At 35.1% G+C, this 72089-nt stretch overlaps 1 long non-coding RNA gene and 1 pseudogene across 1 annotated transcript; both read right to left on the bottom strand.

The window, feature by feature from the left end:
* Positions 1–16299: 16299 nt before the first annotated feature.
* On the bottom strand, positions 16300–26778 carry LOC101142208 (26S proteasome non-ATPase regulatory subunit 14-like; annotated as a pseudogene).
* Positions 26779–28031: 1253 nt separating this feature from the next.
* On the bottom strand, positions 28032–45132 carry LOC109025934 (uncharacterized). The gene is made up of 3 exons (XR_002004890.3): positions 44954–45132; positions 42015–42128; positions 28032–28864 (listed from the first exon to the last, which is right to left on the bottom strand). It is a non-coding gene; the product is annotated as an uncharacterized lncRNA (long non-coding RNA).
* Positions 45133–72089: the final 26957 nt, after the last annotated feature.

The raw sequence follows: 72089 nt of genomic DNA, 5'->3' as shown, positions 1-72089 counted from the left end.
TGAGACAAAAAATAAATTAAAAGTAGCAGAAAACTTTTTTTTTTAAGATTCTGAATACGTAAAAAAAGTCCATTAGAACTTCACAGCTTAAAAAAAGAAAAAATAAATAAATGAGGGTTTTATAAGAATAGAATGTCATGCCACAGCAACATCACACATGAACAAAGTAGAGAGATGGTTTCCAAAACAATTATAGCTATGTCTATCAAGGAATGAAGAAAATCTCAATCATAGTCCTAGAGCCAAGCTTCAAGAAATCAGAGCCCGAGCCATTTACAATGTAGTAAAAAAGGACTCACAAGGGAAAAAAAATAGATGTTTATCAAGGACCATACCCTGCTGTCAAGGTTGAGCAAACTGGCAATGTATGCCAGGTTGAATTACAAAATTGCTACAAATCAGTGATTGCTATGTGGTCCCATTCTTCCTGTTTTTTAATGTGTCTGATGATTATGCTGTCCTTGTCCCATCGTTGTGTATTGGGTGAAGGGATGATATAGATAACTTGTTTTTCTAATTTGTAGATCTCTGGATTAAGAGGAGTTGTACTCAAGAAGTCTATCTACATATAGGTCAGATTCAGATCACGGTATCCTAATTTTGAGCATGATGCCATAATTAGATAAAACTTTCATGGTCCTAAGAGTGAAGGAGTATTTTTTTTTTTTTTTTTTTGGCAACAGGATCTCGCTTTGTTACCCAGGCTGAAGTGCAGTGGTATGATCATGGCTCATGGCTCACTGTAGCCTCAAGCTCCCGGGCTCAAGAAATTCTCCTACCTCAGCCTCCTAAGTAGCTTGGACCACAGGTGTGCACTGCCACATCCAGTTATTCTCACTGTAGAGATGAGGTTTTCCTATGATGCCCAGGCTGGTCTCAAACTCCTGGGCTCAAGCAATCCTCCTCCCTTGGCCTCTCAAAGTGCTGAGATTACAGTCATGAGCCACTGTGCTGGGCCAGAATGAGTACATTTTTAAGGATGAAGATATATAAAGAATTCTAGTCAGAGAGGGTTTAAAGTAGATTTCAATATTTGGTCACAAATTCTTCCCAATTTCCTATGCACAACCTTTGGATTCTGACTTTGCTAATCCTCCAATCCAAAGGTGGAATCTGTTTCCTACTCCTTAGATGTGGGCTGGCTTTGTGACTTCTTTTGACCAACACTATTAAACAGAAGTGATATTGTGAAAGTTCTGAGACTAGCCCTTGAGTGGCTTTGCATATTCTGTCCTCAATGTCTTGGAATGCTGTCCTAATACGTTCATGTCTAATGTATTGAATTATGAAAGGCTGCATAGAGGAGAAACTGAGGCTCATCAGCCACTAGCCAACAACAACTTTTGGATATGTGAGTGAGGTCATCATTCCAGAAGCTGCATGTCTAAGACCAAGATAAACCAACAAAAAACTGACAGAACTATAAGAAGTTTGTTCTTGTTTTTTTGTGGGGAGGCTATTATGTAGTAGAGACTATTATGTGGAAAAAGTAGTATGTTTTCCTGGCTAAAAATCACTGATAATTACAAGAGTTGATGCTGGTGAGAAAATGACAGAAATGTGAGCCAATTGTGGAGGTAGTGAAATAAGGTTGATCACTGCTATGCTCTACTGGGGCCATTAAATTGGGGTATCTCAATCAAAGCAGCATATACTCTACCCTGATACTATTTCAAAATTCTTTTAAAACTTAAATATGATAATTTCTGCCAAATAGATACTCAACATTTAATAAATTTAAGGTTAAATTTAACTCAAATTTAATCTTATTATTGCACATACTGCAGTTTTTCAACACTTGGCTAATTTTTAAAAATTTTATATAGGATTTTATGTAAAAAATGTTGGCATTATAAATATCTCAGATGTCAAAAAAATTGCTTACATTTGAGGAAACAAAACAAGCAACACTTAAGGTCAAAAGTATTAGCTTAATCTTCCTGGTTACTTCTCAGGGAGAAAATGAAAATAGCAGCTAGAATACAGAGAACAGATATGAGGTTACTTCTATATTGATGGAGCAGATGGAGACTTTCAGAGATAGACCACTGCAACGTCACGTGATGAAAATTCTAAAATAGGTGGTTTTGAATAATATTAGACACAAAGATATAAAAAAATTGACAATGTCATTTCAAGCAGGTGAACATTAAAAGTATGCTTTTGTGCTGGAGCCAGTTTATTTAAAAACATATCCATCTAATTATTGCTAAGATGAAACACTATTTTAGAAAACAATTTTAAATATATAACAAGGGCTAACATTTCATAATTTAAAAATTTGATTTTTGACTTTTATAAATTTATTTTTAGATAATTTAAATTTGGGGAGAACATTGCTTTCTGCTTTGCTTGTAGACATGTCTGTCACAATATTAGACATAATAGGGAAAAATCAGATCCAACACAAATCCCAAAAGTAGCAGAGTAGCTACCGCAAACATGTTTTACTAACACTAGTAAATGCTATGGAAATATTGCAAACTGTGTTCACAGCCATTTTAAGTGAATACATTTAATTTTTAGTATAAATTAAAACACGTTAAATTTAAACAGGAAAAAGAACTATAAAGACATGCCTATCAACATTAATGGTAGAAACTTCTGAATTATGAGATCTTTGAGTATTATTTTTCTTCTTCATACAAATTTAACAACAATTAATACATGTATCTTCTATAATAATTTTTTATTGAATTAATTTAATTGAAAGTAAGTAAATAATTTGTGGCAATGATAAAACTTAATTTAAAAACAATACATGCCTAAGAATCTGAATAAGTGATCAAACATAAAGAATAAATAGAACAAAAATTTTATCAGGAAAACAATTCCTCTTCTTAATAAGCAGTATATTACACAAGAAGAAAAATAGGGATTTCAGAGAAATAACTAATATCCCACGTTTGGAAGTATAAGAGCTGGAGTAAAGGATAATGTATAATGGAAATCTAGTGTCAATGGGGAGCACTTATAGAGCCAGAAAATAATTTAGTGGGTACTACTTTTACAATCTTAATGTAAGAGAAACAAAGTTTACTACATGCAGAGAGCGTATGCTATACTTAAAGCAGAAAAGCCAGGGATTATCTTATTTTTCCCTGACTCAACTTCTCATTAATATAACTGTGTCATACAAAAATAGGAAATCAATACCAGTGGGTTTTGGATACTCTTAATATTTTCAAAGCTGACCCACAGTTAATTTAACAAATACTTGTTCAACCACGGTGGACGACAGTGTGGTAATTCCTCAAGGATCTAGAACCAGAAATACCATTTGACCCAGCAATTTCATTACTGGGTATATACCCAAAGGATTATATATCATTCTACATGCACATGCACATGTATGTATATATACACATGCACATGTATGTTTATTGCAGCACTATTTACAATAGCAAAGACTTGGAACCAACCCAAGTGCCCATCAATGACAGACTGGATAAAGAAAATGTGACACATATACACCATGGAATACTATGCAGCCATAAAAAAGAATGAAGTCATGTCCTTTGCAGGGACATGGATGAAGCTGGAAGCCATCATTCTCAGCAAACTAACACAAGAACAGAAAGCCAAACACCACATATTCTCACTCATAAGTGGGAGTTGAACAATGAGAACACATGGACACAGGGGCTTGTCGGAGTGTCGGAGGGCAAGAGGATGGAGAGCATTAGGGCAAATGCCTAATACATGCGGGGCTTAAAACCTAGGTGACGGGTTGATAGGTGCAGCAAACCACCATGGCACATGTATACCTGTGTAACAAACCTGCACATTCTGCACATGTATTCCAGAATTTAAAGTAAAATAAAAAATAATTAAAAAAATGAATGTAGATAAAGATTTCTAAATCTCAGATTTTTCTCGACTCCCACAAAAACTGATGAGTAGATGGATAGCGTGAATTGTAGAGGTGGTTGCTGCCATCAAAATCCCAACTTTGGATTTCATGCATTGCATTTGCTGAGAAATGGCTGCCCACCAAGGAACTATATTTTCCTGATATCTTCCTGTCTAAATGTTGCCATGTGACTGGTTTTTTTGCCTGTGTTGTATGAACAGAAGTGATGTGTTAATACCAGCTATGCCAGTTATCAACTCATTGTCTCTCAACTATAAATTCAATATTTTTGGCTTTTTTTGTCATGATAAAGCTAGGTCCTGAAAATATTTTTCCTACCAGTGGTCCAATGTCAATCCTCTGAGTAGAAAGTACAAGAGAAACACTGAAGGAGAGAAGGGCTGTCACTTCATTGCTCTAGAGTAACTCACGTACTTGGCTGCTGTAGGGCATACTTTCTCCACTGAATAGCCCCCAGTTCTAGGTTTCTGTAGGCCACAGCATTCTCCATCTTTTAGATACCACACTTTTACCAGCTCTTGACCCAGGCATTGAAGGAATAGCCAGGATACCCTGGTGGTAGGGGCCTATGCCCCAGTCAAAGTTATTGCTCATCATACCCTCTCCTCCAGCAAGGAGAAAAGTATCACAGATGTTAAATTTGGAAGCCTGTTTTAACAAAAGGGTAAAATATTTAGTAAAATATTTGCCTGCTATAACGTAAATAGCAAGTCAGATTAAGAGTATTCCCTTCTCATTATGGCCTATTTCTTTTACATAACCTATGTGACCTATTCGTTAAGGCCTATGGGGTAGGGGAGGAAAAAAAAGGGTTAAGACCTTAGCTTAGGTCTAAGTTGTAATTTTCACCTTGGTTCCTCAGACTTTGAATAGATTGGAAGCAACTAGATCAAACGCCTACATTGCTCCTGACAGAAATAGATTGTTGGAGAGAACATGTTCCCAGTGTAAAAATCCTATGATTTAATGTGGGCATTCTGCCTTTTTTTTTTTTTTTCTTTAAGAATGAGTACTCTAGGTATGCATTCAGAAACTGGGGAAAGAACCACAGAAGGGATCTGCAGACCTACTACACTTGTTTTATTTAAACTTGGGTTAAAATTCTATCATAAGCTCCATTGTAATTTCTGGATCACAATAGCCAGGTTCCAGTACCCAGGGAGTAGTGACATAGAACCATTGTCCAGCAATCTCCAGAAGATCTACATAGTTCTTTTTCCTTAGGCATGGTCACTCAAGTAATGGGCCACAGGCTCCTTAGACAAAGGATTGGAGGATGATTTACAATGACACAGATAAAAAGAGAAGGGAATTGGCCTCTCTATAATCAAGAGGCTCTGATCTGCAAAGTGGCTTAGGTTTGAAAATAGGGTGAGAAGGTATGATTCTCTGTTGTGTGACTCAATCCACATTTTTGGACACCAGACTAGAATTCTCCTGTTACATCAGGAAATACTCATCTATCTAATTCCTAGGATTGCTGTCATAAAAGCAGCTATTGCCGGTCACTCTGCTCTTCAAAACATTCTGACAACTACTTCATCTCTGCTAACCATTAAGATAAATTCATTGGCCATGTCTTTAATAGCTAAACACTGTCAATTGGGACCTGCTACTCTGAGATCTTGTCATTCCCATTGAAATTGATAAGTTTACTAGTGCCCTTTGACATAGTAACCCCAGGCCAAGACAAGACAACACTACAGAGCTTTCCAAGAACATTGATTGTCCCTTCACTAAAGGATTTTTCAATGTCTTAGTGAATGGAGTGGTCTCTGAGCTGTCTTGGGGAATAAAGTAGAGGATGCATGTGATCAATACCTTCCAACATTTCTGTCTCCAATAGCTGTTTGTTTTCTTTTTCTATGTTTTGCAAAGGAAGTTCTGACATTGTAACTGCATTAACTATCAGTCATTTTTAAGTATAAGTTTCAATCAATTAACCAACTAAAATGTTTGAGCCATTTCCAGAGTCCTTAGTAAGTGCATTCACGTCAATAAAATAGACATAATTCCTAGCTGCTGGCATTATTATGCTATCAACTGACCGTAACCTGTTGAGGTCTGTCTCCTCCATCTAACATCCTTTGAATGGATTGCATGCGTATTCCCTGGGTTTCTTCTCATTTAAGTTAATAATGGCTTGCAATACTTTAGGTGTATACATTGCCTCCTACTAGATCAGAGTTTGTACTTGACCCCTGCAATATCCTTACATCTGACCCTTGTTGTTTGTCCAGTGGCAATAAAGTGTTGTTAAGGTGGTATCTTTGGGAAAATTAATATCTAAATATAAAGCAACTGGCCTATATAAATTTATTACAGGATGGTCAAGAACAGGAGGGCTAATCTTCTCAGCCTTGAAAGGGGAATGCTGTCTCTATATGCAAGGAAAACTGAATGACTTAGATTCCAAGATTCCTTGCTTCACATGAATCCAACCAGATGATCCTATTCCAAGTTTAGGAATGCTCTAACTTCTACATGAAATGTTGGTGAGGTTGTGAATTCAGGATACATCATGATTCTATAACCCACACAATTCAATTTTGGTTTTGATTTTCAGCAAAATTATGTCTGTGGCCACAAGAAATAAAGTCATGTGTAGGGTTTTCTTAGAAGAACTCTGGTTCTCTGTGACTTGAGCCAGCAGGTTAGTGACCTGAACTTGTTATTCCCTTTCTGAAGATGCTCCAGAGTAATTATGAGAACTGACCCTGTACCAGCGTTTCATTCATCACAGCTGCCATGAGTCAATAGTAGTCAATAGTAGCAGCCCCTTGATTACCCAAGTTACCTTCTCTAGTTAGACTTTATTGCATTCAACCACAGATGAAAGTTTGGTTAATCATAGTGCTGTGATATTCCATGGATTAGCAGAATCCCATAACCCTTTATTAAAGAGTCAATGTTGTGTGTAAATACAGGAATGGAACCCAACCTATGTTTCCAAACTCCATTGTAGAGGTTGTTTTTCCTACTACCTCTTCTGGCACAAATTGTCTATATTAGGTAGGGCCCAGGCAAGAAATGAAAATCACAGGAGTTATTTTACTAGAGAATATATAAAGAATGACTAATCAAGTATAAAGTTGTTAACTGGCTAACTTAAAGGATTTAAAAGAGATTAGGACCAAGATATCTCAGATAGTCACTTCAGGGAGCAGCTACTATCACTAGAGATAGAGAAGCAAAGGAAAGAGTTTGAATTTTTTTAATCTCAGAAGTTTTGTGAAGGGGATTTATTGAGCAATAAAACTCAGACCTGTGACCCTGAGGAGCTGCTCAGCTGGTGCTTGTGCCTCTGAGGGATGTGCAACTTAGCTAATTCTTCAAGTATTAGATAAAGTCCAAACTAGATTCAGCTGTCATATAGGAAGGAACTACTGTAGCTGTGGTGAAAAATCATTAGTGTGGCATGCAGTCAGTAAAGAGGAAGTCTCTTCTCTCTCCTTTTTCCTAACAACTTATCTTTAGTGTCGTTATTGGCAGAGGGCTCAGCTGGCAAAACAGAAATTTGGTTTGTGTAGTTCCAAGATCAGTATCATAGACAGGAAATAGAAGGCAGGAGTCAACTGAGGAACAATTCCTTACTAGTTGGCATAAGGAGCGAGCAGTATATTGTCCAATAAATGCATATTTCCTAGGGGCCACCACAGAGATGGCTGGGGGAGAAACAAGGCAGCATATCCATGAAAGCAAGGCAGAGGCCATATGGAGAGCCCTGGACAAGGTAGTTGTTCCCAGGAAGCAGAGCCAGCATCTAAACAAGGATCTCCCATCGCTCAGCATTGCCAGGACAGAGGCTCTTCATGTCACCTGTCCAGCAGGTGTTATGCTGGATACGTGATGCTTATGTTTCCTATGCTTCCCTTTTCTGAATGGGAACTTTCATTGCACTTACTTTGTCTTCTTTCTACCACTGTGGTGGAGGAGTGACTTGTCAAGACCACAAACAACCACACCCAGAACTGAAGGGGAAGACTGCACATCACCCAGACAGCCTACACCCAGAGCTGGATGTTGTGACTAGATGGGGCTTTGGGTTGTCTTCCTTAGAGAGGGTTAAATAGGTATTACATGTGAGAAGGATCTTCACTGATAATTCGGTCAGAGGGACAGAATATGACAAAATGGTAGCTGTTCATCAACATGTGCTGTCTCCCTCCTATTACATAGAGAAATATATGTAAAGAAGTTGCCCAGGCAGACATCGCACTTACCAGCCCCCCACCCCACCCTCATTTCTAGGTGTCATTTGGGGACGAATTTTGTCAATAAAGTGTTAAGGAATTTAATGAGTGTCACTCTAGGACAGGGCATTTTTAGCAGCAGCTGAATCCCTAATTCCTCTTTTTATCCATCTGAATAAAGGATGAATAAACTATACAGCCTTTGGGAACAGGATGTCTGTAAGATGGAAGGAGTCTAGGTCCCTCAGGTTCCTGTGACCAGGAAGGCCCACATTAGATTGTTATGTTAGCAGGAAACAAACTTCTGTGTTGCTCTGTTGAAATGTTGGGCTTTATTTGTTGTACCTGACAGCATTGCCCTATATAATTTAGAAATTCATGGCCTTGTACTATAGTTGTGTTTCCAAAGGAATTATTGACATGATGCAATGGTAAACAAAAGAACCAAGAAGAATCTTTTCAGAGAAAAAAAGGAGACTTGAATAGAAATGTTTCTACTCAAAGATAAACAAATAATGTAAACCAATAAGCCATAAGTCCTTGAAAATCCTTTTTGAAAAGAAAAGGAAAAAAATACTAAGTGAATTTTTAGAGACGAATATAGTTAGAAAAAAAATCAGCTCTAGAAAATCACATAATTCTAAGCAGAAACTATTTTACTCTCTAAAGGAAAACAATTGAAATATTAATGCAATGAATCAATAGATAAAAGTTAAAATTTAAAAATGTAGACCAAAAAAAGCATATGGCATTGAAAGTAGTGAAGTGCTCCAAGGAAGACAAACAATTTATAAACTTGGAGCTTCTCAAACAGAGAACATAATTACAAAAAGGGTAATTTTATAAAATGAAATTAGAGAAACAAATTTCTATGCTAAAGGGATTTGTAGATAAACATAGTCTAGTACGTCCCCAAGATAGATGGAGGTAACAGGCATGGGGTTATGTTGTTGAGTATTTAATTTTAAGCACAGTTAAAAAAAATCCTACAAACATGTAATAATGAACCAAAATATTAAAGTAAAAAAAATTAGGATACTCTCAAACTTCTACTCAACAACATCATGTTCATATTCCAGAATAAGCTAGAATATAGTCTTTGACTTTGAAAAGAAATCTGTGTTGAATTTAGATATCAATATATAGGTAAGCTGTTGTAGACATGCAAATTCAAGGCAAAGACACCTCAACTATGAAAAAAAAAACTATTTTATTTATTAAAACTGATTTGTCCTGAAGAAAACAAAACTAAACTAGCAAATATGCACTTCAAGTTGTGATTAAAAAATAAATTCCGTTCAAAGAAAACTTAGAAATTTGCATATGAAAGAATTTACAGACAACATTTTTTCATTTAAAAATGAAATCAAGTTTATACAACTGTCATATAATACACAGTGTAAATGTTACAGTTCTTAAAATAATAGTCATAAGACGTAAAAATAGTTTAACAATTAATGCTTTAGGCAAAAAAATCTCATTTGACGCCCATAAAACCAGGAGGTGTGGGGGTAGAACAAGTGGGAAGAATTGTAAATGTGCTAATTTCCTCATCTTTTATGAAGGGTAGTCAACAACTGCCATTCCATTTATGAAACTGATACATGCAGAAACATAAGTTTAAAACTTTTCATTAAGGCCAGGCGTGATGGCTCACGCCTGTTATCTGAGCACTTTGGGAGGCCAAGGCGGGCAGATCACCTGAGGTCAGGAGTTCAAGACCAGCCTGGCCAACGTGGTGAAACCCTATCTCTACTAAAAATACACAAATTAGCCAGACGTGGTGGCGGGTGCCTGTAATCCAGCTACTCAGGAGGCTGAGGCAGGAGAATCGCTTGAACCCGGGAGGTGGAGGTTGCAGGAGCCAAGATTGTGTCACTGCACTCCAGCCTGGGCGAGAGAATGAAATTCTGTTTCAAAACAAACAAAAACCTTTTTATTACAAAGCTTATCTAATTTAGTTTTGAAACAAAAATGAACAAGTTGGTAACAGTTGGCAGACTTTGGAGAAATATTGAATTATTTTTCTTTAAGAATCAGTTTGGACAAATGTAATTTCAAAAATTATAGTTTTGATTTATTTATTTATTTTGGATGACGTCAGCTGATAACAGCAAAATACATTATGACTAAATTGCTTCCTTTCCACAGCTGCTTGTGGAACTCCCTTAGTCCTCTTTCCTTCTTGAACAATGATGTATAAGTAAAGATAATATTGTGGACAATATAAGGTAATTACACTTTTTTAATGGCTCTTTTCCATGTTTTGGTGAAGTGTATGACTTTTACCAGTTTTTGCACCTGGCCTCACAGAAGTCTGATCTCATATCATAGACCCTGGAGAGATGTTAAGCAAATATATAAACATTATATGCATGATTTGCCTGCAGTATGGAACTTGACTATTGGATTTTTAATTCAATTCAATGAACTCAAGCATTACATCCTTGTCATTTCATTAAAGTCTCAGAAAGTGATTGTGCTTTAAACTTTCACTTTTATTTGCTGGCTTTGTTCAATGACTCACCCTCATCTTTCTCTACATGCATCCCAACTGCAGTTCTACTTTCTTTCCTGGTAATCCCTAGATTTTGGTCCATGAATTTAAGCTCTGTGTGATTCTTTTAGTCCTGGAGACTACACTTTCATAAGGGCTGACTTATGAAAGAGCAAAAAACAAACAAACAAACAAACAAACAAACCCTCAATTCCCACCAAAAACAAAGAAAATATTAACGAAAGAAAGAAAGAAAGAGATGGAGAGAAGTCAGGAAGGAAGGAAAAAAGGGAAAAGGAAGAAAGAAAGGAAAGAAGGAAGAATAAAAGGAAAAAGGAAGGAAGGAGAAAAAAAGGAAAAAAGAGAACAGAGGAGAAGAAAGGAAGGAGGAAAGAAGAGAAGGAAAAAAGGAGGGAAGAAAGACAGGAAAGAAAGAAGAAAGGGAGGGAAGAAAGAAAAGGAAGATAAATGGAAGGAAAGAAGGCAGGGAGGAATGAAGAAAAGAGAAAAGGAAGAAAGGAAAATACACTAATGATATTTGTCATCTTTTTATGTACATTTGGGCTATTTGCATTTGGAAACATGTATATTCAAGTCGTTGTCAATTATTATTTGTCCTTTTATGTTAGGTTGTAAGAGTTCTTTATGTATTCTGGATACTAGAACTACCTTAGCCTGTTAGGCTGCTATAACAAAATACCATACACTGGTCAGCTTAAATAAGAAATATTTTTCTCACTTCCAGTATTGGAAGGTCCAAGATCAAAGTGCTGGCAGATTTGGTATCCGATGAGGGTCCCCTTTGATTACAGACAGTAACTTTCTTGCTCTGTCCTTACATGATAAAGAGACAGAGGGCTCTGATTTATTTCTTTTCTTGTAAGGGTGCTGATCTCACCAACAGGGTTTCACCTGACTTCATCTAAACCTGACTAACTCCCAAAGGTCCTACTTCCAAATACTGTTGGGATCAGAGATTCAGACTTTAACATTTTAACATATGGAATTTAAGGGGACAAAAACATTCAGTAAGACTTTATTAAATATATGATTAACAAATATTTTCTCTCACTTTTAGATTTTGTTACAAAAAAATCTTGCAGAACTCACAGGCCCTCAGTCCACTTTGGGGAGCTGCCTGAAGTTGACATGGATGCATTGCTCCAGAGTAAAGCCCACATTATGCACCCCACTACCCTTTGTGGAACAAAGCAGCTACATCATGGTATCATCTTGAAACCAGAGTCACTGTTAGAGGGCTCCCTGCTCTGGGGGCCAGTTGCCATTGTGTCTCTTCATCCCTGAGTGCTCACCATTATTTCATCATGCTCACACAGGTGGCTGCAGTGCCATGACACTGACTTCTTGGAGCCTAAGCTCAGATAAATGTCTGTGACTCTGGTGCCTGAGCGCACGCAATACTATGCCCACAGGAACAAGTGGTTCTTCACAGTGTTGAGGCCAACCCTGGGCTGGCTGAACCAAAATGAGCAAGCATCCCCGTCCTGAAAATCAGCCCAGTAACTCTATCTCTGGCAAGCCTGCCCCTCAGCCAAATGAACTGCCATGCATGTGCAACCCCAGCTGGAGAACTATGCCAGTGGTCTGCACCAAGCCCACTCTAGAGCCATCTGAACTGCCATGCATGTACACCTCCAGCTTGAGAACCAAACTGGCACCTTATACCCAATGAGACTATGCCACAGACACAATTAACTCCTGTAATCTAGGCCAATGAGGCATTCACAGACATTGCTGTTGTGTATTATAGGTGAAGAAACGGCATGTAGGTTACATTGCTACATTCACCAAAGCCAAAGTCAGTGTGCCACACCCAACAGACACCCTGGGATTCATCTACAGAAAACAAACAAACAAACAAACAAAAACTTCTTTGCCTACAAAAGCTGCTTCAGGCAGCTACCCAAAGTGGACTGAGGACCTGTTTGGACTGCAGGATTTTTTTTTGTAACAAAATCTAAAAAATGGGAGAAAATATTTGTTAATCATATATTTGATAAAGGTCTTGCTGAAGAGACAATTGTTGGGTGAGATATGAGCATCCAGATGAAGGATGCTCAAAGATCCATGAATGCATACAACTCACAAAGGTCCTGATGTAGGCACATTATAAGCAAATAGTCAAAAGTCAAAGACAAGGAGAGAATTCTTAAAGTAGCAAAAGTGTCAAGTCACATATAAGAAAAGACTATAAGAATATTAGACTATCAGAATATTTTTTAGGCTGTAAGAATACTTATCAGCAGCTAATTCTCAGGATGATAATTCCTGTAATGAAAACATGTGAAAGTAAAAAACCCACTAGTAGAGCTAAACTTATGATCAAACAGGATACTTCAGTACCATAATCATGCTATGTAAATCTTTCAAACCTCTACCATAGAGGTTACAAGTCAGAATGGTCAAAAATGATTAGAGCTACAATCAGTTGCTAAGAAACACACTATACATAAAGATGTAAATTTAGAATGACAAATATAAATTATGAGGGCAGGATAAAAGTCTAAAACATTTTCATTTCACCAAAATTAAGTTATTATTGGATTACATAAGTCTATTATAACTACAGGTTTCTTTATGTTAGCTTGTCAGTAACTACAAAGAAAGAAATTGCAGCATATACAATGATGAGAAAGAGAAAGGAATAAAAGTTTAGCAACACGGAAAAATACCAAACCACAAAGCTAAACAATAATAAACAATTAGAGAGGAAGAAAATACCAAAAGATCTATTTAAAAAATCCCAGGAAACAATTAGCAAAATGGCAGTAGTAAGTCCTTACCTATCAATAATAACCTTAAATGTAAGTGGATTAAATTATCCAGTCAAAAGATGTAAACTGGCTGGATGGGTAAAAAAACCCAAGCCCTCCTGAAAAAAATGAAACCCAATTATATGCTGCCTATATGTACAAGAAGCACATGTAGTATATTCTCTCTACAATTATATATAGTATATTCTCTCTACAAGAGAATCACTTCACTGGTAAGCACCGCACAGACTGAAAGTGAAGAGATGGAAAAGATATTCCATGAAAACAAAGACCAAAAGTGAGCAGCAGTAGCTAGATTTATATGAAATAAAATAGATTTTGGGTCAAAAACTGTAAAAAGAGACAAAGAAACTCACTGCATAAAGATAAGTGGATTTATTCAGCAAGATAATATAACATTTGTAAATAGATATCCACACAACACCAGAACAGCCAACTATATAAAGCAAATGTTATTAGATTTAAAGGGAGTGATGAACCTCAATATAATGATAATAGGGGATTTCAACACCCCATTTTCAACAATGGACAGATCATCTAGACAGGAAATCAACAAAGAAACATCAAACTTAAACTGCCCTCTGCACCAAATGGGCCTAATTGACATTTACAGAACAATCTATCCAACAGCTATAGAATACACATTCTTCTCAACTAACATAGTACATTATCCAGGATAGATTATATACTAAGCCAAAAGAAAGTCTTTACAGAGTCAAGGAGATAAAGATTACATCAAGTATTTTCTGACCTCAATGGTATAAAATTAGAAATCAATAACAGAAGAAACTTCAGAAATTTTACAATACATAGAAATTAAACAACATTCTACTGAAAACCCATGGTTCAGTAAAGAAATTAAAAGAGAAATTCAAGTTTCTTGAGACAAACACAGATGAAAAAACAATATACCAACCAAACTTACAGAGTACAGCAAAAAAAAGTTGTAAGAGGAAAGGTATAGCAATAAACACCTATATCAAAAAAGTAGAAAGATCACAAATAAAATATTTAGCATAATTACTCAAGGAACTACAAAACTAAAAGCAGATCAAATACAAAATTAATAAAAGAAAAGAAACTGTAAAGATCAGAGAACAAATGAAATCGAGACTAAAAAGCAGTACAAAATATTAACAAGAGTTAGTTTAAAAAAATAAACAAAATGGAAAAAACCTTTAGTTAGAAGACGAAAAAAACAGAAATGACTCAAATGAAATCAAGGAAGAAAAAGGTAACATTAAAACTCTTACCACAGAAATACAAAAAATCATAATAGAATATTATGAACAATTACTCTCTGAAAAATTGGAAACCCTAAAAGAAATGGATAAATTCCTGGACACATACAACCTACCATGATGGACTTATGAAAAAATAGAAAATGCAGATCTGAAGAAACCACCAAGTCCAACATTACGATGCTATCAAAATTAGACAAGGATACAAGAAGAAAACATAAATGCAAAAATTCTCAAAATAAATATGAGTAAAATGAATTCAACAACACATTAAAAAGATCATTCGCTTATTGTCAAGTGAGATTTATTCCAGAAATGTAAGGTCGGCTTAACATATGCAAATTAACAAATGTGATACATCACATTAACAGAATGAAGGATAAAAACTTATGATCATGTCAATAGAAGCGGAGAAAGCACTTTTCAAAATTCAACATTCTTTTATAACAAAAGCTCTCAACAAATTAGGTATAGAAACTATGTACCTCAACACAATAAAGATCATATATGAGAAAACCTCAGGTAATATTATATGAAATGGTAAAAAGTTGTAAGCCTTTCCTCTAAGGTCTGAAACAAGACAAGGATGCCTACTTTCATCAACTCTATTCAACACAATACCAGAAGTCGTAGACAGAAAAATTAGGCCAGAGGAAGAAATAAAGGGCATCCAAGCTGGAAAGGAATAAGTCAAATTATTCTCTCTCTCTCTTTTTTTTTTTTTTTGCAGATGATATAATCTTATATTTAGAAGCACCCAAAGACTCCACAAAAATTTCTTAGCTAATAAATTTATTCAGTGAAATTGCAGGATACAAATCAACACACAACATCAGTAGAATTTTTATAAACTAACAGTGATCAATCTAGAAAAAAATGAAAAAAAATCCAATAGTTACAAAAGAAAAAAGATACCTAGAAATAAATTTAACCAAGGAAGTGAAAGATCTCTACATGAAAACTGCAGAACATTGATAAAAGAAACTGAAGAGGAAACACATAGTAAAAAAATCCTTTGTTTATGAATTAGAAGTATTAATATTGTTAAAATGTCCATACCAGCCAAAGTGATTTATATGTTCAATACCATGTCTATCAACTACTAATGACATTCCTCACAGAAATATATTTTTTAAACTCTTAAAATGCACATGGAACTAAAAAAGACCCTGAATAATCAAAATAATCTTGTGTTGTTGTTTTTTTAAAAAGACAAACATACAAAAACAAAGCTTGAACCATTGCACTACCTGATTTCAAAATATACTACAAAGCTATGGCAACCAAACAGCCTGGTATCGATATAGAAACAGACTCATAGATCAACAGAACAAAACAGCCCAGAAATAAATCCACACATCTACTACCAACTGACTTTCATTTTTCAAATTGTAAATGTATTTTATTTTGTAAGCAACAATCAAAATATATTGTACTACTGATTTTTTTCAAATATTAAATGGGATATTAACAAAATATGTTCACTTTTATGAATTATTGTATAACTTTAGAACCTGCAAAGACCCTAACTAAAGAAACAAAAGTAATTGCATAGGTGAGACTGAAGGTTACAGTGCTACAAATGATGCCAAATGTCTTACATTTAACCAATTACATCTTCAGAGATCCCTTAACTTTGAGCATTAGGAACAACAGAGAAATGTATACTGAAAGCATCACTAATAAATTTTTTGTTGCTTCACTTAAACACAACAGTATTCAACATAGCTGCTAAACAATATTTGAAGTCATGACTAAATCCACTTGTTCCTCCAAGTGACATTAGTGTTCTGCTAGCCAACACTCTATTGCCAGCTGTTTAGGTGTCATCTCATCTTCTTCATCTACAGCCTTTTTGTAATTCTTGGCCAATTCCAGCATTTATTTTAATACTAAATCATTGTATTTACAATGTTCATTGTAATCCCGAAGTGTCAAACCTTCCATTCAACTCTTCTGATGCAAATTTAGCAACATCTTCTATTCCAGCTTATTTTTCTGATAGTTAACAGTAATAGAGTAATAATGTATGTTTCATCCATCAATTAATGCCTGGATAGATGGCTTGTTTAAGTGACTCATATTTGAAGTTGTTAGTCTTGGTTCATGTACCAAGACCATCATATTAGCATTGATTAACCTGAAGGCATCACTAACAACCTTCCCTTTTACACTCCGAATGGAATCCACAACCACCGTCAAAGCTCCCTCTGACAAGCCTTCAAAACTCGGCTGAGTACTGATATCCACCCCAGAAACCCCAGCAACCAAGCCAAGTGACTGTGATGCCAACCAGTAACCATCTCAGGCTTTCCTATCTGATTCAATATATTCACTGTTTTAGCTTCGAACATTAGATCAAATGCCTCCACACTGACACCTGTGGCATAGCCAACACGTCAGTCACTCTGATGGTATAATAATCAACAAATTCTCCAAGCTTCAGACCCGTAACTTCCATGGAACTCCAGCATCTCCGTGCTTTAACATTTTTAACAGTGCCAGGGAAGAAATACAGACTTTTTCTGCTGTTTCCACTGCAGGAGCATCTGTAGGTGGCCACAACCCAGTCCAGGCATATCTTCTCCGAGTCTAAGAAGTCTGCCTATACTTCTGATCAGTAACTACAATTATTAAGGCATTGAGCTTAAATTTCTTGTTTGACAAATTTCTTTTTTTTTTCTTTTCTTTTTTTTTTTTTGAGACGGAGTCTTGCTCTGTCTCCCAGGCTGGAGTGCAGTGGCGCGATCTCGGCTCATTGCAACCTCCGCCTCCCGGGTTCACGCCATTCTCCTTCCTCAGCCTCCCGAGTAGCTGGGACCACAGGCGCCCACCATCACGCCCACCTAATTTTTTGTATTTTTAGTAGAGATGGGGTTTCACTGTTTTAGCCAGGATGGTCTCAATCTCCTGACCTCGTGATCCGCCCACCTCGGCCTCCCAAAGTGCTGGGATTACAGGCGTGAGCCACCGCGCCCGGCCGACAAATTTCTTCTTAACGAAAGCTCTTGCTAATTCTGGCAGGTGTAATTTTCCTGTGTGATGTGACTCTCCAGAAGGCCAACAGGTGAGCAACGCCGCAGTCCGGACCTTTGTCTTGCCTCTGCGGTGAAGCGAAGACAGAGGCAGCAGCTGCAGTGGCTGAGACTTAACCTAGTTCATGTTCCACAAACCAGAGATGAATCAGCCCAATTCCATTCAAAAGAGTTGCCTGGGTCGCCTTGATTTTTTATATATCATATCAATAAACATCATATAAGCAAATCAACATGTCTACTCAGAATACTCTGTCTACATTCTAGCTTTTCATTGGACTCTGGGCAGATTATTTAGATTACCTTTAATGGTTTAATATTTTAAGTAAAAAATTTTAAAATATATTTTATTCAGAATTTTTATTGTTTTTTTACTAGAAGGTTTTATACAAATAACCTGACATGACTTACAACTAGAAATTGCTTTAAAAGTAATACTATGATAGAATTTATTATATTTGCATCTTAATATCACAAAGGTAATTTCAAATGGAAACTTTCAGGTCTTACTTATTCTTTCTTATATGAGCATAATAATGTATTATTTGGATTATTAGTGTATATTTAATTGGTGGAGTATTAATGGGGAACTCCAAACTATTTGGAAAGGTTTAGCAATCTAAGTAATTTAAGCAAACAGAAAATAAAAAAAACAAACTTGTATAATATATAGAACATTAATTAGAAAATTACATATTAGCATTATGATAAAGGTGTACCACAACAGCCAGCCCTCCTCCCCCACCAAAAAAAAATCACTGTTAATTGTAAATTTAACAGAAATGTTTAAAGGGTAACTTTTATATAACCAGTAAATATTCTCATTACATAGTCAGAAATTTCGAACAACATTTTACAATTTCTCTAGACATAACTTTTCTATAATCATTTAATATCCTTTTTACATACTCAAAATAATTTCCCTGAACATATGGAAATTTTGCTTTTGATGGCCACAAAGCTAGCAGGAATCACAAGTTAAACACTTTTAGTCAGTAAAAAATCCTTCTCACATTAGGCTAAAGGCACAAAGGAACTGTAATGTAAGGGTGACGATAAACCAGATCTAAAATTTCCAACTACCACATCACAAAGAACAGGAAGAATAAATATTGTGGCTCAGAATTGCACGGCTGTCCTGAGGTGCTATAGCTAAAACCTGATCAAATGCCTAAAACTAAAGGAAATAAAACAAATAAGCAACAACAAAAATTACAAAAAATCCACAGGATGTAAATTTAGTTTAAGAAATTAGCTTGAATATTTCTGCAAGGACCAAGAAACTATAAAATGTTACCAAATAGATTTGAAAGAAGAATCAAATATGTGCTCTAAAAATTGCAATAGCCAATATTAAAAACATAATGTACGGGTTGACTAGTAGCTAAAGAACACTTAAGAAAGAATCCGTGATGATAAATCAAAACAATCTTCCAGAATTCAGAAAAGACAATAGAAAGATGGGAGAAAAAACATGGAGGAAGAAGTGATTAAATGATTGGAAGAGACCGAGAGTGGGTCAGAAGCAATACTGAAAATACTTGATGAAAATGAGGCGCATCTAACTGGGGAGACAGCAGAACAATAATGACAAAGAAAATCTTAATAGGAGCCAGAGATAAAAAGACACGTTCACTTTCATGTAATGATAGGATAGCAATATTAATAGAAGCTGGAAAATAATAGAAAAATAGTTTTATTATCTTACGAGGACTTCCAGTGTAGAATTTTATACCCAGGGAAAACAGTCTTTTGAGAAATAACAAGTTAAAGACAATTTCTAGCCAACAAAACTAAAGAATTTGATAACAGAATAACTTTATTAAAAGAAAATTTCAAGAAAGCACTTTAAGAAGAAGGAATGCCCTACAAAGGACATGAACTCATCATTTTTTATGGCTGCATAGTATTCCACAGTGTATATGTGCCACATTTTCTTAATCCAGTCTATCATTATTGGACATTTGGGTTGGTTCCAAGTCTTTGCTATTGTAAATAGTGCCACAATAAACATATGTGTACATGCGTCTTTATAGCAGCATGATTTATAATCCTTTGGGTATATACCCAGTAATGGGATTGCTGGGTCAAATAACAATTAAAAGAAAAAAGAAGAAGGAATGCAATCCCAAATAGAAGATATACTAAACATACAGAAAGAAATATTCAAGAAAAGGCTAAATCTATTATTAAAATTTAACATTCATCAGGGGTATTGCCCGAAGTTTTCTTTTTTGTTATGCCCTTTCTTGGTTTTGGTATCAGGATGATACTGACTTCATAGAATGAGTTAGGGAGAATTCCCTCCTTCTCAATCCTTTAGAATAGTTTCAGTAGGATTGATACCAATTATTCTTTCAATGTCTGGTAGAATTTGGTTGTAAATCTACCTCGCCCTGGACTTTTTTGTGTTGGCAGTTTTTTTAAAAAAAAATTACTTATTCAATCTTCATGCTTGTTATTGGTGTGTTTAGGATTTCTGTTTCTTCCTGATTCAAGCAAGGAAGGTTGTATGAATTTTGTCCATTTCCTGGCCGGGCGCGGTGGCTCACGCCTGTAATCCCAGCACTTTGGGAGGCCGAGGCAGTCGGATCACGAGGTCAGGAGATCTAGACCATCCTAGCTAACACGGTGAAACGCTGTCGCTACTAAAAACACAAAAAATTAGCTGGGCGTGATGGTGGGCGCCTGTGGTCCCAGCTACTCGGGAGGCTGAGGCGGGAGAATCACTTGAACCCAGGAGGCAGAGCTTGCAGTGAGCCGAGATCGCGCCACTGCACTCCAGCCTGGGTGACAGAGCAATACTCCATCTAAAATAAATTTGTCCATTTCCTTTAGATTTTCTAGTTTGTGTGTGTAGAGGTATTCATAGTAGTCTTGACTGATCTTTTGTATTTCTGTGGTGTTAGTTGTAATGTTTCCATTTTCATTTCTAATTGAGCTTATCAAACAAATTTTTAAAAGAAGATGTCATCTACAATAGCATCTGAAATATCATGTACCTAAATTCACTCTAATATAAGATATGCAATGCATTGCCTTGTATTGAAAATATGAATGTAATTAAAATAAAATGAATGAAACCCTATTGAGGCATTATAGGTTATCTAAAATATAATAAATAAAAAGATTTACAAGTTCGGCTAGGCACGGTGGTTCATGCCTGTAATCCCAGCACTTTGGGAGGCTGAGGTGGGCGGATTGCCCGAGGTCAGGAGTTCGTGACCAGTCTGGCCAACATGGTGAAACCATGTCTCTATTAAAAATACAAAAAAAAAAAAAAATAGCAGGGCGTGGTGGCATGCACCTGTAATCCCAACTACTCTGGAGGCTGAGACAGGAGAATTGCTTGAATCAGGGAGGTGGAGCTTGCCGTGAGCCGAGATTGCGCCACTGCACTCCAGCCTGGGATACAGAGTGAGGCTCCATCTCTAAAAACAAACAAACAAAACAAAAACAAACAAACAAACAAAAAGGACTTACGAATTCATCGATTACAGGACTCAATATGGTGAGTGTTAGCTCTCCTAAGATTTATTTATAGATTCAGTGTAATTACAATAACTTGTCAAGTCAGGTTTATGTCAAAGTGCAAAGGGATACAACCCAGACACATTTGAAGATGTAGAATAAACAGGTTATGTGCCATCCTAGATTACAAGAATTATGTTAAAACTATAGTATTTGAGATGATTTGCCATTGGTTCGGATATTTAAAAAAATACTAATGGCACAAGAAAGGAGCTTACATGGAACCACATAATTAATGAGAACTTTGTTAATGAGATATATGGCACTGGCAGTTACTAAGAAAAGGACAGAGAAGCTTTTCTATTAATATTGATAGGTATTTGTCTATGCTTATTTGCCTGTTAAATAGGATCTGAAGTTCATACCAATACACAAAACTCAAGTCCAGGCACACTGTAGAGGTAAGGTGACAAAAAAGCTATAAAATAAAAAGGAAATATAGGAGAATATCTTCATCACTATTACATAGGGAATAATTTCTTTAAAGAAAAACAAAAGCAGTAAGTTATCACAAGTGATAATAAATTCAGCCACATCAAAACTAAAAAGTTAATTTTATCAAAGAACATCCTAGAGTAAAAAGTAGTCAATTCACAATATTCTACGTATGTATATAAATATATATGTATGTATGCATATTGATATAATGACAGACTAGAATTCATTATATGAATAATACAAAGAAATCACTAAGAATAAGACAGATATTTTAATAGAGAAAGTGGGCAAAGGACATGTACAACATTTTGAAAGCAAGAGGTAAAAATGGCCAAAGGCTGTATTGAAAGGAGGCCAAACACAGTAAATGAGGAATTATGTAGAAAGGAAAATGGTTAGAATTTTAGGAGACTGAATTTTATTTTATAGAATCTGTAAAAAATAAACTTCTGCATAAGAAATTAGGCACAATTTCAAAAAGATGATAAATGTCATAAATTATATTCAAAACCAGAAAAAAATACATACATGATATGCTTAAGATTTTTGTCCCCACTCAAATCTCATTCTGAATTTTAATCTCTAGGTGTTGTAGGAGGGACTTGGTGGGGGGTGACTGGATCATGGGAGCGGTTTCCCCCATGCTGTTCTCATGACAGTGAGTCAGTTCTCGAGATCTGATGGTTTTATAAGGCAATTTTCCATGCCCTTTCTCACTCTCTCACCTGCCACCATGTAAAAAGTACCTTTCCCTTCTGCCATGATTGTCAGTTTCCTGAGGCCTACCCATCCATGTGGAACTGTGAGTCAATTAAACCTCTTTCCTTTATAAATTACCCAGTCTTGTACCAATACAGTGTGTGTGTGTTTGTATGAACCAACTGCCTGACACACAAATTGTATACTATTTTTTTCTACATGTTTTGGCTACATGCTTTTGATAGACTCTTCATATGACATGGATTTTGAAATATTTTTCTGTAGGTTATAAAGATGATTCTATGTTTTCTGTGGCATTATTGATAAGCATTTTAGTTGATAATTTGAAACCGTTTCTTTCAGTTTCATAATTGTTATTGATAATATTATGTCCCAATTGAGAGATCTCTATTAAGTTTGTTTGATACATCAGCTATAAGGCTTAACGAGATCTTAAACGCACTTGCTGAGGAACATTTTCTTCTACCAGTTGCTAATTGATGCCCTCAGGGTAGCGCACTATAAAATATTTTCTAATGTCAATATTCCAAGTCAAATTAGCAAGGTAGTTATTTTTTCTCAATGTTTATGTGATTCAATATTTTTATTAATTATTTAATCAAGTAACCAAAAGACTTATTTATTACTTCTACTGAGAATTCAACTCTTTTATTTATTTGAATGTACTGGTTAAATTCAAGATGGTCTCAAAGCTATCTCTTAATGAATCATGACTTTTGGTATAATCTGTACAAAAATTGGTGTTACAATGTGCTTTTTGATATCAGAAAAATATATACATATTGATTTAAACACCCATATTCATTATTTTATTTTTTGTTTATATTCAACATTCTATTATTTCTCTTTTTAATCTTCAGTTAACTTATTTTTCTGAAATTATTCTTTATACACTTTAAAACACATGTAACTCCTACTGTCGGCTGTTTAGTACATGCACGTGGTAAAACCTTTGACCCAGTGTCCTCATGATGACCCAGCGTCTACATGATGTGGTATGGAGTAAATCAGTACAAAATATTCCTGAAAGTCATTTCTTACACATAGACTGCTAGCAATCACCTAATCCATACATAACAGTGATGGTCATCAACATGAAGCATTTCCATTGAGCATGGAAACTCAAACTTCATTAGCTTCAAAGAATATCTGCCCCAAAGGAAGTAAAATAAAACCACAATAAGATACACCAAATTTGCAATAATTAAATTTTCATAGCAAAGGAAATTCTCGTACACTATTGGGAGTGCAAGCTAGTAAAAAAAAAAAAAAACAGAGAATGAAATTTGATTGCTTAGTGATCTTGAAGATAATCTCTTGACTTATTGAGACAGTCAGGTGGGAAGGGCTCCCTGGCAGAGCCTCCAAATGACCTGTGCATTGACAGGAGTGCACACTGGGGTGGAGCCACAGAAGTTCACTCTGTTCTCAGCCTGGAGGAACCTGGCCCCTTCTCTTCCTGGGTGGAATCTGGAATTCAATCTGTGAGGCCGGAAGCCCATGCGCAGGAAGCACACTTTCTTGCATCGCTAAGAGTCTCTGTTTCCCCTTTTCTTCTTTTTCACCCAATAAAACCCTGCCCTAGATCACCCTTCAAATCGTCTGCAAGCTTACATTTTGTTGGCCCTGTGACAAGGACCCTGTCTTTAGCTGAACTAAGGAAAAGTCCCGCAACATTGTGACTCAGTAATTCCAAATTTTAAGCCTCATGATAACTAAATATATGGTCAGCAAAATACTCATAAAATAATGCTTTTGGAAACATTGCTTGTAAAATCAACACAAAAAGTCATATATATCATCTGCCAAATGTCTATCCACAATGAATATATATAATAAATTGTGAAATAGCACATAGAGGAAAATAATGAACTAAAGCAATACACAACGGCATGGATAAGGTTCACAAACTAATGTTGAGCAAAAGGAGCAAGTTGAAATTGCCTACGCATAGTGATTCCATTTAAGTACATCTCAAAAGCAAGCAAAACGAACTTGTATTGGTTAGGAATGCATTTACAGATACAAACATGAAGCAAACAAAAAACTTAGTACCACATTTTATTTCAGGATTGTAATTTCCTCGGTTGGATTTGAGGGAGAGGTTTATGATTAGAGAAAGGCATATTGGGTGAGGAGATTCCAGGGTTCTGGCAATGTTCTGTTTCTTTATCTAGATGTAAATTGGTGTTTGCTTTATGGATATCTGTTTAAATTTACATATACATTTTATGTACTTTTTGGTAAGTATATTTCACATTAAAAGTAAGGTAAAAATACACTCTGGGTATATGCTGATCCTATCAACTGCTTTTTTTGACCTCGTCCATCTATTTTTCATCTCACCAGCCCTTTGTTTAATAGGAAACTAAAAATTAATATACTTAAATTTCAACTGCTATTTCTCTCGATATACTCTCCTTCCCCCAGCCTGCCCTATCTCAATTAAAGACAATAATAATTCAGATCTCTGGCTCAAGTATACAGAGTCATCTGTGATTATTCTGTTTTATTCATAGGCCACTTTCAATGTGCGAGAAAATCCTTTTGGCTTTGCCTTAAAAATCTATCCTGAATCTGACCACCACCTGTCATCTCACTGTTAACTTCCCTAAGTCACTCTCACTTAGCCTTTTGTGATAGAATTCTTTCCAGAGAGTAGAAACAGTGCATTTGTATTTCTTCATTCACTTCTTTAAATATTCCTTCATCTTCTTGCTCTCCTTCATACTTCCTTCTCTTGAAGACACCACATCTCCTTTAGCCCTCGCAAAACTTCGCCGTTCTCTCTCTCTAACTTCTTCTACCACTGGCCTAGTGAAAGAGCAGGTGCCCTTCTTAATATTTACACTGAATCTAAATCACTCTACCCCCTTTTCTTCTAAAAAACAAAACAAAACAAAACAAACAAACAAAAAAACACTCAGTTTTGAATTGACAGGAGACTCTGCCAGTCAGTACTCCACATTTATTTAAATATCGAGGTTCATTAAGATTCTAACTCCTGGATGGCTGGGACTTTCTCCAACTAACACTGTGCAGATTCTTGGTGGTTTCACTGTTCTTCACAACCTAGCCCCACTTCATCTCCCCCACTTCCCTTCTTAATAGTTTAAATCTTATGGTCAGCTATCACAGTCTCTTTCCTACAATGTTAGCTCCTGTCTAGTCTTCTTCCAGTCACAGAATTTCAATTCTGGTTAAATCTAGTTCAAATCTTAGTGTTCCACATGATCGTCTGCATGGATCTGAAGAAAAACTCATGGTGATTCTAAATGATTTTATCTTAAGCTCACGCTAACTACCACCAAGTGGTCTCTTCATTCTGACTCCATTGTCCTGATCTCCTATAGTTTCCAGCCTTTCAGATGATTATTTAATTATTGCTTTCTTTTCAGTCCCCCAGAACCTCCTCTCAGTATCTTCACTATTAGTCATTGACCTTATTCCTTATTTCAGTGAGAAAACAGAAGCAATAAGAAGGTAACCATGATACCTCTTCCCTACATATAGACACCAATATGAATCTGGAACTATAAAATCTATATTCCCTTCTGTTCATATGGATGAATTGTCCTTGCTCCTAATTCAGTACTTTTTTCATACATTACTTGTAAACTTCAATATCCACTTTTGTAAAGTACCTTTTTAAGTATATTGACCGTATTTCATTATATCTTTTTCTTGATGTATAGACATGCTTTATACATTTTGTATATAAACTTTGTCTTTATAGTCTTTCTGACGTATGTATTGAACTTCACATCACGGTCTTTTTGAATAGACAGGATTTCTTAAATTTGATGTAAAAGTAATATCTAGATTCTCATAAGTTATGATCCATACTTTTTGTATCCTATTTTAGAAATTGTTATTGTTTTGCCTTTTATAGGTAGTTCTACAATCCACCTCAAATTAAATTTGGGGAATGTCTGAGGTCAGTCTAAGTTTCATATTTCGCCCGTACAAATCTGGTTGCCTCAGTATCTTTTCTCTTTTCCTTTCTTTTCTCTCTCTGTCTCTCCTTTGATTGCTATTTTTACTGTTCTGCAAAGGCATCTACATCGTTATGTGTCTACTTAGGTATAGGTCTGTTTCTAGTCTCTTTATTCTGTTTCATTGGCCTAGTTGTCTAACTTGTGCCAATGCCATTTTGTCTTAGTGTAGCCTTATGAGAAATATTCATATTTGATAGAACAAATTCTTCCTTCTCAATCTTCTTCGTGAATATATTGGCTATTCTTGTCACTTTGCACTCCTATATTGTTCTAGATCCACTCTCTATCTTTGATCATGCTGCTCTTTGTCTTGAGAAACTGATTTCTATGGAATACAGCAAAAGCTCCCGTGCTGTTTAACTTCTGGTTGGGTTTAACCAGTTGGAGGGGCAGCAGAGTAGAATGCAGCAGAGCAGAACATAGGTAGTAAGTAAGATTTGGGTCCTTTTTCCCCATGTTTAGTGATTTGGCTGCCTCCCCCTGCTTATGGCCTCACTTCCAATATACAACTCTCTTGTATAATTGCCCACTCAGGCATTCAGTAAGTTTCTTCCCTTTGCCCTTTCAGGAAAGCTTATTGGAGATGTAACCACAGCAACAACATCTAACACAAAAGTCACAGTCTCAGCTTTATATCTGGTACTAGAAACACATAACTAAATTAATTAACATTTAAGTCTTATCATGTTTTGCCCTTCAGGATAGTCAATCCATTCAAAATTGACTATCTTCATCCATTCATTCATTGAAGGCTGTCTGCTTTTTCCTATGATTCATGCTTTTTGTGGTCTTGTTTAAAAGAATTTTATTGTTTTGCTTTTTAAATTTAGACCTACAGTCTACCTAAAATTGATTTGGGGAATGATATGGGATAGGAATCAATTTTTATTTGTTTTATATTATACCTAATGGTTCCAACACCATTTACTGAAAAGATGGTCCTTTTTTTCTGCTCTTAATTCCATATGTCTCATACCTTGTTTACACATGTCTACATTTATTACCCTAGGTGAAATAGAAAATCATAGAGGAATTTTGGCTATTTATAACTAGGTGATGTGAAGTTTCAGGACAAGCCGAAAGATATAGAAGCAGGACCTATATGAGCAAACAGGCAAAAAAAAATTAAATTAAGGAATTGTAAGTATGTCCATAACATAGATGTCTGGTGCCAATTATTTCAAAATGAGGTTGAAGTAGAAAAGCTTGTGGGGGATTTCATTTGCAGGTTCCTGATCAAACCAATCTATACTTTACTATAGACCAGTATAACCCACTGGGTTTCTTTTTTGATCTCATAAACCCACGTGTATGTATGTGAATATGTATATTTATTGTCTTTACCCTCTTTATTTTAATACCATTTTATTTTTATTTGCATTGATATGTTTAGGTCTTACTTGAAATTTTATTGTAAAGTCCATTGTTGGACAAATGGTATCGGTCAATCAATAATGTAAAAATAATTGTTTAAAGTATTCAGATTTTATTCTAAAGTTTCTAGATTCATGAGAATTATTCTACAGTGAAAAAAATGCAGTTTGTAGGAAATAAATCAACATTTCAACCACTGAGAGTTAGTTTCAAGGTAAAACAGCTTAGCAGTGTAATCATCTGTCTACCCAATGTCTACAGTGTAACGGGCTGGCTGTTTTGTTTACATGGCTATTCCTGAAATGTTAAATTTGATTAAAATGAATTCTCCCTCTGGGTGCCCTTGCTTGCCATAAAACAGGTACACTGACAATGATTAGAAAGTCAAATTCTATAAATAAATATAGAGTTACTAAAAAAATACTGGACACAGTGAACATTTTATTTTTCAATATGTTTTTTGCTGGTGGCATATCTACTTATTTGAAAAGATCCATGTTTCTCTAAGCCAGGCAAACATTTCATATCTAATCCTTTAAGACTCCCTTTAAATAAACAAATGTTCTTAGGCACTTAACAAATAAAGAATATAGATCTTTGCAGAAGCCAAAAGAACGTTAAGATGTTGAAAAGTAATACTTCCAAGCTCAGCAAGAAACTAGAGCTCAAGAATATCAGAGTGGAACCATTCTATTTCTTTCTTATTCTCTGTGTGTGTGTGTGTGTGTGTGTGTGTGTGTGTGTGACACAGTGGCTCCCTTAGAAATGCATTCAACATTATAAAACAGAAACATTAACAAAAAACTGTGATTAATTAAAAAGTAATCTGCCACTTAATTTCACTGAAACATTGTTGAAAATGAATTGACTTTTCTGCAGGGTAAAACTTAATAATACTTAAAATTAGTGTAGCTGTTGAGGCTGCTGAGGCTATAAACACATTGACAATGTCTGACTACAAAAGAGTTATAAAGTTTACTTTCCAAAATTAGATATGTGTGTATTGTATTTTTCCAATAATCTTGTTTAGACTTTCCAGATTCTGTGCTTTCATTAACAAGGTGAGGATCTGGTGGGAAGATCTGTCAATCTCTAGATGTTTTAGTTGCTTCAATTTAACAGTAATTTTTCAAAGCTTCCAGCACCCCAATCGAAGACTTGCTTTTTCCTAGAGAAAACAAAGTGACCTTGTGAAAAGAGCATAAACTTTGAATGAGATAAATACAATTTCTGCATATTATAACTTTACACATGACCTTAGCAAGTCACTTAATATTTCTGAGTCGCAGTATGATCATATATGAAATGGAGATTATAATACTGAGTTTATAATATTTAACGTATGCATAACACTAATATTTGAGCATTCTACCCAGTATATAATATTAATATTTTTGCTTAACTGATGAGTGTCAACTGTAGTACATTATGCCCAAGGACCCAAGAAATAGGTTTGTACTGGCACAGGATGCATTGATAAGAAGAGAATAAAAACTTGTTTAGTAGATTGTCAGAAAAGTGAACCACATGTAATGCCTGACCCTGAAGCAGCTGCCTGTCCAAGTTCTATCTGCAAGAAAGGGAAAGAATTTGCCACTAAAACCATTCCAAACTTTCATTTGTTCATTGTTTTCACATTCAACAAATATATGAATGTTTCTTAAGATTCAGGTCTTGGCAACAGTGAATAAGGCAGATTTCAGATAGTCCTCATCATGGAGGTGATGCAGAGAAATACCCTATCCATTTATTATCCATAAAATTATATGTAATGCACAATGGTGGCTATGCCTCTGTTCATTAATTAAACTTGTTCATATAATTTTGAGATGATAATTATTTTAGATTAAAGTATTTTTGTTTTTGTTTTTTTGACCATCACAAAGTCAATAATAACTACATACGTTACTAGAAAAGGTCCAGAAAACTCATCCTCAAGGCAAATCTGGGCATGCTATTGAGCACAGAAGCACATATGCCTTGTAAAGACCAAACATTAACAAGCATAGGTGTGCTTTTCTTTTAACTATAAAGAAATAATGAGAAATGCAGTCATTTTATAAACCTATTGTAAGCTTTGGAAACTTGAAGGAAATCAGGGACTAAGATGAATTTTTTGCTAATCTGTTAAAAACAAGGGGGTCTCCCCAACTCACACATGCACTCTTCTCAGATGCTGATGTCAGAAAATACATCTCTGTATGTATACATTGCAGGCTTCATTTGTACAATGTGAGAAAAGAGCTTGTCTATTTGTTTCTGAGCAGTTGACACAAACATTGTTCTTGTATTGCGATAGTTGGCCGTATTTTCAGATACTTTAGCTGGGAAGTTTCACAAATACCGTAATAATGATCTTAACTACTGGTTAATAACTCATTAACGTCTCTTTTCCTCATTTTCCACTCAAATTAGATATAATTGGACTTACTTAAAGTTGAGGTAATTCACCTATTTCTAAGGCTGTCACTTCAATTTTATTATAATTATCCTGTAAATAGGATAATTATATGTCCTAGCTTCCTTGGGACAGTTCAGTTTTGCTCTTGTCCAGGTATTTTAACTGGTTTAGTATTTGTTTCATCATCTTTCACTCTTAAAAGCTCCATGTCTTAAACCATATGGGCCATATTTGGATCATATGATCACGTTATGACAATGAAGCATAATTCAAACTACAAATTCTTGGACCTAAGATATTAATTAAATCATGTAACAGAATGTGTTATCTAACTGACGTCTTAAAATAAGTGTTCTGTAGGTCAGACTATGCATAAACTTGAATTTGCAGGGCAAAAGAGATTGACTTTCCCTTGAGGAAAGGCTGCAGGGTTATATGAATTGAACAGCAAGACATAATCTTGTAAAGAAGATTAGAAATTAAGTCTCCTGACTTTGCAATAACAAGTTGCATGACCTTTACTTCTCTGAGCTTTGTTCTTTCATTTGTAAAATGTAAAATCCCAATTACTGAATGGCAGATGTGCTGGCCACTTTAAAACATCATTTGTTTCAATCCTCAAAACAGCCTATTATACCAAATACTAGTATCCCCATTTTACAGATTAAGAAACAGGCTTACACAACTCTCCCTACAGTGACACATCAATACGTGGCAGGGCTGGTTTTCAAACCCAGTTCTTCCTGATTACTAAGTCCATATTCTTTCCACAATATATCAGTTGCCATTCAAAAATGAAAATGCATTATACCAAAGCTTATCTTTATTATGTATGTGATGCCAGTTACTGATCTATGTTCTTTGCAGGATACACTGATGACTGTGTCAGTGATGTTGCTTGTCCCCTCACTAGTTAGGGAAGTAAGGTGTTAGCAAATAAATGGAAATAAGGGAGCTACAGAAGAGCTTTACAAACACAAAAAGTGAGATGCCAAAAAAAAAAAAAAAAGAAGAAGCCTTGCATTCAGAAGTCCAATATGCCATTCACATGTAAGAAAGATCTTTATGTGGTTTTTGATTGTTTTTGTTTTTTGTAAAATTTACTTTGCTAAGTCCTGTCAAACAGTTTCTGTGTAGAAGTGGTTTTCAAATATATATCCTCTGATGCAGGGAGCCAGAGCTGCACAAACTTTCATAACGTCAAGTCTCTGAAATGGTAGGTGATAGTAGACTATGATTATTATATTTCTTATTCAATGTATACAGATTTTATAAATAAATCTATATTTTTTATAAAGGACAACTAAAATAAGACTTTTTTCTAATAAATGTAAATATATTTTTCTCTCCAAGAAAGAGACAACAAATAATTTTTATTTCATTTTCTTGGTTTTGTTTGTTTTCTGGATAGAGAGTCGTGACTATACTATTGATTGTAAAATTCAATTTTGTAAATCTGTGGATTCAAATTAATTATAAATTTTGTACAGAAGTGTTATTTTAGGAGGTAACAGAAGATAAAACCAAACTTAGTACTATTTAAATTTCCAATTCTGAGTATTTCAATATTTTTCACAAGTGCTTACAAGTCCAGAAAGCAGAATTTTGTGGGATGAGTAGAAGCTTTGAATTCAGACAGAAATGGTTGTAGATCCCAACTAAGGACTATGGATTTTAGTAACTGCCAAACTACTATAATCTATAATAATACAGTATGTTACATGCAAAATATAGATAAAATATCTATTTAATTTTAAGAAATATATGATCTGTGACCATAGGACACATATACTTAGAAAACCTTGTGATTGTCATGTTAAGGAAGCTGGGTTATGCTGCAGAAACAAACAGCCAGGGCATTTTGGTTTTTTGAAACAACAAAGGGTTATTTCATATTCATGTACCACACCCTCTGAAAATAACCAGGGTTCTCTGTTCTATGCTGTCTTTATTCTACAACCCAGGATCCTGGGGCAGTCCTTCTCTGGAACATTGCCTGTCTCCATGGAAAAAAGAGAGGGAAATGGTGATCCTTGTCAACAATTAGTGTTGAAATACTGTTGTCCTTCTGCTGACATTACATGGGCAAAACTTGGAAAGAATGTGGAAGTGCAATCTTATCATGTGCTTCAGAAAGGCAGAACTGGAGTCCTTGAAGAGTTGTCAATATTTTTATATCTTTCCTAGCCATCTCCTGATTTCAAGAATCACACTAAGATAAACTCAGAGCCTTATAAGCACAAACTACAACTACCAGAAAGGAAGACTAAAATGTTATCACTACCATTTCCTTATCAGCAGCAATCCAACATTGTGTGAAGGTGCACTACTTTAAGTCAGTGTATAATTCATGTTAAAGAAGAGACATTTGTTTTTGTGATTCAACATAATATGAACTAGCAATAAATGCTATTATTTACATGGCCCTGGTAGTGTACACTTTCTGCATGCATCTGAAGTTGTTTTTTGATTATCAAAATTAAAAACTTCTGTGCTCTTGGGAGCACAGCATTGAGGAAGTCAAAACCCAATTCACAGACCGAGAGAAAACATATAAAATTCATTTATGTGATAGGCAATTTAAATCCAGAATATATAAAGAACACTTACACTCCCAAAATATAAAAATGTGTCACCTAATTTTAAAATGGTCATAGGATTGCCATACATAAACAACCAATAAGCACATGAAATGATTTTCAACAGGATCAGTCACTAACAAAGTACAAATCAAAACCACAATGAGATACTACTGTAGACCCAGTAAATGGCTACAATAATAAATAGAAAATAATGTGTTGACAAGATATGGAAAAATTGTAAGTCTTATCACTTTCTAGTGGATATGTAAAATGATATATCCACATTGGGAAATAGTTTGACATTTTTCTAAACTGTTCAACAGAGTTGCAATAAGACTCAGAAATTTCACTCCTAGGTATCTAACCAAGAGAGTGAAAACATAGGTTCACACAAAGATGTGTGAGTGAATTTCACAGCATTATTCAAAACTGACAAAATGTGGCTGGGCGTGGTGGCTCACACCTGTAATCCCAGCACTTTGGGAGGCTGAGGCAGACGGATCACAAGGTCAGGAGTTTGACCAGCATGGCCAACATGGCAAAACTCCATCTCTACTAAAAATACAAAAATTAGCCAGACATCGTGGCAGGCACCTGTAATCCCAGCTACTTAGGAGGCTGAGGTAGGGAAATCACTTAAACCTGGGAGGCAGAGGTTGCAGTGGGCTGAGATCGTGCCACTGCACTCCAGCCTGGGTGACAGAGTGAGACTCCATCTCCAAAAATATAAATAAAAAAATAAAAAATAAAAAAATAGAAAAAATGTGAAGACAACCCAAATGTCCATTAACCAATAAATGTATAAACAAAATGTCATACGTTCAGACCTAGAATATGGTTAAGCCATAAACAAGAACTGATACATTTTATAACACGTATACACTTCAAAAACATGACAATAAGTGAAATAACTAGTCATAAGAGGTCATGTATTGTGTGATTCAATTTTTATGAAATGTCCACAATAGACCAATCTATAGAGATGGAAAGTTATTTAATGATTGCCTAAAGGTGGGGTTCAGAGTGGAGAATGGAGAGTAACTGCAAATGGGTGTGATACTACTTTTGTAGTGATGAAAATGTTCTAAAATTAGATTGTAGTGATGGTGGCATAAATCTATAAATATGCTATAATCCATTGAATTTTATACTTAAAATTTTAATAGGAAAATTATATATATACATATATACACACACACATATATATACATATACATGTGTGTGTATGTGTATATATATATATAAAATATCTCAATAAAGCTGTTAAATCCAAAGAGATTTGAGGGGGGATGTTGAGGGAGAAATTTTCTTCATTTGTTGTTGCTGCTGTTGTTGAGACAGGGTCTCACTCTGTCACCCAGGCTACAGTGCAGTGTCACAATCATGGCTCACTGCAAACTCTGCCTCCCGTGCTCAAGTGATCCTCTCACCTCACCCTCCTTAGCAGCTGGGACTACAGGTGTGCACCACCACATCCAGCTGATTTTATATATATATATATATATATATCAAAAAATATATATATAAATGATATATATAAATGATATATATAAATGATATATATATAAATGATATAAATATATATATAAAAATGATATATATATATTTTGTTGTTGTTGTTGTTGTTGTTTGTTTGTTTTTGTAGAAATGGGGCCTTGCTATGTTGCCCAGGCTAGTCTTGAACTCCTGGGCTCAAGCAATCTGCCCGCCCAGGTGTGAGCCACCACACCCAACCACAGGTCTTTTTTTCTATCATTTATTAGAAAAACTATTCATTCACTATCTATGTTACTGAGTTCCCAATACTATTATGCAGATCTTCTTTACTGTAATTATTTCTGTTTAAAAACTATAATTTAAAAGCCATAAATAAAACAACTTCTATCTGAATTTGGTGATCCAAAATAATCTGATAGAAAAGAAACAGCTTAAATGAAATCTGAATTTATCTACAGAATATTATTAGCTTGCTTTCTGAATGTTAACATATTACTATTGAATTAGTTCACTCTTCATTAGCATGTTAATCAGAAGCAATATAAAAGTGTGAATTGAAACCCCTGAGGAATTCAAGAATCTGCCTTCAATATTTATGGGCAACTGCTGTGAATTTCAGAATCCTAGAAATAAGAACAGAATTTAATTCTTCTTTCATCAGTCCATAGTCTTATCTTGAACCATCTTTGAGAAAATTAGTTTTAGTTTTTACCCTACCAATCAATGACAATATAAAATTCCCTGAAAACTGGTCAATTCTGATAAAAAAGTAAAGAGACAGTCCCTTTAAATGTAGACTATTTTGAGGATATAACACCTATTTTGACAGCCATCTAAACAGAAAACATACACTTGGGGTCACATAAGACAGGGAACACGGCTGTGCTTAAAAACCATACTCTGGATGTTTCATTGTATTATCTTCATTTACCATTTTTTAAATCTCAAATTTAACCAAAAATCGTTAATGTTTTTCTTTGTCTTACATATGCTATTTACTCTGTCAAAGAGTACTGGAAAATCATTTAAATTTACTTTGACCTATACCTTCTATATGTAGCTTTTATTTGTTTAATATTTATTTTTAAATTTTAGTTTTCAAATTGCCTTCCAGTAAAACATTTTTGTAAATCAAAAAAGTAAGACTTTGATGAATTTCAACACACTCATAGATTCATGTAGCCCCATGACAATCAGAAACCAAAACAGTACCATCAGTCTAAAAAACTCCTTCTGAGAATCCCTTAATAGTTATGTCTTCCACTCATAACTTTCAAAAAATACTGATCTATTTTCCATCACGCTAGTATTGTCTTTTTGAGAGAATCATATAATGGAAAGGATACAGCATGTAACTTTTGAAACTGACTCTCATTCATCATAATGTCCCTGAGGTTCGACTAAGTTGCTGTATATCTCAATGCTGTAGTTCATTCTTATTCTTATTCTATTCCTTAGTATTCTATTGTATAGATGCAATCCAGTTTACCATTGAAAGGCATGTGGGTTATTTCTAGTTTGGTATGAGTATGAATACAGTTACTATAAGCATTCATGTACAGGTTTTTGTGTGACGGTAAGCTGCCATTTCTCTTGGGTAAATATCCAAGAGTGGGTTTGTTGAGTTACACGGTAAATGTATGTCGAACATTACAAAAAACTTCACCTGTTTCTACATTGGCTGTAACATTTTGCATTCTTACCAGGAAACGACGGTTCCAATTAATTTTCATAATTTCTTCATCCTTTCCAGTGTTGGCACTGTCAGTACTTTTTCTCCTCCTCACTGTCTTCTACCTCCTTCACCATTATTGTTATTATTATTATTTGAGATGGAGTCTTGCTCTGTCACCCAGGCTGGAGTGCAATAGTACGATCTCAGCTCACTGCAACCTCTGCCTCCCATGTTCAAGTGATCCTCCTCGCTCAGCCTCCCGAGTAGCTGGGATTACAGGTGCCTGCCAGCACGCCCAGCTAACTTTTGTATTTTTAGTAGAGACAGGGTTTCACCATGTTTGGCAGGCTGGTCTTGAACTCCTGACCTCAGGTGATTCACCTGCCTTGGCCTCCCAATGTGCTGGGATTACAGGTGTGAGCCACGGTGCCTGGCCCTCCTTCACCATTCTAATAGATTGTATATAAGCTAATTGCCATACATTGAACTATATATCAGGATGTATTTTATTAGATTTACCACAAGCCTGGCTCCTTTTCTTAGCTTCAGTTTCTGTATGTATCAAATGGAAATTGAGATACTTTTTCTATTTCCTATAGAGTTGTTTTGTGGAGACGAATTTGTTACAAAATTTGTGGAAAAGGATAAAGTATACATATAAAATATTTGTTAACAATTTATAATAATCATTTTTTGATAACTGCTAATTGTTATTTCAAGGTAGGTAGAATATTAATGATAAACTATTAAGCGCATCAAATGAGGTTATGTGCCCTCGTGGGGATGGATAGAGAAAGTTTTAACAAGATTTATCATATTTTACCACGTTTTTATTTAATCCAGAATGAATAAATATTCTTAACATGTTACAGACTCTAAATGTGGAAGTGCCAGATATAGCTGTGAAGGGTCTGCAAGTTTTAGAAATTGCAAATGAAACTAACAAATCTATTTAAACAGTAAACAGACAAGGAAGAATTGCATCTTAAGAGATCAGAGCTGTCTCATGTATGCATATTGCCAGCATTGTTTCATAAGCTTTAAAATAAATATGTACACGTTTTTGTAAAAATATAACTGTGATTATTCTTTTTCTTTCCACAAGGAAAATTTTTAAGTAAAGGGCTGATAGATATAATAATCATAAACTCCATAGTTTATTATCTTTTGAAGTGGTAATAAAGAGAAAAACTCAAGCACACAATGTTGCCATTTTGACCTGTATAGCAAGTTCCAAATTGTAATAGATGAAATAAGAGCATTAAAAATAGTATACTCTACAAATAAGCCTTTAAGAGTCAACTAGGAAAACTTGTTCTGCATATAAATATTTCATGGAGGGCAATGGACTATGTCTACTAAATATTTTACTTTGTTTTACTTAGATACTGCCTTTCTTTTATGTTCCTGTAGCTTTGTCATTTACAGAAAAAAAATTGTTACAATAAGTTTTTCACTTTCCAAAGTAGCTTACAAAATCTACTGCCACTTTAAATTGGATACTACATTGTTATCTATCTTGCCATTTATCTCATTAAAAAACTCATTTTCATACTCCGTCACAAATGATGGCCATCTTAATTATAAAATTTCTAAATTTTGATTAAAATATTAAAGTTTATTTCTTTATCTTATTCATACCACTGTCCTTTAATATTTATGTATTTATTATTTTCTTATGGTCAAAATATTTTATACTCAAAACCCAGTAAATGATAACAGGGGCATAGAATGGCATTTCTTATAGAAGTTATTAATTACTGTAGATACAGTTACTGCCAGTATTCTGTGAGCAAGATTTCCATCTCAGATTGTCTATCTAATATCATATATCAGGTACCTATGCTGCTTTTTTCTTTAAAAATATCGACTTAGAGTTAGAAGATACGGTTTGAGGACTGGCTCTGAAACTTATGACCTGCTAAACACTGGTCCAACACAGGAATTCACTAGCCTTAACCATGCATAATAATTATAATTAAAAACATTAGCAGCATCTACCACACAGAGCTGTTATGGGGATGAAAATTATGTAATGCACATCAAAATCTGTTACGAAATACAAATTTTTTGAAAGTGTGGAGGTTAACTATTAATATAACATTATTGAAGAAAAGTCTATTATAATTTTCAGTTTCCCATTAATTCCTACCTATCTTTACTTAAATTCAAAATTAATATTTGTGAAACACGTATTAGGAGTCTAGTATTTTGTCATGTCTTCAGTAAGTGATATGAGACTCTTTTGTTGGATTTGTTCAAAGTCTAGGTTTTTAGGATTTGATGTTGGTGGTAGAAAAAGACAAGCTGCTGAAGGAGAGGGAGAGCCAATAAGAGACACATGAAGCAAATAAGAATAAATCATCAAACACTTATATTATTCAGATAATTATAAGAATCATACCGTGAGAACATATATTTCTGATCAGACGTATACTCTATGTCCCCATCCCTGAAACCCTTGGTTTGTACAGGCTGTGGGTCTGACTACCGCTAACATGTTAAAAGCATTCATTTCTTTGTTCTTCCTTTTTTCCAAATTTGTCTGATCCAGGAAATTTTTTACATTGTTAATAATTTCAAACTCCTCAAGGTCTCCAAAACATCCTCTTTGTTTATACAACTGGCAGGGAATATAAACACTATGGAAAGTTAATATAAAATTGAATGAGCAACATCTTAATGAATGAAAAGGTTGGGATTGCAAGATTTAAAATCTCCTAACTCAGGATATCAGAAAAAGTGATACAATTGGGAGGTCAGTAAGCTAGGCAGCAAATCTTGCCCAGTGCTACTGAGCAATATGATTTATCAACCTCGGCAATAGCCTATGCTGCTTGCCTAAAAATACGCCATGCATTTGTAATGAATGGAGAGGAGAAAACAATAAACATGCAAATGCACTAACACTTCTTAGAAATACATTTTACATTTTTCAGTAGAAGAATGGGGGAAATTAGAACAGGGAGACAAAACCAAAGTTTAACATTCTCTAGGATGGAAAAAGAAAACTTGAAAATTTATATAAGGTAGTCTGGAAGTATTTCCTGAAATTATTAGAATCTCAGGATAACAAATATATCTTACATTATAATCAGCCATTGATTATTTTTTATTTGTTGTATTATAAATTTCAGACAATATTAGTTCCCTCACTTAGAAATGTTTTCTAAATATCTAAGAAAATATAATAAGAATAGCTAATACATTTACCCTATAAAACTTATCCAAATTCAAAACCTTCAATATCTAAAGTGGCACGTTGAAGAAACAAAATGCTTACAAAATAAAAAATATATCTCCTTGGTAAAGTTATGGAACATGTGGAGTGTTACTGGCAATTAAAAAACAATAATTTTGACATGTTACCATCCACTAATCCAAACAAGCCTTTTAGAAAAATGTTCTAAAAGTAGATATAAGGGAAGTGATATCAGCAAAATGGCAGACTAGAAGCATGAAGCTCTCCAAGACTTGGGAGCACTAAGCTGCCCTTCCTCCCCTGAATAAACTATCAGAAACTAACTGAACCAACTTTGTAAGAGGTCTGGAAAATAGCCAAAGGTTTATATCATCCAAGTAAATTTTCAATCAAGACAAAGCTGTTTACAAAACAGTCATAGAGTGTTGTGGTATTTTTACTCGCCCTTGCTCTACATCCTGCTCAGTGTGGCAATAATTTTAGTCATGAGCAGTAGCAGCTGGCTACTATTTCCCCCTTGAATCAGAGGAAACAGAACAGGTCTTATTTGCAAATGATTGTGTAAATGTGTTCTAATCAGGCTGGAGGATAGCTAAAGTACTGAAGCAAAATGATGATCTCTGTTTGCCTAACTCAACGAGGAAAAACAGCAGACACTGTTCACAAAAGCTACAAGGTGATACAGATGCTGGGGACAAATGACTCCAGGTGGAGATGTATGCCATAGGACATCTTAGACCTAGAGGAGAAACTAGAATGAAACTCTTTTGGAAATTTAGACATTAAAAAGCAGCCACATAAACTACTGAGAACTTAAACTTTCACCTTTTGTTGAATCGTAGGCCCAGATAAAACCTATCTAAGTGTTGTTGGAGTGCCCCAGCACAGAATGAGAATGATTGCTGTTCTTTATTTTTCTAGGTTTATTATTTGTTTTGTTTTAACTCCTAGGATTCCTGAAAACCTCTGACCGAACATTAGCTGAACATGAGCTACAAGAAGAGAGGCTTCAGGTATCACATTCAACAAGTCACAGTCTTTGCAAAAGGAAGTTTGGAAAAGTCTCAAAACAAAAGAAATACTACAGTCTTTTATAAAAAAAAATACATACAGACATGCATGCATGCATACACACATAAAACCTTTGCAAAAGAGGAGAATATGATTTCCAGAATTATTACATTGTAATACTTAAATGCTCAAGTTTCAAGAGAGTTTGTAAGTCGTGCAAAGAGAAAAGCACAGCTAATACAATGGAACAAAATAAGTAAATACAAACCACTCTTAACAATGCCCAGATATTAAAGTCAATAGACAAATATTTTAAGTTATTTGTCTTGAATATTCTAAAAGAGTTATGGGAAAAATATGTGCAAAGAACTAAGAAAATCAGAAAAATAATATATGAACAAAATGAGAATACAACAAAGAGGTAGAAATTAGGAAAAGAAATCATAAGGAAAATCTGCACCAGAAAAATATAACAATTGAAGTGAAATATGCACTACAGGGTTTAATGAAAAATTTAAACAGGCAGAAGAAAAAAATAGTGAACCTGAAGAAAGAAAAAATTAAATAATGAGTACGAGTTTAAAAAAAAGAGAAATGACTGAAGAAACAAGAACAGAGCCTACAAGACTTGTGGGATGCCATATAGCAGACTAGCTACGCACTTAAGAAATCTTGAAAAGCGAAGGAGGTGTTGAAAGACTATTTTAGGAAATAATAGCTAAAACTTCTGAAATTTGAAGAAAGACTCGAATCTGCAAATCTGAGAAGCTCATCAAACTTCAAGGAAGATAGAGAGTCAACACTGGGATGTATTTAATCAACCCATTATAAAAAGCCAAAGGCAAAGAGAATCCTGAAAGTAACAAGAGAGGAGCAACTCACTCATAAGAGGAATCATTAGATTACCAGCAAATTTCTCAACAACCTTAGAAGCCAGAAGGCAGTGCAATTATATATTTAAAGTGCTAGAGAAAATAAAAAATTTGTATCTGGCAAAGATGTCCTTCAAAAATGAGGAAAACATTAAGACATCTCTAGAAAACAAAAGCTGAGAGAGTTTGCCACCACTAGATTTAACCTACAGGAAAGACTAAAGGAATTCCTCTAAGTTGAAATGTGGGAATGCCAGACAGTAATTTGAATTCATACACAAATTTATTTGGTAAATGTAAATACATGGCAAATATTAAACCAAATATCATTATAATTTTTCTTTTTAATTCAACAAAACTTTCTATGTAATTTAACAAATAAACATAAAAACAATTATAAATCTATGCTACTGGGCATAAATGTATAAAGATATAATTTTTGACATAAATGATATAAAAAGAGATATAAATATATAGGAGTAGAATTTTTGTATATAATTGGAGTCAAGTTGTGATTGATTAAAAATACATTCTTATAACTCCTTATTTTATTTAATCTCTGTTAATCAGAAAAATTCTATAGAGTATATAAAACAAAACAGGTAAACAAAATGTGTCACTCTAAAATCTCAACTAAATACAAAAACAGATATAATGAAGGAAATCAGGAGCAAAGAAAACTAAAGAACATACAGAAAACAAACAACAAATGTCAGAACTAAACTCTTCTTTATTGGTAATTACATTAAATGGAAATGGATTAAACTCTTCAGTTATAAGACAGAGGTGTGCAGTATTAATAAAAACACAAAGTCCAGCTGTATACTACCTTCTATGAGTGTCTCGCTTCAGTATTAAATAGACAAATAGATTGAAAGTGAAAATATGAGAAAACATATTTCATGCAAATAGTAATAAAAACTTATTTCATGTAAATCAGGTACAGCTGTACTAATAATAATTTCAGACAAAATGGACTTTACCTAAAGACTGTTACAAAAGTTTTAAAAAGCACATTATATATTAATAGGAGAGTCAATTAACCAGGAAGACATAACAATTATAAACATATACTTACCACATATAAGAGTCCCAAAGTATATGAAACAAATATTACTATAATTGAAAGGAGAAATAGACATAATAATAGCTGGAAACTTCAAATCTTCAATTTCAATAATGAATAGAACATCTAGAAAGATTTACAATAGAAGACTTAGACAACACTTTAAAGTAACTGGGCCTAACACAGATATATAGAAAACTTGACCCAGTACCAGCAGAATACATATTTTTCTCAAGTAAATATAAAACATTCCTCAGAATAGACTATGTTTTAAGCCATAGGACAAGTCTTAATAAATTTATAAATACTAAAAACATGTAATGTATTTTTTCAATCACAATGGGATGGAACTAAAAATAAATAATAGAAAGAAAACTGAAAATACACAAATAAATGGAAATTAAACAACACAAACAACCACTGAGTCAAAAAAGAAATCACAAGTACAATTAGGAAGTACTGTTGGGAAAATAAAAATAAAAACATGATATACCAAAACTTATGGAATGCAGTGAAAGCAGTGCTAAGAGGAAAAGATATAGCTGTAAAAATGTACATTTAAAAAAAGGTCAAATCAAGAATCTAACTGCACCTTAAAGAACTAGATAAAGAACAAATTAAAACTAAACTAGCATAAGGAAGGAAATAATAAATATTCATACTGAGATAAATAAATTATAAAGACAATAGATTTAATCGGATAAAGCCAAAATTTTTTACTGGAAAAGATCAAGGAAATTGACAAATCATTAGTTAGATTGTTTAGAGTAAAAGAGGGAGATTCAAATTAATAAATCATACATAAAATTTGTGATATTACTTCAGACTTTACATAAATAAATTAATACTATGAACAACTGTATGCCAACAATTTGGATAACCAAATGAAATGAACAGCTTTCTAGAAACACACTCTCTCCCAAGACTGAATTTTGATTAGCAGAAAACCTGAATAGACCTTTAATTAGTAAGTAGATTGAAACAATCATTGAAAATCTCCCAAAAAAGAAAGCCCTCCACCAGATGCTTCAATGGTAAATGTTACCAAACACATGAAAGAACTAACGACAATGCTTCTTAAGCACTCAAAAAATTGAAGAAGAGGAAATTCCTCCTAACTTATTTGCTGAGACCAACATTACCCTATACCAAAATCAGAAAGAATTGCTAAAAGTAGAAAAAACTATAGATCACTATCCTCTGTGAGTACTGGTACAAAAATCTTCAAGAAAATACTGGCAAATTTGACAACATACTAAAAGGATTGTATACCATGAACAAGGGGAATTTATCCTCGGATTGTAAGAAAGTTTTAAGATATGAAAATTAATTGATATAATAAACCACATTATTAGAACAAAGGGAAAATGATTATCTCTATAGAGGCAAAAAATGTATTCTGAAAAATTCAACACCTTTTCATGATAAAAATACCAAATACACTAAAAGCAAGTTAACTACTCACTATGATAAAGTCAATACATGAAAAACCCACAGCTAATACCATAGTAAATGCTGAGAGATGAAAGATCTCCCCCATTATGATCAGGAGCAAGACAAGGGTGCACACATTTCCCACTTCTACTCAGCATAGCACTGAAAAGTCTTAGAAATAGCAGTGAGGCAAGAAAAAGAGATAAAATATACCCATATTGGAAAAGAAGATGTAAAAATATTCCTGTTCACAGATGACATAATCTTATATGTAAAAAACTCTAAAAAATATGTACACACACATTTATTAGAATTAATAAATAAATTCCCCAAAGTTATGAGATACAGAATCAATACACAAAAATCAGTTGTGTTTCTATACACGAACAAGAAGCTATCAAAAAGAAAATAAAGAAAAAAATGTACTTACAATAAAATCAAAAAGAATGATAAGCATAAGAAAAGTGGCAAAAGAATTGCACACTGAAAACTCTAAAACTTTACTGAAAGAATTCTCAGAAGACATAAATAAATGGAGACAAATTTCATATTTATGGATTGGAAGACTTTATATTGATAATATAACAATATCATCCAAAGCTTTCTACAGTTCAATACAATCTCTATCAAAACCACAATGGTGCTTTAGCAGAAATAGAAGAAGAATCCTAGAATATATTTGGAATCTCAAGCAAACCCTTACAGAAAAAACAATTTTCAAAAGGAAGGATCAAGATGGAGGACCCATGCGTCTCAACTTTAAAACCTATTTAAAAGCTACAGTAATCAAAACAATATGGTACTGTCATAACAGTAGACATTTTGGCCAATTAAATAGAAAAGAAAGCCACAAAATAAACATTTGTGTAAATGGTCAAAAGATTTTGAACAATGGTTCGAAGACTATTGAATGAAGAAAGGATAGTCATTCTAAGAGATAGAGCTAGGAAAACTAGATATCCGTATAAAAAAGAATGAAGGTTAACTCATTTTATACCATATAAAAAATTAACACATAAAATCAAAGACATGAAAGTAACAACTAAAACGACAAAATTCTTAGAAGAAAACTTGGTAAAAGCTAGATGTCATTGGAATAACTGATGATTTCTTGGGTAAACACCAAACTCACAGGCAACAAAAAGAAAAGTAGATAAACTAGACTTCATTAAAATTATTATTTTTTTTGCCAAAAGACACTATCAGAAGAGTTAAAAAAATCCACAAAATGAGAAAATATTTTCACATTATAGATTTAGTAAGGGATAATATACAAAATAAAGGGTCTCTACAACACAACAACAAACCGAACAAGCAAATCAAAAATGAGCAATGGGCTTGAATAGATATTTCTCCAAGTAAAACATATATGGCTAATAAGCACATGAAAAGATGTCCAATACCTTGAATCATTAAAAAAATGCAAATCAAAACCAAACTGAGGTACCATTTTAAAAACATTAGGATAACTACTATTTAAAAAAAAAAGCGTTAGCAAAAATTGTGGAAAAACTGACCTTCTTGTTTTCTTTATTGTGGGAATTTAAACTTGTGCAACTGCTATGAAAAACAGCTTGGTGATTCCTCAAAGATTTTAACATAAGATTATCATATGATCCAGCAATTTCATTTCTCAGTGTATACCCAAAAACTGAAAACAAATACTCAAACAGATACTTGTACGCCAATGTTCACATCAGCATTATTCACAGTAGCCCACAGGTAGAAACAACCTAAATATCTATCAACAGTTAAATAGATAAGCAAAGTGGTATCTTAGATACAATAGAATATTATTTAGCCTTAAAAAGGAATGAAATTCGAGTACATTCTACAACATGGATCAACTTGGATAGACGTATTCGTAGACTTATTTGTTTGAATTTCTGTGAGGCACGAACATCAGTTATTGTATGCTGGCTTGATTCATATCCTAGGGACAAAGAAATTCTATTTTCAAAGAAACGGAGTAACATTTCAAATAAGTAAATGTTAATGGTGATCCTTAAATAGTTACTAAATGGAAGAGTCAGGAATGCTTAGGTCCTACATTAGTACCTATCATTATCCTGGAGTTTCTGTGTTATGCACCCATGTTCTTATCTAGGAACAAACAAATTGTTTAGCTAGTGAGTCATGGAGTCTGTCTCCTTAGCCACAATGAAACTAAATACCTTTTCACATTACCTTTCTAGCATTGGCTTCCAGGAAGTTTAGAACAAAATATCTTTAAAAGCTCTGTGATTCTTTATGACTTGCATGCCAACATTTCACTTTCATCATGTTCTGTTCAAATTGGTGTTTTAAATTTATGTATCTGTTCTAGAATATATTTTTAGTATTTATATATTTTATTGATTGTGTCTTTTAAAAAGCCGGCTCAAATCTTGTATAAAAGATAAATAAAAAGATGAAAAGCCATACATAATTCTAAAATCCCCAATACAAAATTGCTTAATGATTTAATTCTATGATGCTTTGAGTGGTATTAAAATTTTCCTCTCTTGTCTACTTGATTAACAATTCTGCGAATAAGCAATATTTCTCTGGAACAGAAAAAATAGGATCATTTTGAAGATCTTTATTTATTTTGAAGATTCTCTAAAACAAAAACAATAGAATCATAATTTGCTTTTGATTTCACAGAAGTATTTATTTTCTTTTGGAAGCAGTCACTTGCAAACAAGCAAACTTTAATTTCACTAGAGGTTTCTATCCAAACAACAGAATGAAGAATAGGTTATTTATTCCAGTAGTCTCTTGGGAAGCTTGACACAGTGATCTTGTTATATTTGGGGTTGTGATAGTTGGTTTTATGTGTCAAATCAGCTGGACCACAGTGGCCAGAACATTATTCTGAATGTTTCCATGAGCATGTTTTGGATGAGATTAACATTTAAATTGATAGACTGAGTAAAGCAGATCACCCTCTATGATGTGGATGGGCCTGAACCCATCAGTAGAAGGCCTTAACAGTATGAAGACTGATTTCATCAGGGGAAGAAGACTTTCTGCCAAAAGAAGGCCTTTGGACCTGAACTGCAACATTGATTTTTCCCTGGGTTTGCAGCCTGCTTCCGTATCCTGCAGAATTTGAAGGCTCATAAATGCACGAATCAATTCCCTAAAAAAATCTCTCTCATATCTTACACACTATTCATTTTCTTTCTCTGGAAGACTCTAATGAATAAAATAGTCACATCTAATTCTATTACTTTAGCCTTATCCTTGATTTTTTTTCCATTGTGTATATCTTCCTCTGAAAAAAAAAAAAAAAGACATTTTGCTGTTACTCTAATCTTAGATTACTGGCTTTCAAAATGTGCCTCAGTCTTATTTCCTTCTGTCCTGCCCCTACATTTATTTTCCATATGCTATTCTCTGTAGCACTACAAACACTACCTCTTTCTCCTATCTTATCAACCAGCCTCAATCAAGCAGTGTTGAGTTGTATTGAGTTGAGTGTTGAGGTCATTGGAATTCATGGACTGATTATACAGCAGTCATCTTGGGCTGAATCTAAACCATAGATGTGTTTTGTTTTCCTTAAGCATTTTAGTCTGCAAAATAATTTTATACTTGGATTAATTACTAACTTAAAAATCAGGAAAATTTACATTAAATAAAGATTTCTAACTTCCTTTGAAAAATAAGAGTCTGGTAATAGAGGGCCCTCATGGCATCACTTAGCCTGGGCTGAGTGGAGGTGTCTTCTATATGTGGAGTACTCACTTTCCAGATTATCTGACCCCATCATGTTTTCCTTATTTTAGGCAATCTGCGAAGATTAGTTAGGTTACCTGCCCCCACCCCCCCAACCCCGTGAACATTTTATTTTAGGGCATGCCTCAGCAACTGCCTCTGACGGGTCCTTAAGTAAAAATACTCATTATTACTAAACTAAGACATGTGTGATATCACTGCAATACACATGGGTTTTTTTTTCCAAAGGAAAAGAACCAGCACTCATTTAAAGTTCTAATTCCTGCTACATTTTTGTACAAGCATATACTTGAACGTAAACACGTATACACCTCAACAGTCTCATTACTTTACAGTTCCACTGCATTTAATTTTATGCCGTTTATGCAGTTGCACATGTCAGATTATTGCATGTTCTCCTGCTTTCTGAGAATTATATTAAGTATTAGCTTTGGTCTGTGGTGATAAGTTGTACAATACATTCAATTAGAATGTATTTCTCTAATTCATTTCTCTGTGCATTTATTGTCCTGGCTCTAGCAATTTCAGTCTATCTGCCTTTTGGTAAGAACATTTGTTTATTGTGTGCTACTAGCAATTACTGCACAGTTGGAAACTTCTCACCTCGAACACTGCATGGCCTCTGCCTCATGTTCTGAGAAGAAATCAGTAGATTGGGCCCCTTGAATTAACCGGCTAGATAGCCATGCTTTATTTGGGTTAAAGTTCCATTTCTCAGCTCTACTGCAACTTATAATTTCAGTTAACAATAAAAAATCCGATAGGATTGTTAAAGTACATATTTCTTTAAAGTGTATTATGTTAGAGAAGTTTCACTGACAGCTTCAGCTTTCCTTTGTGTTGCCTATTTTCTATTGTTTCTCTTGTTATTTTTATGTCTTTACAGAGATGCCGAGTTGATGGCCCTGGAATCTCATTAATTAAAGATACTGAATATTATCCCCTGAACATTTTGAGAGGGAAAACTAGATACTGCCACTGCCTGTAGGTGAGGACAATAACAATAAATGCCATTAAATCATTCCAGGAAAAACTGAATTAGCCCTGCAATGTTGTCATTAAAAGATATGGCTGGATGCAGTGGCTCATGCCTATAATTCCAGGACTTTGGGAGGCTGAGGTGGGAGGATTGCTTGACCTCAGGGGTTCAAGACCAGCACTGGCAACACAGTAAGACCTCATCTCTACAAATTAAAAAAAAAATAGCTGGGCATAGTGGCAGGCAGCTGTGGTTTCAGCTACTCGGGGCTGAGGCAGGGGGATCTCTTTACTCCAGGTAATTGAGGCTGCAGTGAGCCATGACTGCACAACTGCACTCCTGCCTGGGCAACAGAGTGAGACCCTATCTCAAAAAAAATAAAATAAAAAATAAGCAAAATATGTTGTGAGTATGCATTGAATTTTGTAGAAGATTGTTTTCTGTATTGTAAAAAAAAAAAGGTGTTATCTTCTTGATTTTCAGGATTTTTCTAGTAGAACTACAATTTAATAAGCTTCTCTTATGCCTAATGCTTGTGAGATTTGAGTTATTTTGTATCCAGGCTCCATTTTAATTTCTAAGGTTATTCAACTCATTTTAGCACCTGAGAACGTGTCTTATTTTGGAAATATGTACCTAAATTGTACAGTACATTGGACTGTCCAAATCATAAAAAAGTAATGAGATTGCTAAGGTGTATGTATCTGTGTGTTTGTGTACATGTACCCATAAAAAAACACAATAAAGTTTAAACTCCCAAAGCACGATGTGCTAGGGTTCTATTGCTATGATTGCTAAAATGAAGTGGTTTGAAACAGCATTCATTATCTCACATTTTCAGTATACCTATAATCTGGATGTAGCTGAGCTGCGACCCTCTGCTTCAGGGTCCAACAGACTGTGAGCAAGATGTCAGCAGGTGCTGTGGTTTCATCTCAAGGCTTGATTTGAGAATGACTTTACTCAGGCTTACTCATGTGGCCAGATGATGTTTCTTGTGAGCCGTTGGGCTGAGGACCTTATTTTTTTCACCGTTAACCAAAGGCTGCCTTCAGATCCTTGCCAGTGGGCCTCTCTGTATAGCAGTTAACATCATAAAAGCTAGCAAGCTAGATGACCAGAGAATGTGTTCCAGACAGAAATCAGTCTTTTATAAAACAATCTTGAAAGCAACATTCCATCACTTTTGTCTTATTCTATTTTCTTCATTTTGAACATTTTATTTTTAATTGACAAAAATTGCATATATTTGTGAGGTACAAGGTGATATTTTGATACATGTATACATTGTGAAATGATCAAATTAGAGAATTAGTATATCCATTTTCTTAATTGTTTATTATTTCCTTGTGGTGACAACATTTCAGTCTTCTCTTTTAGCTATTGATTTATGTATAAAACACTTCAAAAATGCTGATTTGTGCTACACTCTATAATGATTACATTTTCTCTTTTTTTCTTTATCTTAAAATAAATATAAAAGCCAAAACTATCTCATACCTGCCTTTTACTTCAATAAAATGTCTTTTCCTCCCCCTTTCCCTGATACATCTTTGAGTTTACCATTTCCCCAACCAGGTCTCTGTTCTTCCTTGAAGAGGCAGCATCTCGTGAAGAATAAAGGACTGTGAGTCTAGGATGCCTGCTCTGCTTCACAGCAGCTGTGTGAGCTTGGTCTTAGTTTTTTCATCTCTACAATGATGATAAGTACTATCCACCTTCTGGTGCTGTGAAAATTGGGGAGATAAGTCATACAAAATATCTATATCCATCCTTAGTGCCTGGCAAACAGTAGTAATCTCCCTTATTCATCTTTTAAGTTCCATATTCCAAAGGCTTTCCTGATTTCCTTAGCCTGCAATTCTCCCTCTTCTGAGCACACAGAATGTGTTCCAACTGCATCTCAGATTTGGCCTGCACTTTATATTTTTTGAGTATTTCTAAGCCTTTTTTGTCTATAATTCTTACACATACATCCCTAAAGGGCTTATTTTATTTGTTTTTATATATCTCTCTGTATCCCGTCCTTGAAAGATCACTTACACCAACTTACATAAAATGGATTTACTTTCTTGTCCCTCTTCACAGATAAATGGATACATAAATACATAGAAAATAGGCTAATGGATAGATTATATGTACATGCTTAGGTAGTTTATTATATGTATGGGTAATGTTGGCTATGTGCAAGGCACTGTTAAAGCACTTAAATTTATATAATGTGTCTGTTATTTAATTGTCTCTCATTGTCTGAGGGGTTAGACAGAAATTAACTAATTCATCCTATGAGATAATGGCAGCCAATTTTTAAGATGAAATGAAATTTCCCCTCTAAAAATGATACGACTAAACTCAAAGAATGCATATAGAGCACTGAGAGAGGTGTTTTCTACGTAATTTTCACAGCATTGCAAAGCAGTTATTACTTATCATCTTCTACAGATGGATGGAATCGTGGATTGAAGAGGGATAAACGTCAGCTCTTCTCCCACGATTTTGTACCTCTACTTTCCCATCAGAATGATCAGGCCTGAGCCAGGTGAGTGATTGCAAAGAGGAAGCTGACGTCTTGCAGGGTTAGGCAGGAGCAAGAAGGAACGCATGGGCGAAGGACTCTGAGCTGCTCACAGTTGGCTTGTAGCACCTGTGGAGATCACAGGTGAGACAGGTTCCTGGATGTTCTATGTCATGTGATCCAACTTACCAGCATGGGCTTGGTATCAGAATAAAAATTATTTATTTGGTTCAGGTTGTTCACATATAATAACTTTTATTTATCTAATGCAGGATTATCATTAGAACCAGGCATAGGCACAGTTGAAGCAAGACAAATGTTTACAAGGATTAAATCAACATGTGGGTAGCGAGACAGGTGAAACCCATAATACTCTAAGAATTCAAATGATGAAAATTTCAAAATCTGACAAACACAGTGGGGAAGTATTGTTTTATAGGAGCCTTTGACAAAGCCCTTCCATCACACCCCATGAATACTATTTGTTGAATTTATATATAAGGAAAGGCCAAGAAAACCTTCTGGTTTTGTTTATATGTGTATGTTTGGAGGAAAGCAAGGCAGCGGGAGGAAGATGAAACAAACCAACCAACCAAATAAACGTAACAGGGTAAATCATATCACCTCAAGGGATTTGGATTCAGAAAAACCATCTAGACTTAAATCTTTTTACTTGTTTGATTTTTGACTTTTTTTTTCAAATGCGATACTAATATTTGTCACTTGGAAATGACTACAGTTATAGCTAGTTTTCAGGGCTATGAGTATTTAATGACATGGAATATGCAAAATGCCTTGTGCAGTATGGGGCACAGACCACATGTTCAGCAGGGATTTGCCCTCATCCCCTTTTGTCCTCATGTTCCTTTGTGTCCACCACATTGGTATCAAATAGCTGACTTTGCTTGTAACTGCCTAACTGACATAGAAACTGGACAAGCTCGGGGGAGTCACGGGTGGAAGCCTTTGGTTTGGTGGTGAAGTGGTGACAGCGTGATAAGAATTGGGCTCATGGCAACTCTAGTTAGGACACAAAGTGCTCCAGCTTCTTCAGAGTGTGAACATCAGTGCTCTGGTTCCTCTGGAGAAGGAGAGGAAGCTGGTTGGAAGTAGTGAGGCTTTCTAGGGTCATTTGTTAAAATGACGTTTTACTGATGGCACAAATTGTTTTCACATCTTAGGTATACTGAAAAAATGAAAACATAAATAAATCACATTTTTGATATCGTGGCACAAAACCACTGAAAGAACTAGAACTACTTCAAAAGTGGGGGGGAAAATGATGTAAAATTTACATTTAAATATGCTTATTGATTTTTCATTTGTATACAATTAGTTAACTAAAGAACAAAGGTTTCTAAAGATCAGAAGACACCTTTGAAAAATGCAAAATTCCATTTTTCTAATAATTGCAATTTTTAAAAAAATTGGTAATTAATACAAAATTGGCTTAATGTATTCTTAAAAGAGGCCTGGTGATTTCCAAAAATAATTTAGGAAAGAAAAAAAAGGGTTGTATTTCTCTGTGTTGTTTTAAGCTGTCACATGGGATCATTTAGTCATATTTAACAAATCAACAATGCTTAACTAAGGTAGATATTGCTTAAGTCTGGCTCTATTTCTACAACATTCAAGAAAGACTCTGTCCTCACCTTGCTTCCACGAACAGCTTGACTGAGATTTGAGTCTCGCGTTGCGTCTTGTCAGTAATTCTATGTGCCTCAGCCATGTTGCCTGAATTGGAGAGACCAGTGGTACCAATCTCATTTTCTTCCTTCTCTTTCTATTCTCAAAAGTGCTGGACATAAACTCAAGATTGGCTTCCTGTGCTCTTTCAGTGCGTCTTAGATTTTAATTCATTTAGGAGGAGAATGGTTTGGAATGATCATAAGGGTGTTTTTATTTTTGTGGGCTTTTGTGTGGCAACCCCAATTCAGGGGCACAATTGTACAATTGTTATGAAGAGACAGTTAGGATTATCCAGGTAATTTTTTTTTTTTTTTTTTTTTTTTTTTTTTTTTTTTTTTTGAGATGGAGTCTCGCTCTGTCACCCAGGCTGAAATGCAGTGGTGCCATCTGGGCTCACTGCAACCTCCACCTCCCAGGTTCAAGTGATTCTCCTGCTTCAGCCTCCTGAGTAGCTGGGACTACAGGCGCATGCCAACACGCCCAGCTAAATTTTTGTATTTTTTTTTAGTAGAGACGGGGTTTCACTGTATTAGCCAATATGGTCTGGATCTCCTGACCTCATGATCTGCCCACCTCAGCCTCCTAAAGTGCTGGGATTACAGGCATGAGCCACCACGCCTGGCCATCCAGGTAATTTTTTTCCTCTTGTAGGAAACCGAGACTATTTAAATGTATTGAAGTCAGAGCAACATCAGTTAACTTATCATAGCTTCTTAAAATTAACATTTTGTAATGAAGACACATGGATAATTGCAGTGAATAGTGACTTTAGAGCAAGTGATTTACCTCTTTTATCCTCAGTTTGTTCCCCTCCAAAATGGTAAAATTCGTGCCTACCTCAAAAAATCCTAACTGGAACCGACATGTGGCCTTCTATGCAAAAGGCAAAAAGGCATGAAGGCACAGTACTTGACGGCCAGTAGATGCTTAGTGTATGTTGGTTTAATTCTTTTTCTCTGATGGCCTAAGAAATACTGAACTTCATGGCAAGAGGAGAGTTTGGCCTGGGGAGGATGGCACAGATATCAAGTTAGCCTAGACAGAGAAAATCCAGGACAATCATAAAATAACAAAGAAGTATAGTTGTACATACATTCTTTAGATAATCAGAGATACGTTAAGTGGGTTAAAACAATAAAATTTTAGCTATCATTCTAGTTTATGTTTTTTGGTAGTAGGTTCTCTTGCTTTTTCAGCACTTTAGAGAACTTTGCTAATAAAACCACATACGTTTTTAACCAATCTTGAAACATGAAATCAATATTTTTCACTAATCCAAGGAAGCACATATTCGAAAACCACTGAATTAAGGAGTGTGGCCAGCTTTTAAAATATCCAGATGCTTGAAGCTATTCTGGATATCTTAGCTTTCACCGGATCAGACAGATTTCTTCCGCTGGCGAATTTCTCCATCCCAACCCTGTCTCAGAGGGCAAGCTTGAGAGATATTGTACATCACCAGCTGAGTCATATCATTTAGGGTCACCAGTGAGGTTTTACCTAAAATAAAGAGGATGCTGTGCTCATGGGTTTTATTTGACTGGCATCAGAGAAGTTTGAGAACATTTTTGACCATGACAGAAATCTTACGCCAACAGCTCAGTCTCCAACTGTGACTATTTGAAGAACAGTGCATAGCACAAAGCAGGGTCCCTCAATAAACACTATTCTTAGTCACTGGAGTCAAAAGTCAAAGGAGATTGAGCTGCAGGAAGGAACTAATGAGGATCCAGTGAGCTGTCCATAACTTCCTTGGACACTTGTAGGCTCAGTGAAGGTAGCCTTTCCATCTTCAAAGCCAGCAATGGAGCATCTCCTTTAGGAAGACCTCAGTGCTGTCTAAGGGCTCATCTGGTTAGGTCACATCAATCTAAATTCTCCCTTTTTTGACATCAACTATGTGGTATAACATAACTTCATCAGGGACATGACTCTTTAATTATATTCACAAACCCAGGAATAACACGGGGCACATATTTTATGGACTGGGAATCTTGAAAACTATCTTAGAATGCTGACTCCCAAGATGGGAGACCTGAGATTGCCTGCAGTAGGACATTGTCATCCTCTTCTTCACAAGGTTGCTATTTAAAGGACTAGGAGTTAGAAACTGGATTTGGGAACTGTCTTAACACAAGTTACATGAAAGTGATTGACTTATTTTTTGAAGGCAAAACACTTCTTTTATTGATTAAGTTTTTTGGGAAATGGGATTTAGAAAAACTTTCAACATAACAAAATTTTTTAGATTCCCAGATTATGCAAAGATAAAAATAAAATTAGTTCTCAAGGGCGACAGAGATGCTTGTGAACAAAGGAAAGGAGACAGCAAATCAAGGACTTGTTGCTGAAGCTATAGAAAACAAAGGCTGAAAGCAAACAAAGCAATTCCATAAAATTGAGTTACTTGTAGATACACAGAACAGAATTACACACACATATAAGATAGTAGTTGAAGATGGGTAAAACACACAGAGACATACTGTAAGGAGGAATGTGACCCCATTTTTTGATATCTAATTGCTGGCAGCTTTAAAGTCTCACCCTCTCCTCTTCCCCTTGTGCCCCACAATGGGCAAGCCGATGAAAAAGGCTGGGGTTTCCTTCTTTGGTGCCAGTGGGCAATTAGAACCATACAAGCTCCTGACTGCACCAGAGGACTGTCCCATACACTAAATGCAATGAACACCCAGGCCTTTCTTGCTCTCCCAAGATATTTCAGAACTGCTTGAGAGACCTGCCCTCCTCTCCTTAAGGCCTCAATTCTGTAAGTAAAACCTTTATCATAGCCTCTTGGTGTGTGTGGTGTCATCAGGCCAAATGAACTTTGGGTGGGGCCCCTTCTTGCTCTTCCAGGATGACCATAACACATGCATGTGTACCTGACATTTATCTGATCAACTCCTAGTTCTAGCAAGAAACATTCTTCAGTTGAATCCCTGAAGTTCAAGATTGATTGGCTTCTTTCTGCCTGAAAATTTCTCCTTTCATCCCTGTTTCTTTTCTGGATTGTACAACATGAAGATTTTTTATCATATTTTAAAGTGCTGCTCAAGGAAATAAAATCAATAATACAGATTAACATTACATTCATAATACAGATTAAAATTACAGCATAATTTAAATCAGATTGATTAGGCAAAACATGAAATCCAGTAGGCATAAATATGGGCATATTCATGCAATACCAGTGGAGGTTTAAATTGTTACACATGTTCTCAGACATGGATTAAAGCCTGCATTAAAAACCCTAAAACTTCAAATCTACAGATATAAACAGAGGTAATAATTTTTAAAACTGCAAAGTTATTGAAAACTATGATATTGATTGATTAAACAATATATTTGCATAGTTATATATTTATTAACCAGTGGGTTAATGCGGTTCATACTAGCAAAGAAAGAACAGGGAAGCTATATGTGGCTCTGGCCTCCCATTCAGACAGGAAATGTGATAGCGAATTGTATGTGTCCACTTGACTGAATCACAGGATGCCCAGGTATTTGCTAAAACATTATTTCTGGGTGTGTATGAGGGTTTCCAAGAGAGATTAGCATGTGAACTGGTGGATTCTGTAAAGCAGATTGCTGCCCCCATGTGATTCAGCATAATTCAATACCTTGAAGGCCTGAATAGAACAAAAAAGTGACGGAAGAATGAATTTGCTGTCTGCCTAACTGCTTCAACTAGGGCATCAATCTCCTGCCCTCAGTGTTTCTGAAGGGTTCTCAGACCTTCAAACATAGACTGGAATCTATATCATCAACTGTCTGACTTTCAGGCTTTTGAACTACATGAACAGTTTTCCTGGGTTTCTAGCTTGCACACTACAGATTGTACAGATTGTGGGACTTCTCAGCCTCCCTAATCATGTAAGCCAATTCCTTATAATAAATATCTGTGTGTGTGTGTGTGTGTGTGTGTGTGTGTGTGTGTGTGTGTATGTTTATGTGTTTTTGTTGGTTCTTTTTCTCTGGAGAACCATGATGAGTACGATATCTTTATTTGTTCTTCAAATACACATAAAGAAAATTTTGAAATAAACATGTTATCAGAAAAAACCCTCTAGTAGTTAAATGCAAATATTGTAAAATGTATAAATCAGGTCAAACATTATCTTAATTAATGTATTGGAAATCTAAAAAAGATAAATTATCATGGTCTCTTCCTGCATCTGAGAAGTGTACTTGACTAGAAGTACATTGACAGTATACTATATTATAGAGCAAAATTCAAATTTAGACTATATTATGTATATGTTCTGTTGGTGTTGTTGTTTTGTTTTGTTTTTTGAGACGGAGTCTCGCTCTGTTGCCCAGGCTGGAGTGTAGTGGTACAATCTCGGCTCACTGAAACCTCTGCCACCCGGGTTCAAGGGATTCTCCTGCCTCAGCCTCCTGAGTAGCTAGGATTACAGGCACCTGCCATCATGCTCATCTAAATTTTGTATTTTTGTAGAGATGGGGTTCACCATGTTGGCCAGTCTGGTCTCGAACTCCTGACCTCAGGTGATCTGCCTACCTCAGCTTCCCAAAGTGCTGGGATTACAGGTGTGAGCCACCATGCCCGGCCATGTATATGTTTTTATATAGACCGCTTCTGTACAAAAAAGCTTCCACCATGATGGAAATATTTTGTATCTGAACTTTCCAATACAATAGGTACTGGTCACACACGATTCATGAGCTCTAAAATGTGGCTGCAGTGACTAAGAAACTGAATTACTTTGAGTCAATTTTACTAATTTTAATTTAGGTTCAAATTATCATATATGGCTAGTGACAACCATTTCATATGATACAGACCTGAAGTGCATGCAGTGTATGTGTGTGTCTGTGTGTGTTCCTTATACATTAGTCAACAAATACTACTGCCTACTATACCCCTATTCAATAAGTATTTATTTGAGCTGATGACTATAGCCACAGGGTCTGCTGGTTTTTGTTTCCTGGCACAACACCATAACTCAAGCAGAGCTACATCCCTTTCTCTTGCTTGTGAGGCTATAATGCAAAACCTGTCTAGTTGTCAACGTCATTACAAACATGACTCACATGAATTACCCATATGTGCAGAAACGAGTTGAGATATAAGGCAACACCATCAGTACGCAGTTGTGGGCACCACAGGACAGGGCACAGTGGGAAGAATTTCCTTATTTGGGTTAGACTATATGATGAATTAGGCTCAGGAGACTGGTGCCTGTATTTTTCATCGGTGCTCAAGATTAGAGACAGTGATGAATATAGTGCAAGAAATTGTTTGTTTTATGCTTTGTCTGTGATTTTATTGATAAAATAGGACAATCTCAACATATTCCTTACAGTTTGAGCACCCATGGTTGTCACTTTCTAAAGCTTCAAAAATTTAAAAATATATATATAGCAAAAAGAGATGAAACTTTATTCATCAGTAGGTATTTACCAAATATCTCTTCTGCAGACAACCCAATATTAGACAATTTAGAAAATGTTAGCGTGGGCGCAGTGTCTCACACCTGTAATCCCAGCACTTTGGGCATCCAAGACAGGTGGATCACCTGAAGTCAAGAGTTGGAGACCAGCCTGGCCAACATGGTGAAACCCCATCTCTATTAAAAGTACAAAAAATTAGCCAGGCTTGGTGGCGGGCACCTGTAATCCCAGCTACTAGGGAGGCTGAGACAGGACAATTGCTTGAACCCAGGATGGGGAGGTTGCAATGAGCCAAGATTGCACCATTGCAGTCCAGCCTGGGCAACAAGAGTGAAATTAAGTCTCAAAAAACAAAAGAAAATGTTGGAGACAGGAGACAACATAAAGATTATATACATATGAATTCATACATGCCACCTTTGTACAAATAGGCGTATCTGCATATATATTTATTTCTATCTCTTCCTCTCTATGTTCCTTTAAAGTAGAGATTTATTATTATTGGTATCTAACAAAAAGCTTTTCCCACTTGGTCAACAGGAAAAAATTGGCTAATTAAGAAAAGAAAGAAAACACAAATTTTACACACATTAAATTATCTCCGGTAAGCAGAATAATGTTCTCCCCAAGATGTCCACATCCTAACCCCAGAAACCTGTGAATATGTTACCCTACCTGGCAAAAGGGATTTGTCATATGTGATTAAAGTTAAGACCGTGACATGAGGAGATTATCATGAATTATCCAGGAGGGGTCAATTTAATCTCTTCAATCCCTAAAAATAAAGAAACTCTTCTAGCTGTAGTAAGAGAAAACTGAGAGGGGAGGAAAAAGTCAAGCATTTGGTGGCTTTGAAGATGGAGAAAGGGAACCATGAGTCAAAGCATCCAGGTGGAAAAGGCAAGGAAACAAATGGATTGTCCTCTAGGGCCCTCAGAACAAAATGGACGCCTGCCAACAGACCTTTGTTCTCCATGATGGTGAGACAATCGATGTGTATTGCCTTAGGCACTAAATGTGTGGTAATTTGTTATAATGACAACAGGAAACAAATGTAACTCTGTTTTTCAAAGGTGAAATAAATCCTGTTATACCCTGTCCCTTACACAAAATAATCCTAGCAAATGCATCCATTAGCATACATTCCTGTCCCCTAATCACCTCAAACAAATCTCAGTTAATCCCTCCGTTTGAACACCTCATGTTTGAGTCATGACTTTGTTATTTTAACTTTGTTCTAAGTTTAGCAATATTTGTTTGTATGGCAATTACCTCGGTTGAACTCATATCTGCCAGAGCAAACTGTCATCCCTAATTTTTTTTTCTTACCATATAGCATAGTGCCTAGCACATAGAAAGTTTCCCAGTAATGGCCAGGCACACTGGCTTATGCCTGTAATCCCAGCAGGCATAAGATCGAGACCATCCTGGCCAAAATAGTGAAACAACGCCTCTACTAAAAATACAAAAGTTAGCCAGGCGTGGTGGTGGGCGCCTGTAGTCCCAGCTACTCAGGAGACTGAGGCAGGAGAATCACTTGAACCCAGGATGCAGAGGGTGCAGTGAGCCAAGATCATGCCACTGCACTCCAGCCTGGGCGACAGAACTCTGTCTCAAAAAAAACAAAAACAACAAAAACAAAAAAAAACAGGAAGAAAATTTCCTAGTAATTAACTTTGGTAAAATTAACTATCTCATTATTTAAGATTGACAAAATTCGGAGTTTGTATATGAAATAATCTATGTATATTATTTAGTGATTTATAATTTTTTATTCTTGTCCACACAAATCTCTTTTTAAACTTTCTATAGCAGTTATTGCTTGTTTGTTTTGTTTAATATTGATATCATTTGCAGCTGTTTATTTTCTTCTAATTGGCTCAAATATTTGATTCTCCAGATGAGGAAACCAACATCCTGAAGATAATGGAGCACTTTACGTCTCTTAAATTATTCCACTTAAATGTTCATAGATGAATAAATACATTTGTTTGAAGATTTCTAAATCCAAGTGAACATAATTCAAAGGTAGTTTCCTCCTTATCAAATCCAATTTAAAGGTATACAATAATTGGTGTTTTTAGAGGATTCCTCATCCTATTGAGCCAAGCTATTTGAGAAATAGCTACGATTTAGCGAACCATTGCATATCCAGTAATATAATGGCCCAATTATTTGTGGAAAGATGTTTGAAATATTAAATGATATTAAAAGAGGAAATCACTTAATAAATTATGAAGATTAGAGTAAAAACACAACTTACAATGATAGAGGGAAATACAACATTTAAAACTAAAGAAAAATATGGCCTTTGTATTTATAGAGTATTTTTATTGAGGGTGCTCCAAGCAGCTTGTAAGTCATAAGTAGGAGACACAGAAGTCTATTAAGATTTCAATATGAAAAAAAAGTCATATAGATGCCAGCTTCCCATTATAGCTGCCAAAGAAATTGAAGAAACGTATTTGAGTGGCTGCCTCAACTTCTTAAGGAATGTGATCATCAGCCTCCTAATGAGTACGTGTAAATTATGCAGTGTTCTGCATTATTGATATAACATAGTCACTTTATTGGATTTTGATAACATGTCAAAACATCTTGAACCTCATCTATCCAAGGAACTCAATTCACTACTCTTTTTCAGTTTATGCATCACTGGTTGATTTCATAAACATGACGATGTCCAAATGTTTGCATCACATTTAAGCCCCTCCACAGTCAGTCATGCACATATCTTCCCTGGGTTCGTATTCTTTACAAGAAAGGGATACTTGAGAAGGAAGCGGGTTCAGAGGTTGCATTCAGGAAGGGGAGGCTCTCAGGTGCTAGATAAAGCAAGGCACTGTTTAGGGTGGTCCTTATATTGACAGTACCTTTGGGGATGCACTTGTCACACAAGATGTTTGAGTTTTTGGGGGGAGTTAGGATTGTTTTGCATCTTCTTTCTATAGCCAGTGAATATGCTCCTTCAGCATACACACCATGCATTTGCATGATATTTTTTTAATCTTTGAGATTGCCTAAACAGCAACTTATATATAAAAAACAATCAATGAATACCTGTAAGGTGACTTATTTTGTTTGCCTATAGACATTATTCTCCATAGACAACTTTAAACAGATATTGTAGTGAGATGGATCTGTTTCTATGTTCATCTCTTTCAGCATTTGTTTCATCCAGAGAAAGTGCATGGAAGATAAAAGCTCTGTACTAGCGAATTGAAATAAAAGTTTATCTTGAAGAAAATAATTTCTGATTACATTTAGTATGACCTAATTAAGAGCAGAGGATAATAAACTGCTTTGTTTAGTTTCACCTCACACAGCAACATGCTGGATAACCTTTGGCAATTGGTTTAACCTTGCTGGTTCTCACTTTTATAAAAAACACCTCTAACCCCAGCAGAGGTTAGAGGCTGGTGGACCACGAGGTCAGAAGTTCAAGACCAGCCTGGCCAAGATGGTGAAATCCCGTCTCTACTAAAAATACAAAAATTAGCTGGGCATGGTGACAGGAGCCTGTAATCCCAACTACTCTGGAGGCTGAGGCAGAGAATTGCTTGAACCCAGGAGGCAGTGCTTGCAGTGAGCTGAGATCTCTCCATTGCACTCCAGCCTGGGCAACAGAGCGAGACTCCGTCTCAAAAATAAATAAATAAATAAAAAACCTCAAGAAAAAGCTGAAAAGCAATTTGATGGCAGTAGCCAAAGGAAGCATCCATAGTGACCATTGCCTGAAGAGGAAACATGCATCCACTTGCCTCAGGTTAATATCCCTTTGGCACTGTGTTCATATATAACCCCAGGGAGAAGAAAGCGCTGATTATTGTCTTGGAGTAGCTTAGAAGGGACAAGACAGTTTAAAAAGAAACAGCTGGAGTGTGATCTAATCTCCATGTTCCAATTTACTTATGTATAAAACATGCATAAAAAATTAAACCACGCTGAACAATTTGTCTGCTCTCTGTTCCTGGCATTCCTCCGCTCTGTCAGAGCGGCAGTCCTGGCTTGAGAGAACCCAGGGATGCCTTTAAATAATAAATAGATTATTTGTAAAATATAGCTTTCATAAATTTAATATTAATTTGACTATATCATTATAATTACATCTGAACCAGAAGCATGTCCTCATGTTCAGGCCTCCTTTGTCGATGCCACTTGACCTTCTTAACCATGACAGCAGGAATGGTACAGCTCTGCACCAGCTTTGGGGAGTGACATCAGATTAAATTAAGCACTCATGCATTTATGGATAAGCATAGAAAAGCAGGAAGGCATCCACAAGGAATTAATAATGCATCAGGAAGTTGCTGTGTAGTTCTTGGTCATGTGTAAATAATGTGAACTAGTGGTCCTGCATGGAACTTTCAATGTATTCATAAAAGTATATTATATATTTCAATCTTTTAGTCGAAATTAGTTATCAGCAAAGGAATATTTACTCCATCAGTGTAATTTGCTAATAGTGATTTCTGTTGTTGTTGATTTAATTAAGTGCTTACTATGAGTTCAAGACCGTGCTAAGAATATGAAGTCAAAAGACTATATGCTACTGCAGGGCTAGGCGGGCTACTGTTAAATTTAAACAGCAAAACCAGAAACCCAGAAAATAACAATTGTTGGCTAGAATGTGGAGAAATTGGAATGCTTGTGTACTTTTGGTAAGAAGCCAAAATGGCATAGCTATTATGGAAAACAATATAGCAGTGCCTCAAAACATTAAAAATAGAATTATCATATTATCCAGCAATTCCACTTCTGGATACATATCCAAAAGCATTGAAGAAGAATACGGAAGAGCAATTTACACATCCATATTCACTGAAGCACTATTCACAGTAGCCAAAAGGTGGAAATAATCTGTGAATCCATCTACAGCTACATAGGTGAACAAAATATGTTACATACAACGGGATATTATTCAACCTTACAAAGAAGGGAAATTCTGACACATGCTTCAACATGGATGAACCTTGAGGACATTACATTAAATGCAGTAAGCCAAACACAAAAAGACAAATATTATCTGATTTCATTTATATGAGTTTTCTATAGTAGCTAAACTCATAGAAACAAAAGTCTGTGGGGAGGGGGAATTGGGGAGTTATCTAAATGTATAAGGTTTTAGTTTTACAGGATGAAAAATTCTGAATATTTGTTAAACAACAATATGGATGTACCTAACGCTATTGAACCTATGCATGCATACATTATTAAGATGGTAAATTTGGTTTTATGCACTTTTTATTCCAACAAAAGTTATTAAAGCCTATATAGGTAATTAAGTTCATATAAATATGACACAATTATAGAATTATGAATGAACATATAGTTAGACAATGAATGACCATGCATACAAGTGATATTTATAGAGCCAATACTTAGCTGGTATGTTCTGGGATAAGAGTGACAGCTGTTCTGATTGGTCAGCCATTCATTCTAGGCCATGGCCATCTAATCTGATTGGTTGCTGCCAACTCCTGTTTGAATACACAAATGGACAAACACACACATTAACTGTGCACACTCACTTATTCCCACCCCTACAGAGCTAGGGAGAAGAGGGACAAGGTGGCACAGGCAGAAACAGAGAAGCTTGATCATCCCCAGTACAGCAACAAGATTTGTATTCACACATTCTCTAGAAGAAATCTGCACATGGCATAGTGGATGAGTAAAAAATAGAGCCACCTGGTCTCCAAAAACCCAAAAGCATGAGGTGGCCAGATGCGGAGTTGAAATTCCACTGTCCCCCAAGAGGGAAAGAGGTAAGTCTCGGGAGTAAAGTGAAGATTTGGGACATTTAATAATAAGATGAACATTCCTGTAATCCCAGCACTTTGTGAGGCCAAGGCGGGAGGATCACCTGAGGTCAGGTGTTGGAGACCAGCCTGGCCAAAACGGCGAAACTCCATCTCTACTAAAATTACAAAAATCAGCCGGATGTGATGGCAGGTGCCCGTAATCCCAGCTGTTCGGGAGGCTGAGGCAGGAGAATCACTTGAACCCGGGAGGTGGAGGCTGCATTGAGCCAAACTTTCACCATTGCACTCCAGCCTGGGCAACAAGAGAGAAACTCCATCTCAAAATAGAATAAAATAAAATAAAATAAAATAAAATAAGGCCCTGGAGAAGCTGAACTACATGAGGGAAATGGACAAGAGAAGGGCAGGGAGGTGAGCAGAAGTTAGTTGGGTAAATGAAAAGAGGGAGGGAGAATAAAGAGAGGAGAGACAAAAGTGTGTGTTGAAGGGGAGAGGTTGATTCAGCATACCCAGCTTCATATGTAAGAAACAGATAAAGAGTTTGTTGTAATATGAAATTATGTTTGGCCACTGAAATTTCCTTGTATATTGTATTCTCCCCAAATGTTTAAAGAATTAGTCACATGGGTGTTCCGATGATTAATTTCTGACAAAGTTCCCTCCTATTCCTATTTGCTGAATGTGTTTATCAGGAAAGTAAGTTGGGTTTTGTCAAACGTTATTTCTGCATCTATTGGGGTAATCATATTATTTATCTTTTTTGTGTTAATATTGCGATACATTGATTTTGAAATTTTAAATAAATCTTACATTCTTGAAATAAATCACACATGGTCATTATATCTTATCCCTAATAATATGATTGGATTTGATTTGCTAATTCTATGCTATTGTTTCTTTTTTATGTATAATTTTTGCATCTATGTTCAGGAGGAATATTAGCCTCCATTTTTCTTTATCTGGTTTTGACAACAGGATGATTCTATTCTCAGAGAATGAAAATGGAAACATTCTCTCCTCTCTAACTTTTTGGAACAGTTTTTATACAATCTATATTATTTCTTTCTTAATTGTTGGCACACTTCACTAGTTTACTTTGTGGAAACAATTTTAAATATATATTTTGGGTCTTTAACAAATACAGGACTACTCAGTTTGTCTATTTCTTCTTGAGTGAGTTTGGTAGTTTTGTCTTTAAAGGAATCTATTTTATTTTTTATATTTGTTTGTATAGAGTTGTTAATAAACTGCTCTATAATCTCTTTAATATCCTTTCTTTAGAATCTGTAGCAATGTCACCTTTTCATTCCTGTTATTGATCATTTGTGTCATCTCCCTATTTTGCGATTAGCTGGCTTCAAGGCTCATCAATTTTATTAATCTTCTCAAAGGCCTAGCTTTTTGTTTCATTTATTTTCTCTATATGTTTTTGATATTTTGTTTCAATAATTTCCACTGTAATTTTTATTGTTTGTTTTCATCTGCTTTCTTTTGGAATAATTACGCTTCTTATGCTAGTTTTCAAGGTAGAAACTGAGGACAATGACTCAAGACTGTTTTTTTTTTCCTAATATAAACACTTAATGATGTATAATTCACCTATGAATTACTTCCATAGTGACCAGCAATTTTTGATATTTTGTACATTCAGTTTTAATCAATTCAAAATACATTTTAATTTTCATTTAGTTTTTTTTTGTCTTACATATATTTTACGATCTGTTATTTAGTTTCCTATACTTGGGGATTTTTCAGAAATCTTTTTTATGTATTTCTAATTTAATTTCATTGTAGTTAGAGAACATACTTTGTATGACTTAAATTTTTATAAAATTATTGAGAGTTGGGCTTTTTGTTTTAAAATGTCCTGTATCTTAATAAATGTTTTATGTGCACTTGAGATGAATGTGTATTTTGCTATTCTTGGGTAGAGTGTTCTACAAAATTAAGTTAGGTCAAGTCACTCGATAGTATTGCTTAAGTATTCCATGTCACTGCTGGCGGTTTGACTACATATAAAATTCTAGGCAGACAGTTTACATTTCCTTTAGTACTTTAAAAATCTTCATTCATTGTTGTCTCACTTTCATCATCTGTGATGAGAAATTTGCACTTTTTCCTATGAATGTAATGTGCCTTTTTTCTTTAGTTTTTAATATTTTCTCTTTTTTGTTAGTTTTGAGCAATATGATTGCAGTGTACTTTGGTGTATTTTCCTTCATGTTATATGCTTGGGGTTCATTGAGATTTTGGGATATGTAGGTTAATAGTTTTGGTTAACTTTAGAAAAAAAAGTACTCATTATATGTTCAAATCCTTTTTTTTTCTTTCAATCCCTTTTGCTGTTCCATTCATGTATATTAAGCTGCTTAAAGTTATCCTACAGTTATGAAGCCTTAATTATTTTTAAAAATTCTTCTTCTCCTGCTGTGTTTCATTGTTTAGTTTCTATTATCATGTTTTCAAACTATTAATCTTTCCTTCTGCAATTTTTAATCTTTATTCTCATACAGCATATTTTTCAACTTGGACATTAAAGTTTTTGTCTCTGTAAGTGTGTTTTGGTCTTTTTAATATTTTTTATATCTTTACTTAATGTTTTGAACACACAAAATGCAGAACTAATGCAGTAAATATTTTTGTGTTTTTTTATGCTAATTCTAACATCAGTCAGTCAGAGTTTTGATTGACTTTTTTTTCCACTTCAGCAGAGGTCGTATTTTCTAGCTTCTTCAATGCCTGATAATTTTGCATGTATGCCAGATATCATAAATTTTAGACAGTTGAATATTGATTTCTTGATAATATTCTAGAGATTTGCTCTAGTATGCAGTTCAGTTATGAGGTAATGGTTTGACCCTTCCAGGTTCTGATTTTAGGATGTGTTAATTAGAGATTATCTGACTGGCACTGAACACTTTGCCCAATTTCCTATCATGTATGAGGCTTTCCATTTTTTTCTGTTGGAACAGGCACAATTCCCAGCCTTGTATGAAGACCAAGTACTGTTTACACTAACACTTTTGGGTGCTTCTTTTCTCAAACACGGGTAGTTTCTTTACATAAGTGCTTTTATCAGGACTGTGCTGAATACCTGAGGAGGACCCTCTGCAGATTTTTAGGACTCTGTGCAACTTCTCTTCTGGTCATCTATCTTGCAAATGTTAGCTGCCTCAGTTTTCCCAGATTTTCAGCTACCTTTCCTTAACCCAGGTAGACTACCTGGTTCTTCCTGGGTTCCTACCTCCCTATGCCATAATACTGGATGGAATCTTAACCACTTGACCCAGGGTTAATAAATATGTATTGAAGCGAAGGAAGAGAGATTTTTTTTTCAGATGCAACACACACAAGTACGTTTTATCAGGTAGCAAGCTTTGCCATTTTTCTTCAGTTTTTAAAATTCTAATTTGTTAAAGTGTTTAGCTAATCCTTTAATATGCAAATTGCTAAACCTACATTTTTCAAACTTCTTATACTATAATCTGGCATTTAGAATCTATATATGAGCCAAGCTACCTCAGCTAATTGGGGAAGTGAGAAATAAAAGAAAAGTGATCGGACACATGTATGACTATTCACAGATTGTTGACTTAAAAATACACTAGCTCAAGTAAAAGAAGAATTAAGCATTGTGAATGCTATTCTTTTTCAACATTCATTGTTAATTCTACAATAACATCAGCCTCTATGAGACTAATAATATTAGACCTCAACAAATATAATTATAACTATATTGTAATTGATAAAATAGAGAAATGAACAAAATGTCCTGGAAGAAAAGAAGTAGAAGTAATGGATTCTCCATGGGGCAAATGGACATATAAAGCCTTCTGGAGAAAGCATCTTTTAATCAGGGCTTTAAAGAATGATTGGGCATTTACTAGGCAGAGAGACTAGGCACAGACATTTCAGTCAGAAATGAAATAAGCACAAAGTACAGAAAGTATGCCATGGTATACATTATGAAGTTCATTAAGATAAAGTTCTTCTTTGATTTTTTCTCAATGGCAATTAAATATATGCAGTCACAATTCTCTTCAGCATCTAACCTTGAGTGATAGATGTTCTTTTGTCCATAATTCTCCTTATATATTTTTCACTTACAAGAATAATATCCCTGTAAGCAAGTCCTTTAAATAAAAACTAAACATTACATATTCTAAAAGGCATGAAGTTAGGCCTGGGCAGGTGGTTCATTATCATTCAATCTGGTACAGGCATAGCATATGGGCCTGACAGCAAAACAATATGATAACATTTCTGTAATTTCCATACTATTTAATGAATTATCTTAATATTTGCTTAGTACTTATGTATGGCAGGTATTGTGCTAGGCCTGGTAATGCAAGACTTAACGAGGCATACTTGTGGCCTGCTTTCGTGGAGCTCCTGGAAAATATTGAGTAACTACTATATAGGTTATGTATAGGGACATGACAAAATATACAAGGTGATGGGGAACTTATTAAAGGAACTCTGAAGCATCCTATCCCAATGGTTAGGCACACATATTGTAGAACCATACAGCTTAGGTCTAAATTACAGCATTGCCAATTACTTAACCTCTCTGTGCCTCAGTTTCCATGAAAATAGGGACTGAGCCAAAATGTATATTCTAGGAATTAAATGGAAAAGAGATAATCCCAGATTAAACAACAACAGAAAAAAAGATAGGGAAAGTGAATGAGGTAGGGAAGGAAGGAAATGAATACAAGATGATGTGCTACTGAGGTAGGCACACTTCTCAGGAAAGCACTGTTTTTTCATCAGTCTGTGACACTTTCACAGAGATAGTGCACTGAACCTCAGCATATGTGTAACAATTTCTCTGAGGGATGTCAGAGAAGAAATTTATCTGCCAGATCCATTCTATGTCTTATCTCCTATGGCCAGGTTTTACCACCATGAGGAGTTTAACAGCTTGAACTTCTAGTTTGTATCACCTGGACCCTTTAGAAAGAGCTAGAAAGTTAAAGCCAATACCCTGGGTTGTGACACTTTCTCTGAGTCCGTAAGTAGTAGGAAGAGCCAAACTCCCATAGCAGCAGTCTCAGAGGTCTGAGTATGCAGGAACAATGAACATGGATATGCGGTAGCAGTAAAAGGAGAGTGAAGCTAGTAAACAAGTTGTAGATGCATGTGAGGACTTTGAGTTCTGCAGCTGAGTATTAGAAATGTCCATGCTGGGAGATGGAGTTCAGTAGAAGATAGCTCGTGTAAGTGTAAGTCATTCATTCCTTTACAAAAGAAACACATGTACTATGGCAAGAGGTTTTATGTATGGTGAGTTATTGGAACGGAATTAAATTATGTATGGCTATAGCACAGTACAAAGAAATCTGAAGAGTACGAAGAAATAATATTGGAAAGATGAGGGTATATGAAAAAATAGCCAATGAGGCTAGGTGCAGTGGCTCACACCTGTAATCCCAGCATTTTTGGAGGCGAAGGCAGGAGAATAGCTTGAGGCTGTGAGTTTGAGACCAGCCTGGATTACATGGTGAGTCTCTGTCTTTGTGGAAAAAAAAATAAGTTATATGGGCATCATGGCACATATCTGTTGTCTCAGCTACTCAGGAGGCTTAGATGGGAGGATCACTTGAGCCCACGGAGGCTGAGACTGCACAGAGCTACATTCATGCCACTGCCCTCCAGCCTGGGTGAAAGAGTGAGACTCTTAAAAAAAAAAAAAAAAAAAAAGCAGAAGAAGAAGGAGGAGGAGGAGCAGGAAGAAAAGAAAGAAGAAAGAAAGAAAGAAAGAAAGAAAGAAAGAAGAAACAAGAGAGAAAGAAAATAGCTAACAAATTACGATGAAGTGAAGTGAGTTATAATGAAGCTAAAAAGTGCTGCAAGGTAAAATAATTACCCAGAGATTCCGGGTGCAAAATACATTGTGAATACATACAGCAAGCTACCTAAGGCCACTGAATGAAAATTGAGAGAGATTCATTGGAGATTTTAGACTTTCAAAAACACCCCTGTATTTGGGAATTTAGAAAACCACATTCATACCATTCATACCCAAAGAAAGATGCATCCTCAGAAAAATCTGAGAAGATGATAAGCTTTCTCCTAGACTCAATAAAAGCTGAGTAGTGTTAGGAGTGATCCAACACAGAGTCAATGTTCAAAAATTGGGAGAGGTTTTACGTTTGTTTTTTCTTCCTGATGTTCAAGGAAATTTCTGTCAAAACATTAGCTGAACACAAGCTAAGGGACAGAGACTTCAGCTATCACACATGACAAGGCATACACTTTCTGCACAAATACTTCAGGAAAGTCACTAAATAAACGGGCTACTATAAGATTCAACATTAAAAGCAAAACAAAGAAACAAACAAAAAAACAAACAAGCAGCACACTGTTGTTTCTCCATGCCTGTTACATAGAAGAACCCAATTTCTAGAGGGGACAGAGAGTGATAGATGCCCAACTATATGTGTGTTGTCTACAGAAGACTCAGTTTAGATCCAAAGACACATTTAGATACAAAAGATGAAGAATGATATGCTACAAAAATATTAAACAAAAGAAAGTTGAGGTGGCTAAACTAATAATAAACTGGACTTTAAGTCGAAACTGTTGCAGGAGACAAAGAAAGGCCTTATATATTGATATAAAGTTCAATTCATCCAGAGGATATAACAATTGTAAACATTGTTTATAAACAATGAGCGCATAATCTGGGAAGTAAACTGACAGAATTAAGGTTATTACTAGACAGGGATGCCGTAATAACTGGAGACTTTACTACACTACCTTAAATAATGGTTAGACATCTAGACACAATATAAATTTTAAAATGAGGACTGAAAAATACTAAAAACAAAGTAGACCTAGCAGACATAAGAAGAGCACTTCATGCAACAACAGACAACATATCTTTCACAAGTCCACATTGATTATTCTCCTAAATAAACCATATATTAAGGTTCAAAACATGTCTCAATTTAAAAATATTAAAATCGTCCAAGATATATTTGATGACTAGAATGGAATTAAAATAGAAATCAGTAAAAGACAAAAATAATTCACAAATATGTGTAAAATAAATAGCATAGCCTTAAACAACAAATGCATGAAGGGAGAAATCAGAGAGAAATTTAGAAAATACTCAGGCATGATTGAAATAAAAATAGAACACATCAAAATATATGGGATATGAAGAAGGTGGTACTCAAGGAAATTTATAGCAGCAAACAGCTACATTGAAAAAAGAATGATTTAAAATCAATAAACCCACTTTACCTTCTAAGAAACTAGAAAAAGAAGAACATACTAAAATGAAACCTAGCATGAAGGAAGAAATAATAATGATTAGAAAGGAAATAAATAAAATACAGAATAGAAAAACAAGAGAGAAAATCAACAAAAGCCAAAGTTGGTTCTTTGAGAAAGATTAATTAAATTGATAAACCTTTAGCTATACTGACCAAAAAAAAAAAAGAGAGAGGAGAGAAAGTAATTTAATCAGAAATAAAACTAGTAAACATTAGTACTGACTTTAGAGATATAAAAAGAATTACACAAGAATACTTAAAGACAACCGTATACCAACAGATTTGTAAAACCAAATGAAATGGATAAATTTCTAGAAATACAAAAAATTGCCTCAAATGACTCAAGAAAAAGTTATTTTTGACTCAGTGAAGAGATTGAATCAGTAATCAAAAGTTTTCCAAAAAGCCTCCCAAAAAAGAAAAGCCCAGGACCAGGTGGTTTCATGGGTGAATTCTACCAAACATTTTGTTTTCTGTACTGTGATGCTTTAATATCTGGGGCCTTACTGATCCTGGAGGAATTGCCCCTCCCAAGGTTAGCTGGTTCCTTGAGATAATAAGCAACTCACCTGCAAGCATGCTTTTCAAATACCAACCACCCAATACAGAACCCACACCTACCACTTCATTTTTCAGGCCCAAACATGTCAGACCACTATCCACCAGCCCTGATTACCCCATGGCCAGGTATCAGACAACTAGGAACAGTCGCTATGTCCCAGATCCCACTGAAATTATTCAAATTAGCAAGTCCTAAACCTGCTTACTTTGCTTTGCCCATTCGTTCTCATATAAAACACAAAAAAGTTTCTTGTCCATGGCTCCTGACCTTGCTCTGCCTCCTGATAGACCCTTGGTACCTGTCTGTGCATCCCTCTTCAGAACTGTAACATATTATCTTTTTAATGGAAAATATCTTCTGATCTGTTGATCTTACTCTACCTCAATTTTTTATTACTACACTATATTTTAAAAAACAAAGCAGAATAAATGGCAATACTTCTCAAACTTTTCTAAACAACAGCAGAGTAGGCCACAGTTCCTTAATCCTTTGATGAGTCAGAAACCAAAGATATCATGATAAAGAATATTATAGATCAATATCCCCTATAAATATAAAAGTACAAATGTCTCTCTCCAAAGTGATATCAAACTTAATCCAACAATATCTTAACACAATTATACATCATGACCAGGTGGAATTTATTATCCCAGAGAACAACGATGGTTCAACACAGAACGTCATCAGTGTGATGCAATATTAATGGAAATAATGAAAAAAAA

The sequence above is a fragment of the Gorilla gorilla genome, chromosome 11 (assembly GCF_029281585.2).
Source record: "Gorilla gorilla gorilla isolate KB3781 chromosome 11, NHGRI_mGorGor1-v2.1_pri, whole genome shotgun sequence".
NCBI lineage: Eukaryota > Metazoa > Chordata > Mammalia > Primates > Hominidae > Gorilla > Gorilla gorilla.
This window is presented reverse-complemented; position numbering and strand designations above follow the sequence as displayed.